This window comes from Podarcis gaigeae (assembly GCF_964106915.1).
Source record: "Podarcis gaigeae genome assembly, chromosome: 5".
Lineage (NCBI taxonomy): Eukaryota > Metazoa > Chordata > Lepidosauria > Squamata > Lacertidae > Podarcis > Podarcis gaigeae.
In genome coordinates this window covers 49,030,817-49,102,905 of record NC_139681.1, presented here as the reverse complement: position 1 = coordinate 49,102,905, position 72,089 = coordinate 49,030,817, and the positions used below count along the sequence as shown (strand labels likewise).

Below are 72,089 nucleotides of genomic sequence, written 5' to 3'. Positions count from 1 at the left end.
CTGACTGTTGGCCATACTGACTGGGACAGACGGGACTTAAGAGTCCATCACATTGGCTTCCCCAGAAAAGGCTATGCCATCTACTCTTTTACAGACTTGATGCAGTATCCCCTCAGGCCACAGATCAGGAAAAGAAAAGAGGTCAGCTTCATTGTTGAACCATTGTTTATAACTACTAGATCATGGGTGCAATTGGGACAAAAGAGTCAAGTGAGCAATATCGTATCCAAGTTAATAGCAGCACTAAGTTTAGTTATTCATTCCCTTCCTATATATTTATTTAGACCACTTTTCTACCCCATTCCAAGAGGTTCTTATTGAAAACAAGCACAATAAAGCCAATGTTTAACCCTCTGCCCTTTAAAGGAAAATAAGGCAAGTAGTTGAGACCATACAATTTTTTTATTTGATTTGTCTGATTCCTACCCAACCCACACCCTCAATTTGGGAGTATCCTCAAGGGAACTTTTATAAAATAATAAAATACAATTACATTGAAGCTATTTCTATGCACTCTGACATTTAGCATTGTTCTGCGGGCATTTCTCCTCCATAAACACTCAGCCCCCCCAATTCATGTTAGAATTTCTATGAAATATGAAATATGATAAAAGTGACCTTTCTTGTTTGATTAGGGAAGGAAGGGAGTACCACTCTAAAATCAAAACATTTTACTTAAACTGGATTCACTTCAAATGGAAGTTTTATAACTTGAATATTGCTGTGGAAGGTTTAATGATATTAAATGAAGAAGCAGTATTCATATGTCAAGACTCATAATTGATTACTACTGGTATGCTATTGAAACTATTAATTAAATATAATTATATATTATATATAAGTTCAATTTTTTTTGCTGTGGGGTGTGTGGGTTGTTAGGGACGGAGCAGTACCTTTGGGTGGGAGGCACATTGTTCTCCTCCTGGGGTTGTTTGTCCACCTTTGGTCCCCACCCTGCACTCAGCTCTCACCTTTGGCTCATAGAAGCTGCCAGCATGTGACAGCAGTCATACCAGAAACAGCTTCAACTGGCTGGCTAAACCTGGTGGCGGTTCCTCGCAAAGGCGGCCAGCTATACTTAGCGGTCTAGCATATTACGTTGGACTTAATATGCTTGGTCCATGTATGGATTGTTGAGTCCATTTTGGACTTCAGTAATGCAAAATGGCTTGTTGTGACTGCTAGGTGCTCTGTGTGATGGTTTGGGTATCTTCCAGAAAGCTGATATATAAACACAGAAATAAATAAGAACAGACAATTCTACTTAGCAGCCACATTGAGCACTTTGAGGGAAGGGCCCTTTGCTCATTTGTAAAGCAACCGTTCTGCATGCAGAAGGGCCCAGGTTCAATTTTTGGCATCTCCCGCTAGGGCTGAGAAAGACTCCCTGCCTGAAACCTTGGAAAGCCCCTGCCAGTCAAAACTGAGCTGAGTGGACCAATGATCTGACTCAATATAAGACCTCTTCCTATGTTCCTAGGAGTGATTGAGCCCTTCATGTCAAATACATTATCTCAACAGTCCTCATATTTGAGATTGGGGGCTCAGGCTGAGAGAATTATGGCTTGCTTAAAGTCACCTACAGAATTCAAGGCTGGAGGCCATTTTGCACCCAGCACTTGTCAGTTCCTGGCTCATTTTCTTAGCTGCTCCACTCCTTCTCTTTTTAAATAATGACCTTGTGTCCCCTCATTTTACAGCTCGTGCAAAATCCTCGCCTTTCAGATCAAATCCACCGTAACAACTCCAGTGGCCTCCCATGCCATGTATATCAATAGGATCACACAAAATGTCAAAAGGAATTACCTCAGCTGAGGTATCACACAAGGGAGAACCTGGGAGACGTACTTGGATTTGATACAGCTATTTGTTTTAGGATGTCATTGTAGCTGCTTGTTCTGTGCTGAATGCGTGCAAAGAAGCCCGTGACAAGCTTTTGAAGTTTACATCTTCTTTTAAAACTCTGGGGAAGAGAGGGGAGGGTGGCACATAACCGAAGAACCACCACAAGCTTAGTCACCAAAATAGGTTTAGATATGGCATTCTGTGTGTCATCCTGACAAGCGGCTGGTTCTCAGAGGAAACTCAGAGCAGTGTCTCCAAAGAGGCCTTTAACAAATCAAGGCACTGCATTCCTGGCCCCCAAGTATTTCAGAAAGCCCAGCCTCCGCAAGCAGACAACAGCTGGCAGGGGCAGGAATGGCGGTGGGAGGGTAGGATGCCCGTCTGAGTAAATCAAACTGTCAAACTGCAACAACGGATGTTTCAGCAATCAAGCCCGCCTGTAAGCAAATAATTGTGGGCCAACACCTGGTTTTCCTACTGCCTAAGATGCCTGCCACAGGCACTTTAGACACAGAGCCCCATGTTATAAAGCGGAGCAAATATTTATTTTAAAAATATCACTCACACACACCTCAAAATGAATTTTCTTCTCCCCCTCCCACAACTTGTCTCAAGGGTTGGGGAAGCCTGAATGCAGATATTTATTTTGCCAGCATCAAATACTTTGCCACAGGAGAGAATGAGAAAGAGTCAGGTAGTCCCATAAGACCAGAATCCACAAAGCCTCATTTTGGGTAATTAATTGGAGACTGAGAATATAAAGATGGCTTATAGTCCATCCACAGTGTTGGCATGAGGTCTCTCTCCCTCCCTCCCCCCCCCTTTCTCTCTCTCTCTCTCTCTCTCTCTCTGTGTGTGTGTGTGTGTGTGTGTGTGTGAGAGAGAGAGAGAGAGAGAGAGAGAGAGAGAGAGAGAGAGTTACAAGTGCCAGCACCCTGTCATCTGTAGGAAATCTTGTCCCATTTCTATGGAATGAGGAATGCTCAACATTCTAATCTTTTCCAATTGTTGCAAAAGAGTGTTGCATAAGCAGCTGACAAGGGAAAATTTCAAATGAGCATGCTCAGCCTCCTTTGTAAAAACCCTTTGCTTTTGTGTTTGTAAATTACTCTTTGGGTTTACTGTGTTGACACTGAAGGCCTTTCCAGATTATCTATGTTGTGCAGGAGGGGTAAGATCCAGATTCGGTTTTCAGTAATAAAATTACTGTGGTGGTGGAAGAAGGACCTGCTGAAGAAAACTTACATATTATTATTTAACACATTTGGGGATGCATGTGTGAAGGTGGGGTTTGTGTGCAGTTAGCATCTCCCAAGTCATGTGCTGCTGACATGGCTTTCAGGCATTTTTTTATCTCTACTCAAAAGAGCTTCTTTGCTGCATGGTACCAGCTGATTCAGAATCATATATCAAACATGATAGCATCATGGTGCCCCACAGCTAGTTGGATTTGATTACATTAGTGATTACATTGCCCTGACTTTGGATGGGGGGGGGCAGGGAGAATAGGGAATACATCCCTATTGCCCAAGCAATTAAAGCAATGTTCATTGGCACTGTTATTTCATTGCCCACTAAAGCCACAACGATCCTTTAAAATATGCACTTCTCTTAATTTTAAGAATTCTCTAACAAAAATAATGTGTACACAACTGCATATCTTAGGGGAAAGTGTACATAAACATGCATATTTTGGTGGCGTTAAAAAAATAAATTACATTAGTGGGAAATTGCTTCCCAAAATGCCATTAGACAAAATTGCATACAAAGTGTACATGTTAGAAAAGTGTGCACTAAAGTGCCAATGATTTTTTGTGCAGATTTTAAAATAATTATAATTGCAAACTCATGCAGAAATGTTGCAAACTGAATTTAAGATTGTCTTTCAGTTTCATATTTTTCCAAACAGATTGCAAACGATTTTCGTAATTGACAGATCTAGCCATCCCTTGCCACAGCCCACACTAAGGAAGCACGTGAAAATCATTTGCAATCTGTCTTTTGTATTATTAAAACTAATTGATGATAACATATCTTCAAAATAGTTAACTTGTGGTCAAGCAATACTAGTTTGACCACTGGGAAAAACTTTAATGACCTCCACGTAATATGAGACAACTGGTACAGAAGTTATCAGATTCCATCTGGATATATTTATGTGATCTTTCTTGTTCTTTGTAATGCACAGGTAAAAAACAAATCCGTTTGAGACTCCCCACCTCCTGATATATTCTTCTTGGGACTTAGAAGCAGCATTGCTCTAGTTGGGCAAGTTATCTCTGTGATTCTGTTTTGAATGACGTGCATAATTAGACAGGGAAGATGTACGGTTAATCCATTTAAAGGTGTAAAGAAGTCCATTTAATGAACATTATAGTCCTATTAGACTTAGAAACATCGAACTCTTTCATTGAATAAAAAGTTCAATGAGATTAACTTCTCTTAGTTGGTTTTAAAGAATAATCAAACATGTCCTACTCTGATAGTGTACTACTATTTCTTAGTGCATGAATTCTGCATACCAATGTCTTCAATGCAGGAGCATAAGAATGAAACTGGGTGACATTATATTTCAGTTAAATAATTACAAATTAAAGAGGATCACTTCTACATTCTATACTTACTATAGTATGATAAGACGCTGAACTCCTTGAACTTGTAATTATATAACCGAAATGTTAATCTCCCGGTTTGGTATTCCATTTGACTGCATTAACTATATTCTTACAATTATCAAGTTTACTCCCTGACACACAAACTCTTCTATGGGGGGACCTATTATTTGATCATATCAGATTCTGACCATAAATACTGTAATGGAATTCTGTTGTCCAATCTTGCACTGCCACATAGCACTTAATGGCGTTTGCCTATTATTCGCCATTTGTTAACTGAAGAAGCAGTGTGGGGGGACTGGGTGCAAATTACTGATTATTATTTTTTTCAATTTGCAATGCTAAATAAGCTCTCATTATTTCAGCAGCTTTACCCTGTTTGAAAAAGATGGTGGGGCTGTCAATGTTTAAGTTGAGCATTGTCTAAGTCTCTGGGAATTTAATTTTAAATAGATGTGTTTTAGGCAGTTTTCGTCTGAGTAGAAAGTCATTAGCTCCGACCACAAACTCTTAAGCCTATCTTCTTTTTCCAGAACATTAAAATATTAGCTCTTGACTTCAGTAAGTTGGAAATACAACGTATGTGTTCTTCTCTTCTTTAAAACATGAGGCTTTTTATGGTTGGCCTCTACAAGTTCCAATAAATTCAAAGTGTGCATAGGATTGGAGCCCCAGTCTCAGGTTAGATGACTTTTCCCAACAGTCATTTGGCTATATAAAAAGACATGATCCATTCCGCCAAGACACTACCTGCTTACTGCAAAAAGAAGGATGTGCCTTAATCTCCAACCCTCCAGCCAGATGGATGAGGATGGGCATCAACTTGATAAGTAAGAAATAAACAAATCAAGCATTTGACTTGGATTGTGATCATCTACCTCCAAGGGAAAATGTGTTTTGACAGTTTCAAGTAGAGATGCCTTCTTCTCCAGTACTGAAAACCTTCATTCCTGACAGTTAAACTATTTTGCTGTTCAGATTGGGGGGTGGGGTGGGCTTTACTACTAATTTCTGTGCTCTGTTCAATATGACTTGCTCAACTTAAATACATCAGACTTTTGTCATTTTGTGGTTTGTAAAGCAAGCACTAGAAGATAAAGAATCAATGGAATCCTGTCTAAGGTACTGCATTACCCAAAGGGATTTAGAACATAACAAGGCTTTGGGCTCATCCACACTTAACTTTGCTCTGTATTTATAGGTCCATGTTGGAGCGCTTCCCACCCTTGGCTTTTGCTCCATGAAAATCTGCTCTTTACTGCTGAATCGGAGCAAACAGCAATCCTCAGAAAGCTTGAATTGCCATTGGTTCTGATCCAGCGTGCGTGTGCAAACATACACACACACACACACACACACACACACACTGTATATCCTTTCAAAATTTAGCTAGAACTAACTGTCATGTGCAGAAGAGTACATTTTCCTTTGCACTTTTTTCGTTTGCGGTTGTGAGGACTAAGTTTGGATAATTTGAATGTTTGAGAACTGGGAAGGTTCTGGTCCTCATTTCAAGTAGAGGCTAAAGTGTGTGTTTTTTTAAAAGCAAACGGAAAGGACCAGCTATTTGTAAATTAAATCAATCCCTTGGAAGGGACAAAAGGCTCCGCTGATAATTCTGAGCATTCATAAATGAATGTACCTAGTGAGTCTACTTAAAAACAACATCCTTCTAATCTCGGCTATCTTGTAAAACACACATTCACACACAACCTGCCATCCTCCTTAAATTTGTAGCAGCACTTGAAGATCAATATATCTTGATTTGGTTTATGGAGCCTGCTTAGATACAGTATCATAAGAGAGCAGATTGGGGAAGGCTGCTTCTTAACCATTAGAGATAAAGCTATGGGGGGAACAGGCTTAAACTCTGTCAGTAGAATATACAGCTGTAAGATTAGGGGGAGATAAATTCTTATTGCTTAAGAGCATACACTGCTCTCGTGCTCCTGGAGGAGGACGGAAAAGTTATTAGATATGAAATTAATTCCGTAGCACCTGGAATTTCACCAGGCTAAGCTAATCACTTTATCTTCACCCCCTAACACATTTATCCACCTACTAATTCTTTACCTAATTAGAGAGAAATTTTGGAGCAATGCTGGTCAGGAAGGTAAGGATTAGGGTTAAGAAAACACTTGTATTTGAAACCCACCGCCTCCCCTGGTCAGTGTGAAAGATCCTTTAAGAAACTCCCACCCTAGCTAATCCATGACCCACAGCAGGGAGGAGTGTTAACAATTTAGTTTAAAACTCGCACTCCCAGACAAATGCATCAAAAACAGCTTTTCTTCTTTGATTTATAGGTATTAGTTGTTTTTCCAAGGCCCATTAAAGACTCTTCATCATGTACTTGCAAGGGGCATTAAGCACAAAAAAGTTGTTCCCAGCTCTATATTATTCAAAGGCAATTTACACTAATTATTGGAATCCATGGTGTTACCCATATTAGCAGAATGAGCCATCCCAGCAGGCTAAGAGTACTTTTAAAATGCTAATTTATTGGGGAGGTACAAAAAAAAAATGGGCTTGGAAGAAAGTGTGATTTCCCCCCTCCCCCAGTTAAATCCCAAATGTTTGTCACACTGAAATAAAATATGCTTGTTTGAAGAGAGAGTTATATTTATTGACGACAGAGTGTGCCACCTATAAAAAGAGTTATCAGAAATATAGCAATGTGACCTTCCTATATTAGAAAAAAAAACACTTGTAAAACATGTTTGCTGTAAAATATATACTCTGGATCACAGACTTATAAGTCTTTAGGCACAAAAACAATACTGGTTCTCTATCCCTTGATTTGCAAAATAGATATATATCTATAAAAATGCGAAGTGGAAGCTATTCTCCAATAGGGAACAAGGTAGAGAACTGCTGCATGGGTTGAGATTGCAATTTTCCCTGCATGAGCAAGTAACACTACTTGACACAGGAGTTTTTACATATGTTATGGTATAACTTGTTAATAGAAATCAGTGTGTATCAACCTTTCCTACACTGGGGGCTATTCTGTCTTTTTTGCTGACTCTCTTCTTTCCAGAAACAACATTGCTCTCAAATGCAAACTGGATTGTTAAAACTGAATGTTAAGAATTTAAATTAATAAATAGTTATACATTTTTAGTCATTAAAAAAAAAAATCTTTAAAAACACAGATGTGAAGTTTTGTAGCTTTGCAAATAACCAGATTAAAACAAAAACAAAATAGTTTTGTATAGATTTTAAAGGTAGGTTGATAATTAGTACCTGTGATCATCAGAATATGTAGATAAATCTTATTCATTCTTGACAATCAACTAAGACTTCCGAGGTGGGTGAGTCAGCAATGTTTGAGTCCCATTTTCGAAACATAACTACTGTATATTGTAAGCAATATGAACAAACAACAATTTTCTGATGCAAGATAATTCAAAATAAGCAACAATAAAAGTGAAACTCATATTTTACTTGTTTGTTACGGTTAAGATCAGGCCTCTTGCTCTCCTTATGTCTGGTAGCATCTGAGAAATCTCAACAGATGGTGTCATTGCAAACAGCAGTCAATGAAGTAGATCGGGAATATTCTCATTGACATGACATCATGCCACACACTGAGATATGCTAGATCTGAATTACGTCACACTGTAAGGAACAGGCACAGGTGCTGTAGCAAACTGAATCAAATTTATAAAAGGATATGGGGTAAAATGGCACCCATTTAGCTAAGAACTAAAAGCCAGAGCCTATGATCCTAGGCAAGGCATTTTTTTCAGCTGGAACTCACCCAGTTCTGGTATCTCTCAGGTGTGTGCCATCGCCATTACAGTCAAACCTCGGTTCCCAAACACCTCTGTTATCGTACATTTCGGCTCCCAAACACCGAAAACCCTGAAGTAAATGTTCCAGTTTTTGAACGTTTTTTGGAACCCGAACATCCAACGCAGCTTCCACTTGAGTGTGAGAAGATCTTGCAACCAACCAGAAACCATCCCTTGGTTGTCAAACGGTCTTCCGGAACGGATTGCGTTTGACAACTGAGGTTTGACTGTATAAGAGAACAAGGCAGGTGTTCACGGTGAGTTCCGGCACCTCTTTTTCTATAAAAAAAGCACTGATTTTAGGAGGAATAGTCATGCATGTCCCACAACCAAGTTTAAAACAATAAATCTCTTTTTGGTTTAGTCCAAGGCCTCTTGCATATTTCAGGTCATCTCACTTTCAGCCCTCATTTTCATCATGTTCATGGTACTCGTGTGTGTGTGTGTGTGTGTGTGTGTGTGTAGTTCATCTCTGGTAAATCTGGAAGTTTTCCCCATTTCCCAACATCAGGTGTCTGAGTGTGGCTTTTGGATTAAAAAAATTATTGCAGTGGCAGTATTTTAGTCGATGAAGCCAGTGGGGCAGCCCAAGACATTTAGCAGCCTATGATGAACACCAGTGATGGAAAAGCATTCTCCGCAGCTCCATGATTTTCCAAGAACCCTTCCAGACATCCTTTTTACTGTGCAATCATTATGATTTGTGCTATCAGAAACCCCACTTTCAATACCGTTTGCAACTGCAAACTTTGGGGCCAGTTACCGTACACTGTTTCATTTCCATTCAGTGCAAATCCCATAACTTCCTGCTGAAATCTAGTAACTTTTTTTTTTATCCTGCAAATGTTCTAGTTTATTTATTTGTCTCACTTTCATTATGCTACAGCCCCTCTGGACAGCCCTGGGGGAAGCATTGTGGAACAAACGAAAGTGGAATAAATCTGCCACTAATGCACTATTGTTGTGTCAGGTACATGTTGCAGGATGCACACACACACACAAAACAACAGACTGAAGGGGCCATAAGACCAAGAAGAACAAATCTATAAAGGATGCAAATTTTACTGGGTGTTAGAGGTTAGAAGTTAGTACAGAAAATGCCCAGTGGTCTATGAAGAGACATCATTTTTTACCGCATGTTTCCGTGCTAAACCTTAACATTGGAATAGTTTGTAATAATGAGTTCAAATTAAGGCGGCAAACCTATGTATCTGGAAGCCCTATTTTACTTCTGAGTAAGCATGCATAGGCTTGGGCGTCAAGTCCTATAATGCAGACTTATAGCAATTTCTCTTTTTCTGCATCTGTCTCAGAACCTTCAGTAGAAGAAGGGTGGGGGGATATAGAAATATTATATATATATATATATATATATGCTTTCGTAGATTTTCACGGGTACAGGAATGCAGGTTTTGGTTTTACACGGGAAGACACCCGAGGACACCAAAACCTGCATATATATATATATATATATATATATATATATATATATATATCCTTCCTGACCTCTAGGGATGAAGAAACAAATTACCGTACTCATGTATTATGCAAATCAGTTTCTGCATCTATTCATCATTTATTTTTATAAAAACATGAAGGGGAAAAAAGAATGAGTGCTGCTGGATTTATCAATGAAAGCTTACGGACCACTATGTGCTACAGCAACATCAAACCAATCTTTGTATTTGAGCAGAGAGATGGGGGGACGGGGACTTCAGAATATTGTTTTGCTGCCATTGGGATCACACAGCAGCTGTGCATTATGTATGCGATGCTATTGGCACCAGGCTGCTCTCGTTCTAATTAATACAAGTCAGGCTTAATCAGTGGGAGGAGGAAGAAACAGCAAAACACACACACACACACACACAATCCCAACCCACCCAATCCTGAATGAGAAAAATCCAGATCTTCTCACAATTGCCTATTGCAATGCACAGTGCCAGCTCATCTGCATAATATTAGAGGTACCAAATATGCAAACAGATGTTTCTCTCATTAAATGGTATATGCAAATAATATGGGTAGGAGTGGTAATGTTGTTTTAGGGTTGAGAGGTCACCGGGGGTAATTAAAGGTTAATCCAGTTTTCAGTTCACAGAATGTAAGACATGAGTGGCTGTGAAGAGAAATTGTCACTTAACCTTCAATTCATTACCAACAGGCACATGGATCTTCGACTGAAATAACATAAACATATATGCATTTATCCATTATCCACTGTCTAGGCAGGGTGCATCTCACTGGCGATAGCTCAAAATGATTTGTTGTTATGAATCTAGTTAAGTAGGTGCTGGAATGCATTAATTAGGCAAACTGGAATTTGATCAGAAATTCTCAGACCCCAATCTAATGTTGTAATCTCATTAAACATATTTCAATAGCTTTGAGATCTTGTCAAACGTTAATAGAAAACCGTCTGAAGTGGTTGCAGAACCATCCCCTTCCCTAAGATAATTAAAATTCTACCATTTCAGGTGCCGGGCTGTGGCAACCGCCTGAAAGTTGGAGGCAAACGGGAGCCAGCAGGCTGCCAATCAGCACTTCTCCTCTGAGTGCCCTGCCAGGCAGATTGAAAGCAGTAAACATTTTAGCACTTAGAACGAGGTTCAGCTCGCCAGATGAAGTTTTTCCCACTTCTTCTTCCTAGGAGAAAATAAAGTGATAAGTGTTTTGCACGGCAGTCGGCTCCACTTCTGCCTCAGTGCGGGCAGCGAGGGGGAAAAGGTGGGATCAAGAACACTGTAAACACCATCAGATACAGGTGGGAAGAGTTTCTGCAACACACAGGGGGAAAGGTTGATGACTTTCCTGGAAAACATATCTATATGTTCCTGTCAGACACCTCCTTAGCACCGTTTGGTCTGCCTGCGAGAGGTCAGAGTCGTTTTCTTTGAATCTCAGGTAAGAAGCCAAAAACAGATCCATTCGCCAACACACCATGCACAACATCTATTTATTCTTGTGGCCTATGTGCCAAAATCTAAGCCAGCCTTCACCAAACTGCTGCTCTCCACAAGTTTTAGGCTACAACCCATGACAGCCCCAGCTAGAGTCTTGCTGGAGTTGTCTTCCCAAACATGTGGAGGGCATGAAGTTGGAGAAGGCTAATCCAAGCTCTAAGAAGCACATGAGATAAAATATGGAATGGTTAACATGCCTTAGGCAGGGAAGCCATGATGATTACGCTTCGTCCCCTATGGTTAGAGGCAAGAATGCTTCTGTATACCAGTTGATGGAAGCTGCAGGAGAGAGGACGGCTTTTGTTCTCTTGTCCTGCTTGCCGCTTTCCCACATGTATTTGGTTGGCCACTGTCAATACAGAATGCTGGACTACATGGGCCATTGGCTGGATCCAGTAAGCTCTTCTCACATTCTTATGAAGGAATGGACTGCAAATGGTAGGGGTATCTTAATTATTCTTGTTTTTAGTATTTGGCCAAAATCTCAACCAAATTGCACCCCTGTATCATGATACCTCTAGTCCTGTTTTCTTTGTTGTATGGTGAAGAATGTACTGTGCAGTCAGTGGAACATTGTTATCTTACCATCTGGGGAGGGGCTTCTGTCATTACACACACACACACACACACACACACACACACGTATATTTCTATATATCAACATGGGACATCACCCCTGATGAGTGCAGGTTGCATCAGCCATTCCTGGTATGTTCTCGAACATCTTGTAGGGAAAATGGCTGGCGAGAAGACACACAAAGTGTATCACAGTGGCTACTTCTTTTAGCTTTTGAGTCTTATTTACAACTTTATTTTTTCAGGTATGGGGATAGGTCTCGCTCCTATGGGAACAATTGTGAGCTAATATATATAATTCAGGTGCAATTTTTTTAAAAGCCATCTTTAATCTTCAGGCTACCTTGAAGATCTTTGGCTTTCAAATTAACAGCGTTCATGCTACCACATCTAAGGAGAGTGGAACAGGTATAAAAATAATAAGACCTGGAGTTTTGCACATCTAATTGCTGCAATTTATTAGGGAAACAAAACAGAGAAGAGATCTTCCCTGGCTTCAGCCATATCCGAGGGGATTAATTTGTCACTCTTCAAAAACAACTCATTGGAGGAATACCCTCTTTGATTCTTTATTCTCACATTAATTAGGAGTAATAAGAACACTAGATACACTTGGTGCTTAAAAATTAGGAGCAATAAATCTGCCATACATCTCAAGAGGGGGAAAAACAACAAAGATATGACAGAGAGAGAAAGAGAGAGAGAGAGAGAGAGAGAGAGAGAGAGAGAAATGAACCTGACAATCTCAAATGTACATGGTTGTTTTAAAAAGTTATAGCATTTATAAAGAGACAGGATGGTTCCAAAATGAATCTGGTGCGCTTAAATTAATAATATTGCCTTAAAACAATCTAGTGTCAGGAACAAAGAAAGTTGGAGACGGAGCAACTGAGGTTTTGATAGAATGGAAGAGGCAGAAATCTCATATTCCTGGTGCACACGTACAAATATTATGGTACTGACTGTGGAGTGCTACCTTGCAGGGACAGTTTTCATTGGCATTCACATGAAAACAATAACCTATGACTGCAGAAATACACTGAATTATTGTGTATGAGCCCAAGGAAGCCAATAGGAGCATCAGGACCTTGAATTATTATTGTGGTGTCTTAGGCGGCAAGGTCCACAGTGAAGTGGAAGGGCATCTCTTTGGCATGCACAAAGGTACCAGGCTCAGTCTCCAGCATCTCCAGGTAGGGCTCAGAGAGATCTGTCTGAAATCCTGAAGAGCTACTGCAATACTGAACAAAATGAATTGGTTGTCTGACTCAGTTGCTGTTTTGAAGGGGAGGGTAAACATAATCAGTTCACTTCGTTTGTATGACATCCATTTGCTCCATTCCCACAGGTCACTGGGTCGCTATGATTGTGGGGCTCGTTGTTGATTCAAAGCACTGAGTTATGCAACTCAATGGATGGTATGAATCTAACAAGGCAACTCATGGTCAAGATCCTCCATACCTGCCCATTGACCATGCTGGCTGAAGCTGATGAAAGTTGGAGTCCAGCAACAACTGAAGGGCCAGAGGCTCCTCATGTACACTGACTGGAAGCAGCTTTGCAGGCTTTCCGTCTTTCCCAGGCATATATGGAGATGCTGGCCCCAGACCAGGTATATACTCTATCCTTTCTTGGTTGCCAGTATAAAACTATCAGCAAACATTGGCCAATAGCAGGAATGTCCATCATCTCCTCATACCTCAGGTGTCATGGCCACTGGTAAGCTCCAGTTTGGAGGGTCCGTTTTGGGGGAATAATAATAATAATAATAATAATAATAATAATAATAATAATAATAATAATAATAATTTATTATTTATACCCCACCCATCTGGCTGGGCCTCCCCAGCCACTCTGGGCGGCTTCCATAAAAACCAAAAATACAGTAAAATATCTTACAATATACTCTGTTCCCACTACTTCCATTACTTTTGCCGATTGTAAGATGAAGCTGTGACTTGTCCGTTTCCCTGCTCCAAAGCACAGTTGTGCATCTTCTACACTATTTCACCATCTGAACAAAATCTTATAAGATGTATTTGGAAACTTGTTGGTTATTCTGAATGTGGAAAGATAGTAAACGGTTCACAAGAACAGCATTATGCTGACTTAATGGCAACAGCATGAAAGTGGGCATATAATATTTATTACGCTTTGGACCCCTGCTCCATCCCATCAACATGCTGCTACACCCGCTAACAGGTACAGACGAGTAGCAAGGCTGAGGCTCTTTACTCTCTGTGCAACTGGGTCAGCTGGTGAGTAGAGGAAGGAGACTTGCTGATCAACAGTGCCACACAGACAGTGGTGGAAAAGGAGATTGCAGCTTGACAGTCAAGCTGAGTCAACTGACTTGCAGAGCCAATAATGGCTCTGCTGGCTTTACATAACATTGCTCCAGGCATAGCTCTGTGGTCAAAGCAGCTCCTCCTGGTGCCTTGCATACTTCCAGAACCAGATCTTTGATGTCTCTTGAATTCCACTACCTGCCTCTGACCCCTTTGTATCCCTTTGAACTGACCCCCGCCCGCCCCGCCCCAGCTGACTGCTTGCAGCTCTGAACCTACCAGGCAGTTCTTCAGCCTGGCTGTGGCCCTGAGCGCTTTTTTTAGAATAAGTTCTTCCCCTCATTGGGTTATTAGTACCTTCCTACTTCTCAGTTCTTGGGAATCCCAGTATAACCTAGAGTATTCTAGAGGACAGAACCGAGAAAAGTAGTTTGCAGAGCCAGCATCATGCCCATCTTGTGACACTGGTTGGGGAAAGCACTTCCCCACACAGAAGACATTGGCATGGTGAGAGCTCCCCCTTGTGTTTGAAAACATAAATTCTTGTCACACTGGAAGCATATTGTTTCATTCCTGCATGAAGCATAGTGTACCCAGCCTCTCGTGGCAAAAGTCTTTGGGCCACACTTCTTGGTGGGGAAACAGGCTTCCTTAAAGAAATGAAAGCAGTTACACATTTCCATGGTAAAAGCATACGCACGGCAAACACAAGGTTCCAGGTTGAATCCCTGGCATCTCCAGGCAGGCATTGGAAACATTTGTCTGGAACCTAGGGAAGCCACTGCCAGCCACATTACTGAGCTAGAGAGACCAATGGCTTTACCTGGGCTGTATTCAGATGTGGGGTTTATTGTGCTAGTTTTACTGGTGATAATGCTAAAGCTTCTGTCTTGATTCCTAACATTCCTTTTACACCGCAGTGCCCTGTTGCATTATGGAACGGTGGCTCTTACTGATAATACTAGCATGTTGTGCTAAATTTTAAGCAGCAGGAAAGAATTGTATGCTGTTATACTACCCAGAATTTTGTCAACACAGAACTCCCATGATTTTCCAGGTTAAGAGGGCTACAAATTGTTGTTGTTGGAAATGGAACCAATCGCCATGTGAATGCAGCTCTGGTATAAGGCAGGGTCATTTCGTTCTATGATAATATATCGCTTGGCTTCACTCAACCTAGAGTTTGTACATTGAGGAGACCAGAATGCAGCACAGCAGCCTAATCCTCTCTCTCCCACATCTTGTAGGAATTTTGTTCCTCTATAGCTGACATTAATAGGGTCTGATGTGCGAGAGACCTTGATACTGGATTGGATCATTTTATTTTATCCATTGCATATCCTCAAACGATACCTATTACATATTTTTGCAGGCTTGTTCATTGCTTGATGCATACTCATTGCTTAATTACTGTAATAGGATTTGATGGTTTGTTTGTGTGAATCAGCAGAAGCACAATCTCCCTTCCCCCCCAAATCACTTTATACCACCTCAAATGTTCGGTAAGGTCAGTTTAAATATTCAGTTTCTAGTAAGTTAGCATATAGTAAGCAATAGTAGAGAATCTAATTGATGTATGAATCAACCTTTGCAATTTGCGTGTCGAGGTCCCCAAGCCACCCCCCAAATAACTCACAACGCACACTTAATTTTTGTTTAAGGTTTTTGGCATAATTTTGGCCACAACTTTATTTAAATACAAAACCGTGAGTGGTTGTTTAGGCACCTGGGGACAGAACTGACGTCCGGGCACCACCGAATACAGTGCGGGGAAAAAAGTCCGGGAGAAATGGAGCTGAGTCACAGACCCTCAATTCTTATCCGCATGCTCCCCGAAGACTTGCCGGCCCTAGTCCCATTCCAGGGACTGGACGAAAAGATGGCAAGCCCCAGGATTCCTTTAACAGAATTCCCTTTCCGCAGCAGCCATGGAGGGGCAGGCCCAGCCTATCCTAACCCCTCCTCCACCAATTTATAACCAATGCCTAACCGCAACCTTACAAGTTGTGACGATTTGCTACGCAGTAGGCAAAAACCAAATGGCCCAGCCAATCAGCCAGATGGACAAAATTCCTACCAGGCCCCTGCCCCAATGGCAGACGACCCCATGACAGGCATAGCAAGGTCAATGCAACAACCCCTTACTCAAGGGTGGGTGGGCGAGTGATCGGTTGCACGCAGCAAAGAGAAAGCTCCAGGCTGCGTGCAGAATATTTAAACATTTTACCCCTCCCACCAAAATTGCAACATAACTTTTACCCCAGCAACCCAGTGAACCAATCACTGCCCCAGGCCATCTTTAGAGACCCTGCCTGGTAACAGAGGGGTGGCTCAGCAGACCCCACCGCAACACGTGCTCTCCATGAAGGAGAACACACTATGCACAACCTGTGTTTTTTTCCTGGGGGTACACTGGGGTACACATGCCCCTAATATTTTGTGAATCTAAGTTTGGCCTCATTGAGGGGCAGTATGTCAATATGAGTAGGAAAATGAGAAAACCCCTAAACATTTTTTTAAGGAAAAAAAGCACTGTGCACAGCATATTGGAAAATGCTCTTTTACCTAATCCTGTAGCTCACTGTGCCACTTCAGCCAGCATTATTTGGGAATTCAGTTTCATAGTTTTGCTAATGTGTTCCAAATTTATGAACATGAGGGGTTTTAAGCAATATAGGTTCAGATTTATGACACCTCGATATGAAACTGCTTACATACTGCCTTTTTGCTCCTCGTAGAAAAAGAGAGACAGGGCTTAGCTTCTTCCTAATATTTTAAGTTTGTAGTATCACAGTTAGAGGATGGCAGTTAACGAGGCCAAAAGAACCATATTTGTCATTACATGTGGGAAGGTTAAACCACATATTTTCTGAAGTTAAAAAGCAACAGCAATCCATTAAACTGTAGAACCCTAGAGCAAGGCTAAACTCAGACTAGTGGTTTTGGTAGGCTTTCCTTCACAAAAGTGGGCTGCAGAAGAGACAGACGGAACAATTAGCACCTCCAAATTATTGGGAATCCTAATAAGGCTGGGATGCCGTTAACACGGAATGTGGGAGCATGGGATGCCAAGGCCTCTTTCCACGTTTCGTCAAGCCCTGAAGAAACCACTCTCTTCATGAGGACGTCTCCTTTATGGACTGCTTGCTTTTAAGTTAATTACAAGGTATAGTTCTACCCTGCTGGCTCTTCTGAAGCAGAAAATTTGTCGCCCTTTTACTTCACTGTTATGAAAGGAAAGCAGGCGGAGAATGACACCATGTTGCATGTTACTTTCAAAGGCAGATGGAAGGGTGAAGCATGCGGCAAAATAAACTTAACTTGCCAATCTGGTAAGTGGCTGAAGTGAAGATCCTCCTTTAGAGGGGAGCTCAGCACTGATGGAAGTGGAGAGACCTTTTTGCCCCTCTGTTGATAAACAGCTCTCTATTTGCATACAGTTGCTCCCTCCTTTTACTTCCCCCTTTCCCAGAATTTTTTTTTAAAGAAATACTGTTTCATTTCTTCCTGTTATGAGAAGGGGAGGCAGTGGCTGAGAATCTAAAAAGAGATTTAGTCCTAATTAAATCTATGCTGCCTAGAGAGATATGTCAAAATCCATGCCACTGGGTTTCAATGGGGGATGGAGTTGATCTGATTAACAAACCACTTAACATGTAAACACAGGGCTTTAAGTTCCACAGTCAGTAGTTGATACTTCAGAATTGCAGGAAAAGACCTTCTTTTGTTTTTGTCTTGTGATACAAGGGGCAGAAAATCCAAAAAGAGAGAGAAAGAGAAATGCATGTGGAAAAACAACAACCCCAATGTATGTGCATGTTTAAAAGGCAGGGGGGAAACCCCTCAACGTAATAATTTTGTCTTCCCCGCAGAAAGGCTCCTTGTATAAATAATACCAAAATGTCCTATTCAAAAACTACTTAGAAGTTGCTTCGGAATACATTGATGTTCTAACTCTTTCCCTCTTCTCCTAATAAAGGACTGCATCCAATTTGTATGTTATTCTGATGAAATGGTTTAAGCAAGAGAAAATGAGGAGTTTGAAAAATAAAGGAACGTTCCAGAGAAGAAATGAAGTGCTATCACTGAAATCTTTATTTATGTGAAAAGAAAGGGCTAAAACATTACCTCAGAATTCAAGATTACAACATCAGTGGGACATAATGTAAATCCATTCTAGTGGCTAAACATCAGAAGCCATAATCCTTTTTCAAAGACCTTTTGTTATTTTAATGTCTGACAAATTATGCTTTTTAAAAAAAATAAAAAGGAGAGAGAGAGAAAGTAGAAAAACACTTACATTTAAGAGGTTTCTTTTACTTCAGCAAAAGTAGTTTCCCTGTTTAAAAAGTTTTAATTTTCCACAACCAATAGTATATCTACCAGGCTGGCTAAGTATTAACACAAGAGCAGCTTAGTTATGTAGTTTCAATAGGTTTCAGTACAAAGTTAACCACCAAAGATTTTTTTGCATCAAGTTGTTATGGCAACTCCACTTCTAAAAAGCACTTAAAATTTAGCAAAGCCTTTTGTTTTGCAAATGATAATTTGGTAACTGGTCCTTCATATTTAAATTGCTATTATTAAAATGTATTTACAAGCTTACAATTTCAATATTTACATCTGAGGAAACCAGACATAATGTTAAAAGCAACCACAATTGTGCAGTATGAAATAGCAGGTTCCTCCCACACACTGCGAAGTAAGTTCATCTTGACTACTCTCTCATTAAACGTGGAGCAACTGTGGTATGTGCTATTGCGGTTGAAGAGGTCTGCTCAAGCTATCTTTATGGCAAGCAAAATGGAATGAGTGGGATCCATTCACATTTCTAGTCAGCGTTTGCCAGTAATCTATCAGGAAAGTAATACTTTTGCAGACTTCACAACTAGCTGGAGATATTAAGTGCTTCCAACTTCACCAAGAATTACAAAGTCCAGTGGCAACACTAAAAGGTCTTCAACTTCCTTTTGAGAGAGTGCCAGGAATTTACAAGGTCTTTGTAACATCTGTTTATTTGCAAATATTTAAGTAGAGCATAATAGAAGTCCAAAAACCATATAGTATGCTGTATAGATCTGTTGGATCTACATCAGAAACAGCATGGAAACCTACAGACACAAACTCACACACCAGCTACTTCCAGGCTAGCTAATTCCAAACAGCAAGATGGCAGAAGTAGGGAGATGGGATGTCTTTCCATTTCTTCCACCACACCTGGTTCCTTCTTTGGAGGTGGTCTTTCCTCCTCCTCTTCTCCCCACAGCTTGCAGAGAGGTCTAGTCACACCTGTTTTTATAGGGCAGAAGTGCCAACTACTGCACAGCATTCTGGAATGATCCAATCATTATGCAATACGCTTATTTTGTGCCTCTGCTTATCTGCTCTGTATCTGGTGGCAGTCAACCTAGCTTCCATATCACACAGTATTTTGGGCAGGTCCTCATCCATAGATCTTAACTGTTGCTTCTGTGGGCTTCCAAACCAGCTGACACCAACTTAGCAGAGCAGACAGCAACTTAAAAGCAGTGAGTAAATATACACACCATGGGCAACAATAGCTCTATGACTCCATCTTCCCTTTTTATTACTGTCCGCTTCCAACCTAAGAGCTCCTCCAGACACTCTGCCTTATTGTGCATTCATGATGATTTGTGTTTCTGAGGCTATCGGGATGATCACATGTGATCTCACTTTCAGTACTGCTTCATTTTCAGTCAGTGCATAATCTTTAACTCCCTTCTGAAATCCCTTAACTTCTGATCCCACAAATGTTCTGGTTTACTTTTCTTCTTCTACTTTTGTTATGCTATAGCACCTCTGGACAGTAATAGCACCGGGGGAGCGTTGCAGAACAAACTAAAGCATAACCAACCTGCCCCTAGTGCACTATTATTGTGTAAAAACTCACTACAAAATATACCTACAATAAAACAACAGTCTGGAGAGACCCTAAACTATCTTGATAGATGTTCTTATTTTTTCTAAATGGCCTTGGATAATTTTTGGACAAGTAATCTGTATTGTTGTTGCTGGCATCTGTCTCAGCAAGGCCAAGAGGAGGGTCTTGTTGTCTGGGCCAACCAGTACCTCCATACACACTGCCCAGGATGGTGCCCCAGAGAGCAATCTATACAGATCCTCTTAATTTACATAACCAGGAAACTAGGATAATGTTGGGTTGTTTTTTTACTATATACTAGTTAAGGATATCGATGGATTCATGTTGGAGATAAGGATCCTGTGGCCCTCCTAATGTTGTTCAACTGCAGCTCCCATAATCTCTGACCATTGGCCATTCTACCTGGGGCTAGTAGATTCCAACAACAATATTCCTCATCTCTGATCTGTGGGTATCAAAGCATTTTCAATATGTGGATATCCTTCCCAACAGGCTTCGTTTTTGGAGTGTTATTGTCAATATTCTTGGGGATGAAGATAATATCCCTTGTATCCAACTTCAACATGCCGACATGGTGAAGTAAAGTAGGCTCAGCCAATAAGAGCAGTTCTCTTTCTCTCATGTAATTTATTGCCTAACGCTCAGCAGGCAGAGATTTAGAAGACACTCCAGAACTGTCTACATGTTTCCCCTTGTGGCAGATAATAGATAACCGTTAATAGACTTGCTTCTAAAGTTTATTTAAAGGGAGAACTTAACTGTATTATTTTTTTTCATGGAGGTGTGAACATTGCTAAGCTCCTTAAGTCTCTGTGTATAAGTATTATCAGATAGGTTCCTTAGGATGCTAATATGCATTAATATGAAACTAAGAAACTAGCTCGTGCTGGTATTATGTAGATAGGGCTATTCTGTAAATAATGGCCTCTTCAGATATTGCAAGACTTCTGGGATTTTGGAATGTGGTGTTCCTTCCAGCTACAACTAACACAAAGTACATCCTGGGTATTGTCTTAGCTACTTTTTCATAAAATCACCAACAGATCCATCTCAAACTTTGCTCAGATTATTGCTGAAGAAGGGCTGAAACAAATACACTTTTGTATAAGTGTTTCTGAGCTCAATCAATAATTCCCATGGTTTTAACATAAAATACATAACTTTTGCATCTCAATAATAAGAGTCTTGTCACAACTTAAATTATTATTTGATTTGTTTGTTTGTTTGTTTGTTTGTTTGTTTGTTTTAGTGGTTGTACATTTGTATTTTTTTAGATTTTATTTATGATTTTCAGGTTTATACATTTCACTAATTTTACAATCATTCTAGCATTTCAAAACTTGACTTCCTTCCCCCTCTTCCTTAACTTTATTTTTAATATCTTCTGCATACACAAATTAACTTAATTTTCTCATTTATTCATCTACTTTAAATATATACTGTTATGAAACTGCAGGTCATTATGCTTTGCATAAAAGACGTTAAAACACCACATAAAACACACTTGCTAAACATTCTCATTCAAGAATGAGATAAAAGTAGAACAAAACACAAGGCCTAAAATCAGTATAACCATTTCAACAAATTCTACAAGAACAATGAATCCATTTCTGCAGATGTGCACTTAATACGTCATAAATGGCTTGGACAATCACAGCTGGTAATTCATTCCAGAGGGCTGGAGCTGCAACACTAAAACCTAGCTTCTAGCACAAGCTAGGCACATTTCAAGAGCATGTGGCACTCTCAGCAATGCCCTATCTGAGCAGTGTAGTTTCTGAGCCAAGGTAGCCCCTTAGATAACCTGCTCCCAAGTTTCCTGTGTACAATACTTGGAAAAGCAGGAAAGTTCAACGATATCTTACTGAACTTTGGCTGAAAGCTGCCGTGCCACCCTAGTAAATGAGGCTTTGAGCCACCCCTGGGGTTAAGGTAGAGTCCTCTGGGAAGAGGGATGGAGTGTTAAATTGTAATTTATTGCTATTATGATTTTTATACCACCCTTTTAGACGCGGGTAGCGCTGTGGGTTAAACCAGAGAGCCTAGGACTTGCCGATCAGAAGGTCGGCGGTTTGAATCCCTGCAACAGGGTGAGCTCCCATTACTCAGTCCCTGCTCCTGCCAACCTAGCAGTTCGAAAGCACGTCAAAGTGCAAGTAGATAAATATGTACCGCTCTGGCGGGAAGGTAAATGGCGTTCCCATGCGCTGCTCTGGTTCGCCAGAAGCGGCTTAGTCATGCTGGCCACATGACCAGGAAGCTGTATGCTGGCTCCCTTGGCCAATGAAGTGAGATGAGCGCCACAACCCCAGAGTCGGCCACAAATGGACCTAATGGTCAGGGCTCCCTTTACCTTTACCTATACCACCCTTTACCCGTAGATCTCAGAGCAGTTCACAACATAAACTTACAATATAAAAAACACAAAATACAGGGGAACAGGGGGCTCCTAACAACACTCAGTGCCCTACAGTTCCCAGGATTTTGGGGGAGCGTGAGTGGAGGAAACTCTGACTGTTTAAAGTGATATGATACTGCTTTAAATGTATAGAGCAAATGGAGCCGGAAAGTGTTGTATTACTGAACTATAGAATCAGAACAGACATCTGGGAATATATTTATATTAACACTTTTTTAATCCCTTTCTTCTACTGGTTTTATTTATTTTTGGTGACACAGTGGATGTTACTGTTGTTAATACAATCCTCTTGCTTTCCAGATGAATGCCTGTAAGTCCCTCCTTGATCTGACTATCATCAACTGCCTATGAAGCGTGGTCCTTGAGTGACATTTCTGTGCTCTTGCACTCTTCAGTCAGAGATAAATGAACCAAACACAATATGCTGCTTGTTATCTAAAAGGATTCAGGTAAAAGTATCATGCTACAATCACTTGGAGGGAGAAAAAAAAAATCTGTTTCTTCATACTAAAAACACTTTACCCAGATTTTTGGATTGCCCACAGAGGAAGTGCAGAGTCTCGGGGGAGGAGGGGGGAAATCTGCAGTCACAGAAATGTTTGAACATTCATACAGGATTAATTACTTTGTTGTGTTTTACTTTAATTCTAAGCGATTGTACTTCTCATGGAAGTGAAGGATGAAAGGCTCTGATACGAGCCAGTCTTAGCATAAATGGGTGTCAAGCCAGCATCCACCCATTGAGGAATTTCAAAATCAGAGAATCGGGGACAGCCCAAGACATTTTGCTGCCTGAAGCAAAGGACAAGATGGGTTCCCTCCTCCACCTTCCATTCACAGAAGCCAACCGGACTGGCTCAATCTTGCTTCAGCACTGCCAACACGATAGCATTCTCCATCATCCCTGAGGGCACTTTTATATCTACCCCTTTGGAATAATCTCCACATTAAAATCACATTAAAGGAGGAGTGGTTACCATGTGGCCTGCTAGATGTGACTGAACCATCATCTCTGGCCATTGGCCATGCAAGTGGGGACTTCTTGGGGTCACCATTCAACAACATCTGGAGGGTCACCAGTTTGCCACCCCTGCTTTGAGAGTGTGGCAGATTGCATCATAGCTGTCTTTAGGCATGATGAAACTTAGCATGAAAGTGATTCATTGAAATGCTAAGACAGAGGACAGTGTACCTCCAGAACCACTTGCTTCCACACGACTCTACCCAGATTTCGATGTCATCTTCAGAGCACTTTACCAGCTTGGGCTTTTTAATCAGTTTTGACATCTGCCATCAGTGCTTATGCTATGTTGTTTTGCGTTTTAATGTGGCAATTCTTTAAAAATGGTTGGTTTTATTGTTAGCTGCTCTGGAAAACATTTTAGGGGTTTAAGACCTGTAATAAATAAAAGAATAAAATAAATAAAATAAAATAAAGGAAGAATGTTGGCATTAACGTTTGGAACACAACCCCAAAAATCAGCAGTGAAGGATTCAACCCAGCCCTTGCTGTTATTTCCATCAACTATACATTTGCCAATATCAAGTTCTTTTGCAAAATTGCACTGGAGGACAGGGTAACATTTCAAACTGCAAGTGCAGCTTCATAATTATTCTGCTCCTAATTTACATACATTTGCCTCTATTCAATGGCTTTAACATGTCTTCTTATTAATTGGCCTCAGTGCCAAAAGGTAACTTTAGCCCCCAATGTAAATAATGAGTTGCATATCTGGTGTTTCCAACAAAGGCTCCAGTCCGAGTTTTATAAATACCTAAAGAGTGGCGTGTTTAATGGCTTCTTGCTTACTGTATAAAGCAGAACAGCAATCCATCAAATGACAAATCTACATGTTAAACAGTGTGAGGTCATTGGTCTCATTAACTGTTGACCATTTGAAGTCACTGCACAGCAATTCATCAAGGACAGATCAAAATGTATAGGAAGTTGGCTGAAAGGGCAGAATTATGAGGAATGTGAATAACAGTGCAGATAAGTACAGACCTAGTGGTTTATCACAAAGTGAAATAACATCACACAGATGCCCTCCATGCTGTCACGCAGGGAACAAAACACCATTGCCATCAGGATTCCAATAATTATTGCCACAAAACAAGGAGCAGGGCTTTTAAGGAAAGAAATTTAGAGAAAGGTAGAATGATTATCCCGTGAAACCCACAATATATTGCTAACACCCATATTTCTTCCAATTAAAACCTCCTCTTTCCCTAATGTTTACCAGTCCCATTAGAAAAATGAAATAAAGAGAACAACGCAAAGCCTTTTCTTTATCACTATCATGGAAGGTAAATGACAAATACTAAAGAGTTCAGGCAAATTCTCCGGATAATCAAGCAGAAGAACACAAGCAGATTAATTTTATTTGATTGCCACTGCTCCCCATTACTGCCACAACATAAAATTCTACTACAGTCCTACTTTTTATTGCTAGTGCAGGAATGCAACCAGCAAACCTTTTTAAAGCCATGGCTGTTGTCCCCATAACATTGGCCAGCACCACCCCTCATAGCCAAGGGATTGCCTTATTCCCTATATTCCTGTGCAGTGACTACAGTCATATGCAAAAGCGTCCTTGTAAACTGCATGCACTAGAAGTTTGTTCTATGGCTCTGTGGACTAGGACCTTTATTATAGTAACATCAGAGCTGTGGAACACAATACCCATAGAAATTAGACAGTGGCCATAAGCCTTCTTTTAAACATTTTTTTTTAAAAAAAAAATTCTGCAGCCTTTCCCAAAGAGACGAGTCCACTCACTGGCAGAATTTCATGGGAACTACATTGCATGGGTTTCACTGCATTCAAATTTAATCTTGTACACCACTATGGTCATGTTAAATGTTTAACAGTCTATAAACATTTCTGAAAATAAACAAAGGTGAATTGCATGCAATTCTTAGATACCTTAGTGTAGCCTCGATCAACCTTGGGTCCCCAGATGTTGTTGGATTCCCATCATCCCTAGCTAGCAAGACCAACAGTCAAGGATGATAGCAGTTGTAGACCAACAACATCTAGGGTTGAGAAAGGCTGCCCTAGTGGGTAAAGTAGATTGCATAGCACAGCAGCACACATCTGAAGAGGATCAATCACAGGAATCCTTCCCCCTGATTGTTTTCTTGCTCACTTGGTCAATGATCATGGGGAAAACCCATGCAACTGGATTGGTACACATGATTCTGGCATTCAGATTCATACCACTGCGTTGGGGGAGCACACCCCACCAAGACAGCTCCAGAACCACTAATGATATGTGTAAATGGTCCTCATGTGATAATGATATAGGCAAGTGAGTAGCAAATGTCAATTGATGGCAGACAATGCTTTCACCATCATTTCTTTTTAGGCATCCAAGAAAGGGAATAGTTTGTGACTTGGAGAACAAGATGTTAACAATACATCTGGGTACAGTTTCAGTGATTCGCTTGACAGACCTTGCGACGAGGAGGAATTCTTTCCTGAGACTTGTCTTGCAGTAAGTATTTGTGATTTGCATGCACGGTATAGAAATGAAGAAATACGTTTGATGACTGATATTTAAAAACATTCACTGCAAGCCTCCCTTTAAAGTGCTCTATGCTGTCAAAATATTGATTGATTATAGTTGAAGTCAAGGCTTCAGAAATTACTTCCTATAATCAGCATAAAGTGTTGGGAAAGCATTGCGGAGGAGAGAAAATTGACAATTTAGAATGCTGTTGTGCCTGTTTAACCACAACCGCTACAGAAATAATTGTCAAGAATGTTGGAGGCCTATGAATCACACCAGTCATTTGGGATTTTTTCCCCCTGTGAAAGGTTCAATTACCCACTAAGGAGGAGATAGAGATCAAGTCAAGTCATGTCAGCTTGTATTGTATGGTCAAAGCCATTTTGGGATTACCCATTCAGACCACCATAACCACCACACTCAATCAAGGGCATTTATCAGTAATAAAAATAGTGTGGCCTATACCAGTTCATTGGCAAAGAGCCATAGCTCAGTGGCAGAGCACAGGCTGTGCATGCAAGATGTGCCATGCTCAATCCACATCATATCCAGGTAGGGCCAGGAATATTCCTTGGCTGAAACCCAAGGGATTTCTGACTGGAAAACCACTGCCAGTCTAAATAGACAATACTGATCTGAATTGATCGATTGGTCTGAATCGGTGTAAGGTAGGTTCCTTTGTTGTTATTATTTATTAATTTTTTACACTGTCCTTCATCCGAGGACCACAAAGTGGTAGAAATTACAAGAACACAAAAACACATACCACAGCAACAAATAAGACCACCCCACATTTGCTGGGATGGCTAACCAAAGGGACCCCAAAACAATGACAACTGCAAGGCAGCTGTAACACAGTGAAGTAATATGGTGTGTCTTCAACAAATCCTATGCTGCATAGGATGATTGGAGCATTACTTGGCGCAATGTTTGTCCCCCTCTTGTCTCCATAGATAGGAAGGAAAATGGAACAAGAGCTCTAAAAATAAGCAGAATAAAACAAACTGCAGTACAGAGCTAACTAAAACCAGCCGCCTGAAAAGACACATTAGCCCAGAAGAGCTGAAAACAGTGAGAATCTCTAAAAAGATGGGGGAAAGTGGCAGGTGAGCCTCTCTGGGGAGGGCTTTCTGCAATAGGGCCAGAACTGTGGGAAAAGGCCCTATCTCTGGTTGCCCTATCTCTTTCCTTCTTCCACAAGGCAGTGGAGATTTAGGATCAGAGTTTTCCTTCTCCTAGATGGGCTACCTTCCCAGGTTGATCGGCCCCACCTGCCCCTCACTTGCCTCTACAGCACATGCAGAAACCACCTTCTTGACTTTTGGGCTCACTGTTGATCTCATCTGCTCAATCCATCACAGCCTGCCTTCTCATGCAGGGGAAGTCCCTAACTCACTGAGGGTTTGAGATCCATTGGCTACCCTCAACTAGTTTAGCCAGCCAGTCAAAGCCATTTTCCAGGGTGTGGCCATGCTGACAGCTTCTAGGAGCCACAGGTGAGAGCTGAATGCAGGGTGGGGACCAAGGGTGGGCAAACTACCCCAGAAGGAGCATGACAGGTCTCCCACCAGAGGTACAACCCCTCCCCTAAGACCCCATACATACTGACCTGGTATGATGAGAACAGCCAGTCCCAGTTTGTATTCTTGCTGCCTTGTTTTGGACCAACTAAAGCTTCTAGGCCATTTTCAAAGACCCACATATAACCCATTGTAGTAATCTAAATGGGAGGTGACTGAAGAATGAATAGCCTGTCCACATAGCCTCACAGTTGGTATATCCGATTAAGCACCCTGTGCCACTGAGACCAGCTGTGTCACCAGCAACAATGGTTGCACCCTCCAACTGTGAAGCTGAGCCTTTAGAAAGAATACAATGGACCTAGCTACAACAACTCAACTGGGCAAACAAACCACCCACCAACAACTCATCCAAGTTATCCCCATATCCCCTCTCCCCATAGGAACCGACCTGGACGGACCCTGTGACCAAAATCAGAAGCTCTTCTTCATGTGCCTCCTCTGCAAGAGGTCTGGAAGGCAGCAACATTAGAGCAGGCCTTTTCTGCAGTGGCTCCCCACTTGTGGAATGCTCTTTCTAGGGAAGCTCTCCTGGCACCTCTATTACATATCTTCATGCGCCAAGCAAAACCATTCCTCTTCTCCTAGGCCAGTGGTTCTCAACCTGTGGGTCCCCAGATGTTGTTGGAATACAACTCCCATCATCCTTGACCACTGGTCATGCTGGCTAGGAACGATGGGAGTTGTAGTGCAACAACATATGGGGACCCACAGGTTGAGAAACACTGTCCAAGGCCTTTGGCTAATCATCAGCATCAGCATCATCAAGGTTGAGTCTCAAATTGTTGATTTTCATCCAGTCCATTACCTTTCTCTGCACTGATTCAGAACATCCAGGTGGAAAAAAGAGAGTTGGGCATCATGCTTTGGTGACATTTCAGGCAGAATCTTTGGATGAACACTCCCATGTAAATGTTGCACAGCACAAGGGAGAAAATGGATTCCCTAGATCAGTGTTTCCCAACCGGTGTTCCGCGGCACACTAGTGTGCCGTGGAACTTTGCCTTGTGTTCCGTGGAGGCGGGCGAGTCGGGCAGTGAGAGGCGGGGCGGCGGCGGCGAGCACACGCGGTGCGGCGAGCGAGCGAGCTCCCACATCCCATTGCCGCTCGCTACTGGGCCTGCGCATCCGCTCGCTACTGGGCCTGCCCCAGGAGGTGGGGTTGCGGGCATCACGCCCTTCCCCACGTGAGCGGGGATTCTCTTCCGCCCCCACGTGAGCGGGGAATCCCATCTCAGCCCCCGCGAGAGCAGGGGAATCCCATCCGGCCACGCCTCCTTGCCAGGCAATCGGCTGGCTGGAGGGGGCGTGGCTTGCCCTTTTTAGGGCCGGAGCGGAGGGGGCTCGCCCTCTCCGGTTAGCCCCATCGCCGCTCGCTACATCCTAACGCCGCTCGCTACTGGGCCTGCGCATGCTCGGCGAGCACACGCGGGGCGGCGAGCGAGCGAGCTCCCACATCCGACGGCACCAAGCAGGGGCCCTTGGCCGTGCCGGTGCCCACCGTGCCCGCCTCCGCCCAGGAGGGCAGCAAGCAGCGACCGCCACCACCACCCCCGCCGCTGCCCGGCAACCGCGCCGCCGCCCCCGGCAACCCGCGGCGGGTGATCGTGCAGGCTTCGACGGGCGAGCTGCTCCGCTGCCTGGGGGACTTCGTGTGCCGCCGCTGCTACCACATCCCATCGCCGCTCGCTACTGGGCCTGCGCGTGCGCGATCGCGCCTTCGGGATTCCCTTCAGCAGGCATCAAGCAGCCTGCCTCCCTGCTTTTTCCAATTAAGGGAACCTCCACTCTCCTGCCCCTCCGTGTTTCTCACCCCAAAGCCTTGTGGGCAGCAGGAAGTGGGGCCGTCCTGCGCCGGGTGGCTGCTGACACGTCCCTTGGGCAGGAGAGGCATCCGGCTGGATGAAGGCAGCGACGCCGGGGGAACGAAACAGCGCGGCAGGTCTGAGTTGGCGCCTGGAAGGACACAGACTGCTTCATGTCGCTGCATTCCACAGCTCCGAGGCTGGCAGGTGAGTGCGTGCACTCCTCTCTCTCATTTTATTTAATGTGCATTTTTGAAGCATGTGGAAATATCCTGCGTCATCAACCACTTTGGGGAAAGTGTGCGTGTGTGTGTTTGGGGCTAGATTTCATGCATGCCTTTTTTTTTTTAAGTTCTCTTCCTGCTTCATCCACATTCACCCCCCAAAAGGCCATTTTCTGTGTGCTGAATAAATTCTGCAACTCAAACGGCACGAGGTGCCAATGCATCGGGGCTGTGGAATTTATTCTGCTTGCAGAATTCCGCAGCTTTGTGTTCAGCCAAACAGGCCCAGGTTGCGCACTGAATAAAGTATTTTATAATTTTTCATATTTCTGTTTACTTACTATTTCATAATAAAGTAATTATAAAATACTTTCTTTGTGTTTATTTGATTCCTATTAAAGAGAGTTACTTTATATATAGTCAATATAGGCACAGAGTTAATTTTTTAAACATTTTCTAATGGTGGTGTGCCTCGAGATTTTTTTCATGAAACAAGTGTGCCTTTGCCCAAAAAAGGTTGGGAAACACTGCCCTAGATGACCCTACAGCGTAACTGCCAAGGGGCAAAAGAGTAATTGTGGAGCGCCACCTTCTGGAATCCAGGATCATGCAGCTACAGTTCCACTCTGATGCACTACCTCCAACACCCAACTGAGACCATCTTTCCAGGAGACCATGGTTTGTTGGATCAAAAGTTTATTGGATCAAAAGGTTCCAGAGAATTGGTAGGGTTGCACTCCGTCCTTCAGGGAAACCAAGATGCCTAAAGCCCAGTTGAAATGGATCTAGAAAATAGGTTTCATCCAAGAGTGCAACCACTCTCTTGTACACCATGCCCAGGAAGGGCATGTTTGCAATGGGGCTACAGTTGTTCAGGTCTTCAGGAGTGGTCTAATTGCTGCCTGTTTTAAAGAGTCTGGGACCATTTCATCACCTGATGCTAGATCCTCTTGTAGTATGTCTAGTTTTAAACAGGACCTTTACTCATAGACGGTCTTGTTCCAAGACGAACTCCCCTGAAAAGAAACATCTGCTTAATTGTTTGTGAATCTGAGCCAACCAAGAATTATTATTCAGAAGGTCATGATAGTTCCTTTAAGTGTAATTTGGAAAGTCTAGAATTGTCTATGAATTGTGACTGCAGCCAATAATTCAACACCAGAAACTTTATTCTAGTTGACATAGAACATGTACCAGCTTTCAAATGAAGCCCAGTTGCAGAAGCATTGGCTGCCCCTAGGTGATCTCTGAAATGTATTTCGAACTGTTCCAATGGCCAACAAATTACATCTGCCCTTGATCTGAATACCACATGATAACTGGGTAGTGTTATGCGTTTTTAAAACTTTTAGAAAGACAACATAGGTAGGCAAGTAGGACAATTACAGTGGTACCTCGGGTTACAGACACTTCAGATTACAGACGCTTCAGGTTACGGACTTTGCTAACCCAGAAATAGTACCTTGGGTTAAGAACTTTGCTTCAGGATGAGAACAGAAATCTCGCGGCGGTGGCACGGCGGCAGCGGGAGGCTCCATTAGCTAAAGTGGTGTCTCAGGTTAAGAACAGTTTCAGGTTAAGAACGGACCTCTGGAATGAATTAAGTACTTAACCCAAGTTACCACTGTATAGCACAGTGACAGTTATGTCACATTATGCCACACATTGGTTTTATTACAAACTCAGGAGCATTATTTCATCAGCACCTTGCATTCAGTAATTCAAAGGCATTAAAAAGGAAGGCACTAGAGCAGGCTTCTTCAACCTCGGCCCTTCAGATGTTTTGAGACTACAATTCCCATCATCCCTGACCACTGGTCCTGCTAGCTAGGGATCATGGGAGTTGTAAGCCAAAAACATCTGGAGGGCCAAGGTTGAGGAAGCCTGCACTAGAGCTCATAAAGCAGAATAAAATGTGCAGATCAGCATTGACATCTACAACTGAGGCTAAATTCAGAGCAGAGAAATGGGTATACAGAAAAACTGTGGAGACTCCAGCAAGGTATGATCAACAGTGAGCAGTACAAGGTACGCACATGAGTGGGAATCTTCCTCAGTGGTTACTGATTGGTGGAGACTCTGTGCCCAACTCTTACCAGAGCCAGGACAACTTCTGTTCCTTTAATTTTTTGGTGATGCATTTGACCACAATCAATATACTGGTTTCAGCATATTGTTTTGACCTTTCCACAACTCTTGCCACTGGTACTTCAGCTTGGGACTTAAAAATGGGGTAAAGTCACTTGATGGGACTTTTGCATGTTTCAAAGCCAGCCACTTTGCAATCTGTGAATAGGGAGCCAAAGTTGGATGGAATGGAGGAAAGAAAGTATTTTGGCTCTGCACTGCATTATTGCCATTGACCATCCGGCGCCTATCATTTATGTCTTCAGTGTGGAATTCACTTTTCTATGCAGCTTGACGGCCTTTTGAAGTACAATGTGGCACCTTATTTCATTTGGCTAGCAGCTAACCATGGCAAGCTATGCTTTGTTACTGTAGTTTCTTCTTAGTCTGATAAAAAGAAGGAATCCCTTTCTCAAATATCATTTTCTGCTAGTTAAATGGCAAAGACATTCAGATAATCTCACACTTGCACCTGTTTCAGATTCCAGAGGGAACTATCCCTGTTTTATCCTATATCATCCATAGTCCTTAACTGTGCATGCTGTCAACAGCACATATCCTCCCAAGGTCTTGTGCTCCAGGCTCAGTGCCACAAGACCTTAGTAGCTCTTGCCAAGTTTTTGGGGAGGGGAGGGGAGGCTGTTGATATGTGTTAGGGTCTTCCTCTTTACTTTAAGGGATAATTCTAACCTTGCCCACTGCTGCTACTACTAGGTCGACCCACCTATACCCACAATTGCCTCATATAGTACTTGACTTCCCTTTTCAGTATCTTTCTCATGCTCCTTAGTCTTATACGCATAGGTCCTTCTCTACATGCATACAGGTATGCAATCTTTGCAGGACTGCACCTTGGAGTACCAGAAGACAAAAAGGATGGCTTGGAAATATTAAAAAAGCAAGCCCTCATTCGTTGGCAATATTATTAATAGTGGCTGTGGTATGCCTAAGTATGTGTTGTCTTATTAACATTTATTTGGGCATTATCAGCCCATACGGGACATTTAAGAGGTCCACTTTGTTTCATAGCAAAGTTTGTTGAGACTTTAAGAGTCTCGACAATACTTGCTTCCTCTCTTCACTAAACAAAAACCCCTCCGAAAACAGTCCCTGAGTACAGAATAAAGACTTTGCTGATTTATGGGGCTTTGTGGTACAAACCTGTTGGGCCAGTGATTTACAGGCTTTGCTGCACATTTAACTGTCAATATAACTAATTACAGTTGACTTTAGCTTACTGTACTGAAAACGCTCATTTTGTGAAATATAGTGTTCCATGTGAAAGAGAGAAAATCAAACATCCTCAGGGCTACCAAACAAGAAAGAACTACTCCACATTAGGACCAAAAACTTTGGACTTGTCATAAACCTTCAAATTATTATTTCTTGGCACCATGTTTTAGCTCAAAGTACTCAAATATTATAAATCACCATTAAGTTAATATTTCAATCTCGCTTAATAGTAAATGAAATTTACCAGTTTAACTCTCATACAGGTGACTGACATTTGAATAAACATGGTGGGGGTGAGAGTTATTGCTAATTTGCTTGCGGTTTTGTTTTGAGGGAATATTATCATTGCCTGGTCTCATTTTTATGTAAAAACAAGTCTTTCCAAACATGGTGTTTTATTGTAAATAAAGATTGTTTTTGATGTTAATAAATAACTAAAAAAAATTAAGACAGATTTTTTTTTTGTAGACTGTATTTTAATAGTTACAAGGCAAACGAGAGATTTAAATCTTTAGAATATTTGAAAGGAAATAAATTGGATATGTTTCCAGGGTGAAAGAGAGTATATTCGAGACATACCAGAGATACTTAAGAGTATGGAATGCAAGCCTAAATTACTGGTGATTCCCCCAGCTGCACAACTAATGGAAATAAAACCCAATGAAAAACATAATTTATGTATCTTCAATATTAACAAACACTTCCCCTCAGATTTAAATGTCACCCCCCCACCCCTTCCAAGACACAACTAACTACATGTATCCCATGTTGCTTTTAGTTTCCCATCTTTTCTTGGCTTCAAACCTGGAAAGAAAAAAAAACAAAAAAAACAAATGTATGTCAGTATCTACCAAAGTACACTTTAGGGAGTTTTCAATCAAATTTCATTTAGCAGCAATGGCTATATTGGAACTAGATTTTTAATACTCTAGCAATCACAAAAGGGAAAGTATAAACATTTGAATAATGTATCAGCTGTAGTAAAGACTCTACATTAAGCAGATGCACTACTCAAGGAAAAAGCCAAGGTCAAATTAAGCAAACAAGGATTAGTAGAAGCCAATCTGAAGGCAGAAAACATTTTACTCAGAATCTCTATTAGTCTTAAATATAGAAGGCCAATGACCCACCCCCATGCAAGCTTCTTTTTCTTCCGGGCTTCTTGACAAGCTTCTGCATCTTGCTTTGTTTTCACAAAATTTCGACAAGCAACAGCTTTGGAAATTTTCACACCAAGCTAAGGAGAGAAGAACATAAGCAAGTGAGTTCACAGGAGAAATTAAAGAGAGACAAAAAGAACGCCCCTTTAAAGCAGCTTTGTCTGAGACGTTTTTAGCATTTGTACCTGACTCAACTGTCCTGCATCTACTATGGAACATTTCTGGGTACATTATATTCAGCAACAGGTGGAAGGAAGGTGAAGCCTGTTCTGATTTTCAGTGAAAGAAAAGTTCATTATTTGCCTAGTAAATCAAATTAGTTTAGGCACAGTTTGAAAAAGAGGTGGGATAATCATGTAAAAACAACAACATAATAGCTGTTCTATTAGAGTCAAAGTTGCTGTGAAGTTTCATTTCAGCACATGTTCTCTAGAAGTTGAGCAGGAATGGATATACTGTTGTGACTATTCATGCCTTCTTTATACTTTTTAACTTGAGTGCTTAGGAGACACCACTAGGGCTTTCCAGGCTTTGCACAGGCAAAGGAAAAAGGATCCCCTCAATTTTCTTGGGTTTTTAGATGATTACCCCCACCATTTCAGATATTCAATTTCCACAAAACATTTATACTTTGCTTTTCCACCTTTAGAGGCCACAAAGTAGCTACAACCAAATTATATTTTTGATCAGTCACAATAACAAGACATCACCATCAACAAAAAGATATAAAAAAGAAAATCAATTGAAAAAATACTATTTGATGATGATGATTTATTTATACCCCGCCCATCTGGCTGGGTTTCCCCAGCTGCTATGAATAGCAGAAATATTAAATTCAAATAAAGTTTATCTCAGTATTCCGATTCTCTCAGTAAAGGTTCAGTGTGACGAGAACAATAGATAACAAATCCATGGCAGGTTAGCTTTTTCTTGTAGTTTAAAGCTGTGAGTTAAACCTACACTAAACAAATCCAAGGACCACTCATTCAGGGTTATCGGAGAACCAGTATCTGATGGAATACATACAATAGCTGGGATCCAACTGATCCACAAAGAGAGGTTCTATATGTGTTGAGGGACGATGATTCAGCCAAGTTACTAACCAAACTCAGAGGTAACCTATATAGTTGCCAGTGATGTACCACAAGAATGTAAGAGTGCTGCTAGATTAAAGACCCATCAAGTCTTGCATCCTGTTTCCCAGAGTGAGAAGCCCATAAACATGGCATGAAGGCAGAATCTAGCCCTCTCCAGCACTGCTGTTGTGCCCCTGCAACTGGTATTTCTATGGCATGCTTCTTCTGAACTTGAAAATGCCATTTGGCATATGACAGAGGACAGCGGGAGCCAAAGGAAAGAAACAGAGGTGATTGTGGAGAGAAGCGGGGTGGGGTGGGGTATACACATATGAATATATGTATATTTCTTAATTCCATATATACACATACTAGTGGGGAGTGCCTGGGAACTTTTAGAAACTAAAAAATATTGTGATTTTAAAATACATAGTGTAATTTGTGAGTCTGGATTCTTCACATCAAAAATCTGGCGAAGTCATGATTTTTCCCCACCATCTTGATTCAAAATGGTGCCCAGCTTTCAAATATAAACAAAGATTGCTGCCCCCACTCCGGGAACACTCATGCAGAGTTTGGTGAGATTATCTTGAGAGGTAGGCAAAACCTATGCCAAAAATTGGGTGAAGTCACTGACACTATTATAGCAACATCACTGAAAAAAGTAGGACATTTGAAAGATAAATAAAACAGGGCTGAATGACGAAATTAATGGGAATAGAAAAGTAAGATGCCCAAGGAATGAACTATGTTTTAACTAGAACACAGATAATTAGCATCACGGCTCAGGATTTGTATTCATACAGCAACCTAGGAATATGCATTAAGATTGGATTACTGCAATGTACTCTATGTGGGGCTTGTGCTTGATCCGAAAGCTGTGGATAGTGTATAACGCTGCAGCACTCTTGCTGACATGACTGAAACCCTGCTAGCATATAACATATAATTATATTTTTGGAAACCGCTTAGGTTTTCATACAATCAAGCCGTTTAAATAAATAAATAAAGCACCGCAAAGCCTAAAAAGTTACTGTTTTTTAAGAAGAGCAGTATTTTTTTAACCACCCCGATACCCCCTTTTATATCCCAGAACACCCATTTATTAATTTCTGCCATTTTAAACAACTTAAATTCTTAGGATGCCTGCAAGCTTCTAACCCTGATCTGGGCAATGTAACCACAGATGTGGCTTACCCACTATTAGCTAGCTTGCACTTGTTTGCCCGGCTAATAAGGCCTGGCTAAATTCTCTGGATTGCTGCCTCTTTCTTTGGATATCTTTGGAGTAAAATAACACTTACAGACTTGGCAAAGCATGGTTCTAGAATGGGCTAAAGCAGCCCGTACTATTGCAAAGAACGGGAGAGAGAACCATTTTGCAGTCTTAATGTTATTGTGCAAGGACCGCATTGATGCAACTTCTAAAAGACAAATCTGCTGTGAATAAATCAGACACAGCCATGTCTGATTCAAGTGTAAGCCTACTGCCCTCCCATCCACACCCTCACATACAGCCTCACTTCCTTTCCTAACAGAAGCCCCTGAAATCTTGGTCAATGGGTTTTATATTTATTTATTTTTTTAAAAAATGTTTCAGGCCATCAGATAATACAGCAAAATACAATGTTGTAAGAAGCAATAAAACATGAATAAAAATACATACAACAATTTCTTGTGTAGTCAAAGTATCAGCATTTTCCATATAGAACATCCAATATTTTGCTGCATTTTAATTAAGGTGTCTAAACATTATCACAAAGAACTGCAAATTGGTCAGAGCACGCAGTAAGGAAAATTAAGCTCTAAAGGCTTTTTATCACCACATTTCAGGAACCAAGGGTGTAAAATGTTCTAATTTGGGATATATTAAAAGCCATAAAAGGTCTTTCAAAAAGATTAATGGTACTTTGCTTGGATTTAAGATAAGGGCTTTAGCTGGTTGGAAAAGCAGGGCCCTGGCAAGACCCTTGAGGCATTCATCTTTACAGCCACTTGGAAGATTTGTAAAAGCGTCTGCATAACCTCAAGCAAACGCACTGCGACATTTTTTTTTAAAAAAAAAAAACCTTTCAATTTTATAGGTTTAAAGTGTGTAAATCATATTGGGAAGTAATGTAGATATTATGGCTCATGCTTGTAACGTAGTACACATTTTTCAGAGACAAACTTTTAAATCAAGTTAGTTTTCTAGGGGGCAAACTCATTCTAATTTAAGTTCATAGATAATCATTTTAAAAATCTTGCTCTTGCAGCTTAATACAGCATAACGGCAAACTTGCTATCCATTATTTTTCATTTTTTAAAAAACCCTGTATAGCCATGAAGAATACCTGGATCCTCATCTCTTGCCAAACCATATGAAGGCACATATTTTTTAAAAATACCAATTTTCATACTTAAAACTTTTTTTGTGGAATAACAGGTTTCTATGAAAAATATTTATGCTATTCGCTTTTGTTCTTTAATTAAATGAAAACAGATGTTTTCTGAAGTAAAGCGGAACCATTACTGAAGTACTTAAAGTGCTAAGGTCTTTAATTTTTATATCAGTTTGGTCTACAATTCCTGATTGTCTTTACTCAAGCTCAACATTAATGTCAAGCAAGTTACCTAGGAGACGAAAGAGATCAAAGAGACAAAACCCCCTCAAATGTCTGATTAATCAAGCCTGCAAACAGCTTATTTCTTTTAGCCTGCATGCAAGTATGAAAATGAGATTCAGGGAGCCGTACATTGTGCAGATTTGTTCATTCTTATCAGAACAAAGCCAGCGGCAGCTTATTTCATGGATCATTGGCACTGTCATCAGTGCTACACAGAACGGGTGACAGCTCCTCATTTTGAGGCTTGAACAAAATTAGCAAAAAGTCGGCACAAATTAGCCTCTCATCTTTTTAGTAATATGACATTATTCATTTACTTTTTATCCAATTTTTAATTTTTTCCTTGTCAGCTATCCCTTTCTAGTGTTTCTTGCACAGCATCATAAAACCCTTTAAAAAAAAGAAACAGCAGCAGCAAAGGAACGGCTGAAGTTTGAAATAGTAAATAAAGTTGAAGGAGAGAGAGGAAAATAGACGATCTTAAAAGCTGCAAAATGTGTTTACTGTAACTTCAGGAAACATTACAAATAATAAATAAAGCTTGAGATGCTTGATGAAATGTTTGGAGGGGAACCATCTATGACCCACCATAGCCCTTGAAATCCACTGAAGATGCTCTCATGGTTCATGCGCCAAGTTAGAACATTGAGGGCAAGGGAGCAAGCTGTCTGCACAGCAACTGCCTGGCCATGGAATTCATTTCCTCTTGGAAGCATCTCTGAGTACGTCTGGCTTCCTTCTGGAAGCAATGCAGAGCTATTTTGCTTAGGCTGCCCTTTAGTGACCAATGACTGATGCCTCTGTTTTGAGCTGTGTATTGCTTTTAAGATTTTGTATTATTATATTTGATGGTTAGGTTTATACATTATTTCACCTTTTGGGTGCCACCTTGAGCCTCTGGGCTGGCGGAATGAAAGTCCACCAAAAGATAAAAGATTTATTTCAAAGACCCCATTATAAAATACATACTCTCTAGGACATTCAAGGCTGGATTCAGAAATGTCATATGTAGGCATGTTCTATAAAAGGCTAAACCCAAAGGGGTTTTAAAAGAACACCTCTATTCTAACAAGTCTTGAAGCATCCTGTGGTCTATCAGAGAAACCAAACAGCCTTTTAATACTATATTACAGTTTCTCATCAAATATGAATCTAGTTATTTCAGGTTCTGCCCGCGGCTATGATTTTCCCCTTTTATGTTGTGGAATGTTATCCATTGCTGATGTATATTAACTATATAAAGCAAACAAGAATATTGAGTGGATTTTCAAGTGAGAATGGTCTTCTGTCAATGATTTGTTCAACTTCTAGTACAAAATACTTTGTAATACCTTTGTTGGGTTTCTATAGAGGAGTATTAAATCATCAAATTACTGTATATGTGGACAACTCTGTCATATAGCATGGACGTTAAAAACTGTTCCTATATTTGAGCTTTGTTTTAGATTCAAATATTTATATGCAAGTAACTTCTTCCATTCATAAGAAGCAGCATTAAAAATTAACCATAAGCTGTTAGATGTTTTACACAGTCCCCTTGTAAGAAAGGCTGTTTTTAAAAAAAGAACTGTAGTACTGTTTTCAGCAATTTCTTTATCTCTGTTCTTCTAAGTAAGAAAGCTTATTAACAAGCTTTGAACTTAAAATCACATTTACAATAATGTGCCATCAACAGTTTTATAAGCTAATTAGAAAAAAAGATTAATTAATGACTGGCTGCTAATAAAATGGCAATCATGAAGAAAGAAACCAAGGGTGCTAAGCTTCAACTACCACCAATTAAGAGCTAATTACAAACAAATTATATATGTGTTTTGCTGTGGGCTTTAATTTACTAAAATGGTTTTAATTAAAAGAGAAAACATGCTGATTAATTGAACTGCAGAAAAAAATCTACAGTATAAACTGTGCTTTGTCTCTTTAATTAGACTTGTAACATCTGAAATCTTTTTTAAAGGTTTGTTAAAAAGAAGATATACATAATTAAGAGAGCATATGAATATAATCCTAGGTGATAACCCCTGTCATATACTAAAGGTTAAGAGAAAACAACCTCATTGAAGAGAAACTCAGAAACACCTTCACTAGAAAGGCAGAAGAATTAGCCACAAATATATTGTATTTGTCTTCATTTCCCCCAGCACATTAACATTAAAAAGCATTTCTAAATTGTACATGGTTGTTCTACATTTATATATATATATATTTTTAATTTCTTTGAACACGTAAAGTATTACTGAACATTTTGTATGTGATTCTGGAAACTGCCAACTCTATTCGCAATGGCCAACAACACATCCATTCCCTGTAGAGTGTATCAACTGTGTCTATGAAAAATAATCATACTAGTTTGGCTATAGTACAGGAATGACCTAACACTTTAAAGTAATATTTATTATCATGAATCATCTGAACAAATTTAAAACAAGATCATGCAAATTATTGTTTGTGAAATCTCTTACACTAAAGGGCGCAAACTACTAGGTGAACAAATGGAATGATAGCACAGGAAAAGTCAGAAATGGCAGGGTTTTTTGCTCTTTAAGTTACTGCCCTAATTTTAATGCACTATTACAAAACAGAGCAAAGGAACTAAGTCACAAGGTAACTGAAAAACTTTTGATATTAAGTATTTTGAGGGTGGATCAGGCAGGAGATCTTTCACACATAGTAAACAAGTAACCACTCAAATTTCAATGATAGAATTAAAGTACCACTACTAATAAAAATATTTTTCTTCAACAGTTCAAATACTGAAGGAAAACTAAGGCTATAGTGATGGCACTGAGTTATCAAGCTTGCCATACAAAATTACACAAGTTGTGAATCATGGGTCACTTAGGAGCAGAGCAGCAGAGAAGTTCTCCAACTACAGTGGAACCTTGGTTCTCGAACGGCTTAGTTGATGAACAAATGCTGCAAACCCGGAAGTAAATGTTACGGTTTGCAAATGATTTTGGGAAGCCAAACGTTTGACACGGCTTCCGCTTGAGTGCAGGAAGCTCCTGCAGCCAATCAGAAGCTGCGCCTTGGTTTTTGAATGGTTTCGGGAGTCGAACAGACTCCGGAACTGATTAAGTTCGAGAACCAAGGCTCCACTGTATTGGGAATTGAGCTGCTACGTATGCTCCAATTGGATCCTTGAAAAACCTTGGCTGCTGGAGGCCTTCCTAGAGATTCATCCCCATCAGTCCTTGCCAATCCACACCACCAGGAGCCCCTTTTTCTTGAGCTCACTCTGATGAAGTAGATAGCACCAGTGGCAGGTATAATAATGATAATAATAATACGCCACCCATCTGCCTGGGTTTCCCCAGCCACTTCCCAACAGGTAGACTTCGCAACAGCAGAGGCTTCCGGCTGAATGCCAGGGTGAGAATCCAGGAAGAATGGAAACTGTAGCTCCATGCTTCCTTGCAGCAATGGACCCTGCTGGGCAAAGCAGCTCTACCTTCCCTGCCCAGCCCCAGCATTGGGGCTATGGGGAGACATTAGGAACGTGATAGAGCAGAGGAGATTTGAGGCCAATCCAAACTTATTTGTTTGAGGTGGGCCCTGCTGACTTAAGCTGGGGGGAATTCATCAGTAGCAGATATGTAAGTATACTGCTGTATAAGCTTTTAAAAAATGGTCACAGACTATATTGCTTAAAAGAAAATGTGTTCAAATTATTTAATAGTCAGTCCTGCACAGTACTCAGAAAATATTTAAATACATGAATTGTTAAGCAGCCCAGAGAGTCAGGAGGTTTTCACGGAGATGTAAAAGTGTTCTTTAACAATCTATTTAATTTAAACTAATCAAAGTTACACTGATTAATAACAACTTGTTAAAGCCTTTCTGTAGGTTGCAAAATGGGGTATCTTTTATATGGCCAGTATAATTCAGGAATTCTAAATTTCTTAGCACGTCCAAAAGAATAATTATGTAAATGAATAATTTGTAGTACGATTTTCTGTGACACCCAAGATTAACAAGAAACCTCACATAATTTATTCTGCATTCTTAACTTTGGCTTGGATCCAAAAGTGAACTTGCACAAGCAGAAGACGTTTTCATAGATTTAAGGTGCCTCTAATTCCCACCAATTCCCCTTCCTGCTGCAGTTCCCTACACCTCATCTCATGTCATTCTGGACCCTCAAGAGTAGCTTTTCGGGGTTTGCTTGAGGCTGCAGCACAGATGAAGAGGTTGGGTAAATCATGCTGTGTGAGCACAGTCCAAGCCATTATAAATAAGAACAGCACATGAAATCAAAGCAAAGTTTTAAGCCTACTGGGTTGCATCCAACTAAGTCATACTCCAGATTACACCCACTGTATTCAATACACCTAAGTCCACTTATTTTTATTACTCTGAATATGACTTTCTGGCTGCAACCCACAACTTTCACAAAATATTAACAATTAAAATTACACTGCCAGCTCAGTTCTCTGAACCATGTGCATCTTGACCCTCAAGGGAGAATTCCTGCATATTACATTTGAAGAATATTGTTTTAGGATTTAAGTAAGGGATTTTAAGAAACTGTTTCACAATATATTGATCATGAAGGAAACCTGATAATTTTATGCAGAGAACTATTTCTGACTCTGTCTCATGTAAACTGGTGGAAAGCATTACTAAAGCTAGAATCTTCAAATATATAGAAGAACAAGTCTTAATGCGGAACAATCAGAATGGATTCTCCAAAGAGTCTTGTTTCACCAACCATTTAGAATTCTTTGAGAGTGTCATCAAAAATGAGAACAGGGACAAGCTAGAAGGAATTATATACCAAGATTTTTGAACAGCTGTTGAAGTCCCTCATTAACTGCTACCACAATTTCATTCTATTGATGTTGGAGACATACATGGAAACATCAATGAATCTGACAGTAATCTTGCCCCCTTGCTTTGTGAACATGACTGAAATTTCTACCAGCACAAACAGGTGCAATCAAGTCTCATACAATATAATCCATCTTATAACTAGGCACTGACAACACTGCAGGTGGCGGCCATTTCACATGGCAGTTCTGTTCCAGGCCCCCACAGGTGACAGCAGAGCACGTACAAGGATGCTCCACACCGTTCTGCCACCTCTCATCTGGGTCCAAAAGGACTTATGCATCAGCGATTGGGCATAAATTTGACATGCCTAAAATGGCTGCTGCCTGTGTACCAGATACAGTATTCTAACCAAGTCCACCGTGATCCTATAATCTCAGGGAGAAATAGAAATTAACAAGACAATTCAAGATGATACCAGAAGGTCCCGAGAGAAGTTTACAGTTTACAGTTAAGACTCTTCCAAGTGTCTGCAGGCAGATACCCACAGCCCTATGGATATCAAACTATTTCTTGAAACACTCTATTTCATCAACAGAACACTAAACACCTGAAAAACAATAGAGCACTACCACAGCATAACTGCCTGCACCCAAATACAACTGCAGCAAGTGCCCCATTGCAGAGAGCCAAATAATTGCCCATATCTTAAAAATATATATTGCTCATTCTACACTGCCTGGCTCTAGATTATGTACATTCTTTACATCCCTTTTTTATTTGAGGCAACCCCATTCTATAAAAATTGGTTCTCTCTGTGAGAGAATGATGGACAACTATGTTTTGGCATTCCCTAGCTTTTAAAAGCATGTTTTCATAGCCTCTTCTTAGCCATCTTTTTTATTTTTGGCTCTCCTCCTCCTCCCCAATACTGATGCTGTTCTATCAGTTTCACAGGCTTATAAATGTTATACATCAAAAATTAGTTTCACTTATTAAGGGAGGAAACAGCTTTAAGGACTCTGGGATCTGTGCCTCAAAGCAAAGGCTTTATCAGCAGGTTCCAGTTACTGCTTCTTGAAAAAGAAAATACCACTGATTAAAAACCTATACACCTGATTTCCAAAGAACACTCATCCATTGAACACGTATTCCATCACACTGTTAAACAGCTGTACCCACAAATACGGGTCAGCCCAGGTTTTCATTTAGTGTGAAAATAAAAATGGGTGATATCTTCTAGTTTTAAGTTAAAGGTAAAGGTAAAGGTACCCCTGCCCGTACGGGCCAGTCTTGACAGACTCTGGGGTTGTGCGCCCATCTCACTTAAGAGGCCAGGGGCCAGTGCTGTCCGGAGACACTTCCGGGTCACGTGGCCAGCGTGACAAAGCTGCATCTGGCGAGCCAGAGCCGCACACGGAAACGCCGTTTACCTTCCCGCTGGTAAGCGGTCCCTATTTATCTACTTGCACCCGGAGGTGCTTTCGAACTGCTAGGTTGGCAGGCGCTGGGACCGAGCAGCGGGAGCGCACCCCGCCGCAGGGATTCGAACCGCCGACCTTTCGATCGGCAAGTCCTAGGCACTGAGGCTTTAACCCACAGCGCCACCTGCGTCCCGTTTTAAGTTACCCTTTGTCATTGGCACCTATAGTATTTGTTTCTTTGGTGTGAAATAAATATAGTCAAATGCCCTCAATTTCACATATTAAGGACATATTAAAGGCATATGAGTATATTCCTAAAATTTAGGAACTTTGGTGTATGGTAAGGAAAGATGAACTAGCTCTTCACACATCAATGCTCAAGCTCAGTGAACCCAGTAGTTCAATGCACAAACTCCAAGAGTCAAGCATTAAATGTGATCCAGCTCTAACTACTGGGTAAAGTATTATTAGTCTGATGATACCCAGCTCTATTTCTTTCTAACATCTGAATTAGGAAATACCATGTGAGAGCTAGACCAGTGCCTGGACTTAGTGGTGAGTTGGCTGAAAGCTAACCAGCTGACTGAATCCTAGCAGGATGGTGGCACTGTGGGCAAACAGTTCCCAAGCCTGGATAACTGGTCAACCACCTGCTTTGGATGGGGTCATATTCCCCTGAAGGAGCAGATATATGCTGTGATGATGTTCCTGGATCCACCTGTTACTATTCACCCAGGTGACCTCAGTGGCTAGGAGTTCCTTGTGCCAGCTTTGGGTGGTAAAGAAGTCATGGTTGTTTATGGACTGGGATCGCATGACCACTGTTTTTCCATGTGCTGGTAACCTTGAAGTTGACCTGCAAGCTACAGCTAGTACAAATACATATGTGTCTGCTTGGCTGCTCACTGTCCAGAATATCACCATGATAGACAGCTGCTGAAACAGTTGCACTGCCTCTCAATTAGCTACCAGGCTAAATTCAAGGTGCTGGTACTAGTGTACAACATCATATACAGCTTAGGTCCAGGATATATCCAACTGGATTCAGGGATGGTGTTCTGTAGAAGACATCCTGCAGATACCATCTCATGAGGTCTGCTCTGCACGATGTCAGAATTGAGGGTTTCACACGACAGTACCTACCCTTTGGAACGCCCTCCCATTACTTATCAGGTGCTGCCTAGTCTTTTAGAATTAACTCCAGCCCAGTGCAGGTCCTGTTTGTTTTCCCTAGACATCTGGTTAGTCATTGTGGGAACAGAATGCTGATCTGATTCAACATAACTCTTATGTATTCTCATAACTATAGAATTATTTTTTAAAAAATGGAAAGAAAGGCAACCTTCCCTGAGGAAAGGAGCTCATAGCACAAGTTTAATATATAGGGTTGCTGTTTTAAACTAAGCCCTCAAACTTTTTTTAATCTCTCTCACACATTGATGTCCAGAAATAGAATCCCAACTTGAAACATGTTGCTACACATTATTATGGGGAAGCAAGAGCATATGTTACAGCACTGACCATGTTTCTTCTTCACAAAGGTTCCAGTCATTTTAAAGCAGCTTAATTGAGCTTAACCTTTTTGTGAATGGTTGCCATAAGCTTTAAAACATACAATTATTTGCTAAGGTGTAAGATATTAATTGCAATAAAAAAATGCAGCAAACTGGGATCAGTTTACAAAATGAATAGCATTAAACAGCAAAGCTATTCCTGGACCACATCATGCCAGGTCACCGATGGGGCCCTAAATGGTCTCCTCTAAAATTGCTCCTTGCACACAGAAAAAATAGCTTGTCAACAGATGAACTGATCTTTCTTTTTCTAAACGTATGAGCATTTTTCGTCCTATGTAAGACCATTATAGAACCCTGCATTTGCACCCTGAATCAATACAGTCCAAAAAACCGAAACACTTTGCTTATACCCCGCCCATCTGGATGGGCCTCCCCAGCCACTCTGGGCGGTTTCCAACAGGATATTAAAAACACAATAAAAGATCAAACATTTAAAACTTCCCTAAACAGGGCTGCCTTCAGATGTCTTCTCAAAGTCAGATAGTTGTTTATTTCCTTGACATCCGGTGGGTGTTCCACAGGACAGGCACCACTACCAAGAAGGCCCTCTGCCTGGTTCCCCGTAAAATTACGTCTCGCTGTGAGGGAACTGCCAGAAGGCCCTCAGAGCTGGATCTCAGCGTCTGGGCTGAACAATGGGGGTGGAGACGCTCCTTCAGGTATACTGGGCCGAGGCTGTTTAGGGCTTTAAAGGTCAGCACCAACACTTTGAATTGTGCTCGGAAACGTACTGGGAGCCAATGCAGGTCTTTCAGGACTGGTGCATCAACTGGCCTTTATGTACAGGTCAGTGGTATTGTCCTCCCTACACTTCCTAATGACAGTTCCCATACCACACGTCATACTTTTTAATCGTTCTCTTTGATTATTAACAGCAATTTATTGAAAGGCATGTGAAATTTTGAACTAGCAGTGTGGAGGCCTGGGTTCAAATCCCCTACTCAGCCATAGAGTTCACCGGGTGACTCAGAGTCATTCACCATCTCTCAAGTATGCACGGTTGCTGTGGATATAAAATGGTTGGTGGAAGGGAGAGAACCATGTATGCTGTCCTGAGCCCCTGGAGGAGGCGTTTTAAAATGTAATCGCAGTAGCAATAGGCGTGAGGACCTGCTGTCACATAAAAATAACTGTGAAGTCCCACAGAGATGGTTACTTTCTGGGTATGTTTCCATGGTTTATTTTACCCCTCAATGACTTCAGGGTGATGTCTGTCCCAAAAACATTCTATATTCATAACATTTCTCAGTGAATCCCCTTCCCCCATATACTATAGCTGAAAAAAGGGCTGCCTAAAAAGAAGTAAAGGGTTAGGAAACAGAAACAATCCCATAACCATATTTTAATCCACATTATAAGACTTGTGTGAAGATATTCGAAAAAGCTCAACCTACCTCTCGAGTAGCTAATCTATCACTTAGTTCCTCGGCTTGTGCAATATCTCCTTCAGCCAAAGATCTGTCTATGCTGATTTCGAGGCCAGACTGGAAGAAATATCAAGACAAAAAGGAATGTTCCCAGTAGAATATCAACTGGACATTGCAAAAACACGTTCAGGAGAAATGTATCACAATATGTACAAAACCATATTCACTTGCAGAGCTGTAATTTCTGTGTGTAACAAATCGCATACAGGATGTATTTGGAAAGTAGTTTAAAGTACATAGATATTCACAGAATGGTTGTTTGAGAAGAAATCATTGTATTAGTTCCACCTTATGTGTTGGATAAATACAGCACTTAAAAAAAAATTACATGGGCTAGTTTACGCCTGTCACAATAAAATTTTATCTCAATATCTGACTTATCTGTTCCATCCCTGGAGCTTCCCTGAAAATGTGTATGTGTCAAATATATGAAGAATGCCAATTACCACTGCGTCTTCACAATTCTTAGATCTTATCTTTATCCAAAAAACGAATTCTGGCATGCTGTCACTTCACTATTTTACCATATTACTGAATTCAAGCCTGCAAATTGTCAGCTATAAAGGAAGAGAGGACTACATTTTTAATCTCTAAAAACAAGCAATAAGAATGAGCCTTAATAACACAGGCAAATCCTAACTTGTCTTGAGTTAACATTTACAAATGAAGGCCCACTAATGAATGCAATAATAATAATGTAATAGATTTCTGCCCTGAAACTCTAGGTTCATCTTTCTTGAACACTCTATTTGTAATATATCTGAGGGGAGGGGAAGGAAATAGAATGCTGATTACAAGTTGATGTGTCAAGACTTTACTAGAAGAATGTCATCTTCCAATTAAGAAGATATTCACTGCATCTCAGTTTGCTTACATTTATTTTTACATACATTTGCTAGTCACTCCATCTGTTTTGTTATCTATTGCTAGCAGAAAACAAATAATTTGCTACTGACCATTAATAAACATTCTAGGGCTTTTGTAAGATGCAACACAAATAATGTAAGGCTAGCAGAAAATAAAGTGTTATTTATTACCAGAGCAGCTTGACTCAAAGTTTTACACCAAACACACCAAATGGAACAAAGTTCTTTGGCCATAGATGGGCTGGATTGAGAGGAAGTTAAGCATGCTTCAGTCCCATTGATTTCAATATTATATCCATTTCTCTGGGAGCAAGCTCCATTTAACTAAATGGGCCCTACTTGTGAGGATACATTTATAAGATAGCACTGTAAAGGACTATTCTGTAAGAAAAAAATATTGGGTTTTTTGTATGAAGATGGAGAACTTCCTACTTGTCTGTAATTTCAGTCTGAATCTTGGTTGACTCACAAATACTTAAAGCAACACCAACATCTCCTCTACAGTACAACTGAAGCGCATCTATGAAACACTGTTGGCTCAGTCTTTAGATATAGTAACCACAGCGTCTCACGTAATCTAGGATTGGGAAACAAAGGTTTCCAGGCCAGAGGGTGCAATTGCAAGGCAGACATGAACTCCAGCGGCTGGACAAATACCACAATGAGGAACCTTTTTTTAAAAAAAGTGTTTTGTGATACAGTGGTACCTTGGTTTGCAACCGCTTCGGATTTACAACCGTTTTGGATTACAACCACGTCAAACCCAGAAGTGTGTGTCCTGTTTTTTGGATTACAATCAATTGGGGGGGGGGGGAAGGCCCCATTGGCAAAAGCGCGCCTTGGGTTACAACCTGTTTTGGTTTACAACCGGACCTCCGGAACGGATTATGGCTGTAAACCAAGGTACCATTGTATTTGCTTGATGTGAACAATTGCTTGGAAAACACAAGTGGCAAATATAACATTCCAGAGAAAGGGAGAAATGCTCTTCAGAAAGTAACTTTGGAAGAAAGCATATCAAAGGTATGAGTAAGTTATGCCTATTTTTTTATTCAGAAAATAACAAAGTATACATTAAAGTTAGGAGTTTGGTATAGTAAGTCACCTTTGGAGGGGCTTCCTTGCTTGAAATTGATTTAAACCTATCATTGATTCCAAAATACTTAGTAAGCTCTTCCAACTGGCTTTCTTTTATGGACTGTCGGCTACAAAGGGGAAAAAACATTTTCAGGAGATTATTATTTCATTTGAAAAGAAACACGCATTATTGAAACATGTATTAAAACATCCTGTTAAAGAACGTATTTAGAATAAAACACTGCTTCTACACATTTGATATTTTGAAATTTTTACATAGTTAGATTGTAATCAAGATTTGTTACTTTTGTACTTTTGATATACAAGGGCATCTTAACTAAGGAAGTCTAGCCTGATATCACTAAATATAAATATGTACATATATTGTGATTAGATAGGCCATAATCCCTCATATACTGAAGGCACAAAAGTAAGTAAAATTCACTGCAACAACATTATGTTTATTTCATTATACTTGTAAAATAAATTTTAAATCACAGAAAGTTCTTAAATACCTTTCAGTTGTTTCTTCATTTTTCTTTTTTAATTTACCTGAGGAAAGAAAGTACTTTAGATTATTGTATTTGTTATAAATTCCTGTTCACCCTGACTTTTAGTAAATTGAATACATGAAACAACTGTTGTTATCACACATCTCAGATGCAGGTTTTGTGCACAGGTTCTACTAGTGGGTAATGAAGTGACACACAATTAACTCACCTGTGTCACCACTATAGCACTCTATTACTTTCTTTATAAGGGCAAACAATGCTTTCTGAGTTCTTGCCATGGTTAGTGCTCTATCTGTGGCAAGGCCACTAAGGTTGTTAAACATCAGCTTCCATCTGTTGGACTGCAGACATAACTTTCTGAAAGGCATCTTCTCTTTGGCAGCATCATTCATTGCTGCCACAAAGCGAGCAAGTCCTCTCTAGTTTCAAAATCTGATGAGATTTCCATGCACAAAATTGCCACTGGCCAGTGTTGGCTATGTCAGTTGTCTCATCAATTGCTGATGAACAGAAAACAAATTCCAATACAACGATTATCATCTGCCAAATCATTAATTTTCTCACACAGTCTGATGGAATGATCTCATATTTTCACATAAGGAGAGCGTCTCTGGAACCAATACTGCAACATTTCTAAACAGGCAATCTTTCACAAATTCTCCCTCTGCTTATTGCTTCAGGCAACCTCTGGCTCTCCCTCTGCAGTTGGCTTTTGGCTGCTCCCATCACAGCTCATATCTGATTGGCTTCCTGTCATTTCATGCTTTGGCTGCTCCAGTCAGAGATCACATCTCTTTGGGAGAAAAGCTACAGGAAGCACCATGGGCAGAGGTTAATAGGCAGAGGTAAGTGTGGTGGAAGTGCACTCAGTAAGGAAGAGGCAGTGCAGCAACTATTCTATGCACTTCTGGTAACACCCACAAAATTCTTTTTACAGCGAACAGTGGTTCTAGCACAGTGGCAAGTAGGAAGAATGTTCACTAATGTCTGAAAAAAATAGCTGATGGCTCCCCCCCCCCCAGGGGGCTGGACGGTCACCCCTGTCACAGAGTACAATATAATCTCATTTCCCCCTTTTCTACGGAAGTGCACATACATCCATAGCAATGTGCTGGAATGTGTCTGATTTCACAGGGTATTGGAGGTCTATACACATCTCCAATACGCATATAACAGTTTGGTCTGAGTAGCTGTACGTGCATGCTGTGGAGGGAGGGGAGGAGAACAGGATTGTCTTATATTCCACTGGAATACCTCTGTATATAGTGCTACAACGACATCAGACTAGACTGAGTCTGTACTATTCTCACTGTACAGTGGTACCTTGGTTGTTGAACGGCTTGGCTCCCAAACAAATCAGCTCCCGAATGCCACAAACCCGGAAGTGTTTTGATTTGTGAACATTTTTTGGAAGCCAGACTCCAGACGCGGTTTCCGCAGCTTCCGATTGAGTGTAGGAAGCTCCTGCAGCCAATCAGAAGCCGCACCTTGGTTTTTGAATGGTTCCAGGAATTGAACGGACTCCCAGAATGGATTAAGTTCAACAACCAAGGTACCACTGTATCTTAAATAGATATCCAAAGCATACCCAACTGAGAATAAGCTATAGTCAACTGTGGAACTTACATGCATAGTTACTGTGGTACAAAATAGCTATTTGATGTTATTGTTACGGAGGTACAAAATAACTATTTGATGTTATTCTTACTGTGGTACAAAATAGCTATTTGATATTATTGTTACTGAGGTACAAAATAACTATTTGATGTTATTCTTACTGATCTATGCAACCCCTTCATACTCAGATCCAAATGATTTACGCAGAAGTCAATTCTACTGGCTTCAGTTAAACATGTCTCAGTGTACCAGCCCTAATCCAAAGACATTTCCCTGGTGGTGGTGGTGGTGGTACATGGACTAAGTTTCTTCATTTCCCCAATCAGCGCATCAATTCTGCCATCATGCTGCTGCCTAGTTCCTCCAACAGAGCCCCTTTTAATGCATAGAGGTAGGATTTCAAAGGGGCAAGATGTGAGCATAAACCAGTTTTCCCACAGACAACTAAGCTTAGTAGGATGGTTTGGGCACAGAGGTTTGGAGAGCTGAATCACATAGTAATCTACAAAAACCTAAGTGCTAGTTCAAATGCCACCCTGAAAAGGCATTAATAATTAAAATGCTGAATTGCCTAAGAATAAAAATACACATGAGAACCACTGGGGTTTAATTAGGAGTAGTGTACAAGACCCAAACTTGAAATTAAATCCCTGCTCAGTCAACTGGGAGTCTGTGGGCAAGTCACTCTCTCTCGCTTTGGTTCTCCAATAAAACTAGAATGACCTATGTAATGCGGTCGCAGAAAGAATAAATGACAAACACTGTACAGCAGCACTACATAAATGGGCCAAGATTCAAAGAGCTATTTCTGACATGCCCAAAGGCCTTTGGCATTTTCTTTGAAGTATAGTCCCTCCTGCCTTACTACAAACTGCTTTTAAAATTGCTCTCAGATTTAATAATCTGCTTGTGGCATGTGCGCTGCTGTTCTGGAAAGATGTCCTTTGGATACCTGGAACTAGTTGTGTTCTCTGGATCCTGACCATAACAAATAATGTTATTTATGTTTTATACCTCTGAATCACAACCAAATTATAGAAAAATCCTCAAGTTCAATATTCTACAACGTATGCGTTGTCACTACCGCCACCTAATCCGTGCTTTAACCGTTTTTGGACTCAATTAAGCACAATGTTTTCAGCTATTAAACAACAACATTTCCCAAGACTTATGTTAATTAAGCAAAACACCTTTTCTGGAACGCTTTCTCTTTCCCCTCCTGTCACTCTGACTGACTTGGATTTTCATTTCAAAGTTTTTCTTTTGCAGGCTCTGAAATTTCTGTTGAAAGAGAAAAACACATACTGAGAAATACTATGTTCTTTTGTTTGCTTTTACAGTGAAGTCACTGAATGTACAAAATCAACTTATTTCAGAAATGTACTGTATAAAACACTCCCAATAGAAGCAAGCTGCATTCAAAGGTCCAAAATGGCAAGGATCAGAGTCCGCAGACCCTAAAATGGAGCCCACAAAACATGGACTTCCTTGTTCATGGTAGCTGCTGCATGAGTGCAAGGGAAATGTGTATGCTGTTAATGTGTATGCAGTGAAAAGGAAAAACAATACATGCATAGCATCTCTATGCAGTTAACTCAGCTTCAACACATGCAAGAAGCCTCAGGACTACACTGACAGTCTACACAGATCTCTATGTGATTTATTCCACTTCCTGCATTAACTATGCAGGCATATTTTTCGGAGTCAATTTCAACCTTCTGCATAAAGGCTGGAACCCAAAAAGATCCCTTAGCATACCTAAAGCTTTGGGCATAGTCAAGGAGAGTTACTTTTTTTCTTTGAAAAACAGACCGCCTCACCATGCCATATCACAAACTGCTTCTGAACCCCTCCCAGTGTGAAAAGTGTTCATTATATGGCATGAGGGGCAGCTGCTTCAAATACCTAATTCCCAAATCCATTTGGACATGCAGAATTGCTTGAGCTGTTTTCTGGACTCGGAGAAGATATAAAACAAATATGAAATACGTTGAAAAATAAAGTACGAGTACTCAAGGATGGTCAGATGATAATTGCTAGAAAATACAGCAAAAGAGAAGGGAGAGTGTGCATTTTAGGAAACTTTGATAAAGATCAACAGACAGTAGCCAAACCTGCTTACTAAATCAAGTCTCAAGTATGATTCCATGATCTCCAGACGCAAAACCAGAACTTGATAAACCATGGTAACACCAGCACACATCTTGAGAAATAATCACACCTCCCTCCATTCCTATTTAAGTGAGCAACCTTTCTTCTCCATAGGTGAACAGCTTAAGGTGGAGACTGTGTTCCATTTAACATAATTTTACTTCTTGTTTCAACGTGTTCTTTCAAAAATGATTACCTACGTAAACATCAGCTATAAGAGCTACTACAACAAACAAAGTATCAGTCATGTGCAGAGTTGTAATCATACCTACTTTCCACATATCTAATGAAACTCCAGAAGGACATGTTTGGAATTCCTGTCCTTCATCTGCCACTGCTGTAAAAGGATTGCCTTCAGTGATACTTTCAGGTTCCTGAATCTCAGAGCTAGAAGACAGAATGCCTTTCAAATCCTTTTGTTCTCTTTTCTCTTTTAAGATGGACTCAGGCCCAGGCCCGTCCCATGTTCCTTCATCATCAGAACTCGTGTCAACATCACTTTCATTCACACCAGGAGGTAACAGTCCACTCCACATCTCTAGGTACATAATGAAAGATAACATACACATTATCACTGTGGAAAAATCTTTAACAAAGTTATTTAAAATGTCTTTAGGGCTTTCGCTGTCTCTTCAGCAGCAATGAAAACAGAGTCAGAACTTCTTGTGCGTCTTACTTCTTAACTATTCATTCATCAATGTCAAAGTGAATTCAGATTTTCTAAGATCCAAGGAAACAGAATGTGAAAACAAATCCTTTGGACATAAAAAGAGAATTAGAAAAATACAATATTACAAAAATAATCATTTTTTTTATTTGAAGTTTTAAGTGGCTTACACAGGCTTATTAGAATTAATGTCCAACATCTTACTGTTTATCAAACAGGCAGTTTATGCAACTACACTGAGCAGTGGTTTTATATGTATATTATGATGATGTGTTTTGGCAGGGTCTGGCAGCCATAATCCAAAACTGTATGATACCGGGGCAGGGGTGTGTGGCAGTGGCACATGTGTAAGGGCAAAATAAAAGACCCATAAGTCAAATATACTTAATAGTAATGACCTGAGATTGCCCACTGGTGCAGCACTGGGGACCCCAGGATTAGATCAGATGCTTTAAACTTTCTTCATTTGGGTGTTTTTCGAGATTGGGTGAAAAAACAGTATTCCAATGTGGCCACAAACAGATTTACAAATAAGCCAGGTTTGGCAGGGTATGCTGCAAACTGTATCCTGTCCTGCCCAGGGACACTACTCTCTGTCTGCCACTCAATGCTCCCTTTTGCCAGTTGGAAACAGGATTATAAAGCCACCCTGATCTTCTTCCTCCTGCTTTTCTCTGGATCTCAGATACCAGGAGAAGGATGAGAGCTGTATCCTTCTGAGCAGCCACCCACCCAGCCTTAAAAACAGAGCACGGAGCTGTGCATAGTACAAATGGCCCTCATTTTTCCCATTAGATGTCTGGAGGCTGCCCATTCTCAGGTGGCTTTCATAAGTCAGGGCACTGTCTACACAGCAGCCTTCCCTGGGCTTCTTGGTGGCTTCTCCCTTCGGCTCTATCAAGATGCCAACTCTGTGAAGAATGGCAGGTTGCAGGGACCACTCTACTTGGCATCAGATGAAGGTCATCAACAGTAGATATGATAAACCAGTTATTTTCATTCCATTTCCTAATAATCCCTAGCACAGATTTTGTATTTTCCACTTCTGCTGCATGTAATTTTTTCTTGATTTTCTCATTTTATCTTTTTGTAAATGACTTCGAGGGTGCTAACAATCAAGCAGTATATAAATTTTATGAAATAAACAGAATAAACACCATGTTTATTTTTATTTCCTGTAATATGATGAAGGAAAGGCACTCTGCTGCAGATTCTCAGTCTCTGGTGTCACACACTTATATTCAGGAGTATTCTAATTTCTGTCTGTAAAATGCTGGAAGTATACGTGTATATCTGTGCTGTTTGAAGTTCATCTTACTCTCTACTATGTCTTAATATGTTGGATTCTGTGCAATCATATACTGTACACCATTCCTTAGGAGTAAGGACTACTGAAGCCAGTGAGGCTCACTTCTCAATAAAAACGCACAGGGCCTGGTTTTCTTGCTGAAGGAGCTGTACTTAAACTAACAGACAAATCATGACCATTTCCTAACTCATAATTCAATGGGACTTACTCCCAGGTAAATGAGGTTAGGACTGTAGCTAAGTTACTGTCCTCTGTACGCTTATTTTCCCTGATCCATGTCAAGCTGTATCTCTCCGAACTTCAGAGTTCCCCAGCTATAAGACAGGATTTTAAGCTTAAGAATGCAGCTGTAACAACTAGCTGTTCTTTAAAACTTGCAAAATAAAATAAAACAAAATCATTTCCTGCCATAGTTTCAGCATCTAACCTTGGCCTAATCCAGGGTGGGGGAACTTCTTAACATTCCAGATGTAGCTGGGCTGCAGCTCTCACCATCCTTAAGCCTTGGCCATGCTAGTCCCAACATCCTCCTTTGTGTGCCTCCTCCTCAAGAGGTCCGGAGGGTGGCAAGATGAAAATGGGCCTTCTCTGCAGTGGCTCCCCATCTGTGGAATGCTCTCCCCAGGGAAGTCGCCTGCCGCCTTCATTATAAACCTTTAGGCACCAGGCAAAAGCATTCCTTTTTAACCAGGCCTTTGGTTGATCTGATTGACATCCTATGCCCTTTTAAAATGTGGGGGTTTGGAGAGGGCGGGAGATTGGGTTGTTGTTTTTAGTTTTATTAGGTATTTTGTGGTTTTATATCTTGATTTTATTCTGTTAACTGCCCTGAGATCCCCAGGTATAGGGCGGTATATAAATTCAATAAATAAATACTAAACATCTGGAGGACCAGATTCCCCATCTCCTATCTAACAGGCACAGCTCAGGGTTGCATCTTCTATGCAGCACCTCTCTCTGCAGTGCTGTGAAATACGTTATTCTTCTAGGAGCCCGGTTAAGACTGTGGCGATCGATTCACGAGAGTTTCCACGCCCTTTTTACAGGGCTGGAAGTAAAACCACAAAGCTACCTTCGAGAAGGGCAGGTGCGGTTATGGGGCTCCTCCTGCCTGGCGTGATCTTCGGTGCTGGCGATTTGCATTGCCTTGTAATTAAAGTGCAACGGAAAGCGGGCAGAAAAGGGGTTGGCATGGGAGAAAATAGCACCCGTTTTATTGGCAGCCTACTACTCGTGAGCAAGGCAAGCTTCACAATCGCCCACCTCCCTTACCTGGGAGCAAGCCCTACTGAACTCTATGGGACTTCCTACAAAGAAGACGCGTAAACCTGAAACTGGAGAGAGGAAGAACTCACTGCCTCCCTCAGCCAACCTGAGGAGGAAAGCTCCCCCGGCCTCCCTTCAAAAACTCTGCCCCAATAACGTCCTACAGGCCGGAGAAGAACCGCCGCCGCCGCCTCACTCTTCTCGCCTCACTTACCCCCCGCACTTGTTTACATCGCGGCCATCTTGAAACTCCTTGCACAGCCCGCCCTCGGATGCACTGACTCCGCCCCTCAGCCAATCCGCGCTCCTCGGCTCGGCGGTCCCCATAGCAACCATCCGCCGAAGCGGGGAGGGGCGGGGTTTGTCGATCCAAAGGCTGCAGTCCTAATAGCTTTCTCACAAAACTTCCGGGTTTCGTTTCTATAGCCTTGAAGGCGTGAGGTGGAAGTGACAGAGGAGCTGGTGTAAACCATTCAGATAAAGAAAGCAGCTTCTTTTCGATGCATCTGACCCCCGGAATTCAAAAATGAGGACCAGTGTTGTTTTTAAGGATGAAATTCAGGAGGTGCGATGATGATGAAACAGAGAAGAAAAGGGGGGAAAAAATCAACTGGTGAAGACAGCCGAGAGAGGTTTAAGAACTTTTACAGGCTGCCTTTTGCATTGGTGATGTTCAAAACATCATTGCCATCACCACCAGGGGCGGCCAGTTAGCTAACGGGTCCAAATAATTTGTTTCCTTCAAGAGTTCCTAAAGTTGGGCCACCACTACCCTCTCAAGCATTTTCTTCCAAAAGAGAGGCAATTGTCAAATGCTTCTGTATCAAATGCTTTTCAGAAACAGTTGCACAACCTCCTCTTTAAAGGTAAATGTAAAAGGACCCCTAACCATTAGGTCCAGTCGTGACCGACTCTGGGGTTGCGGCGCTCATCTCGCTTTATTGGCCGAGGGAGCCGGCGTACAGCTTCCGGGTCATGTGGCCAGCAGGACTAAGCAGCTTCTGGCAAACCAGAGCAGCGCATGGAAACGCCGTTTACCTTCCCGCTGGAGCGGTACCTATTTATCTACTTGCACTTTGGCATGCTTTTGAACTGCTAGGTGGGCAGGAGCAGGGACCGAGCAACAGGAGCTCACCCCGTCACAGGGATTCAAACCACCGACCTTCTGATCGCCAAGTCCTAGGCACTGTGGTTTAACCCACAGCGCCACCCACATCCCTTCTTTAAAGGTAGCAGGCACTTAATGGCACATTCGCCACACTCTGGACCCACCAGTTCAACACATGCACAGAAACATACATTTCTTAGCTCAAATTGGCCACAACAGTAGTCCCTGTATCTCAAATGCTTGACATCTGATTTATTTATTGAAGTCAGTAGAGCTAACATCCTTTCTCATTTAAAATTCTGGTCTTGGTATTCATCCAAACAATAATTTATATGAGTGAAAGAGCATGTGCCATGAATTCTTCCAAACATAAAACAACCAAAAAGCACCATAATTAAAGCACAGACTGTGGAGTTATTAAGGCTACTACTGGAAATTTTAATGCCACAAACTATAAAAAGGCAGGGTGTTGTGTAAATCATACATCTGTGCCAGTATTCACTTTAATCCACCCACCTGCGCTGTAGCAGAGTGTGTGAAACACAAAAGAACATTAGCAAACCAGACCACATTTTTCAACAAGGGGAAAATAGGAGAGTTGATCATGCCTATGGTGGTGCTGTTGCTACTGGTCAACGTGCTTATTTAGCACTCACTGCAGTCCATATAGGAAAATGAAAACTCTGATCCTAAACCTCCACTGCCTTGTGGCATCTTCAGAAGATGAAAAAGCTAAGGAGTAAACCCTACACAAATCTTGAGTAGAGTCCTTAAGATGGCTGGATGGTACACCTCCTTCTGGCAACTACAGCCAAGCTAGTGCTGATAACACAGTTTGTCTTCTGTCTTCACCCCTGGAGGTGCACTCCATTGTCTTTCAAGACAGACTGATGCCGCCGCTGCCACCACCAACATATCGTGTCTATTTGCCTTGCTTGGCAAAAACAAAACAAATAAAACAAAGGGAAAACTGGGTGGGGGAACAAATCCAGATGCCACAACTAAGGAAATGGTTCTACAAAATAAAAGGCAGGCATGCAGACAATGGTGTTAAACTGGAACTAGAATTGCTTCATTTGCAGCTGTGTCATATTGGTGCTTTATGGACGGGTTGTTGCTCAATGGCACAATACATATTCATGCAAAGAATTCTAGGTTCAACCTCTTCCTCCACTTAGGAAAGATACCTGTTGGGAACCACTGCCAGTCAATATAGACAATGCTGATGTAGATGGACTAGTTGCATAAGATAGTTTCCTAACATCTTCTGAGAAATCAAAACATCCGGATTTTGTCTCATCCCTGTCATTTTTATCTGATGAATCTCCAGCAGATAATAAAAATAATAATGATTGGCTAGTAAGTGTATCAGAGCAGAGGAATGCTACCAGACTGACAGGGAGAGATTCAAAGGTGGATGAAGCAGGTGGATAAAGCAGGGCCCCCCACCCCCATTACTCCCCACTCCCTGCACTTCTGCAGTGAGCACCTTCCTCCGTCACATGCAGCTGAGGGCAGGTCTCCCTTCCCCCCCTTCCCCCCCTCACCTCTCGCCCCCTGCCTGTGCGCAAGAAGTTACTGCCTGCTCACTTGCTTCTCCTCCCTACCCCACCTGCCAACCACTTGCCTCTCCTACTGTTCAGACTGCCTGCCTGCCTGCCTTTTCCCACCTGGCTTGGCTTAGAAACACTTGAAAATGGTACCAAACCTAGGAGGCAATCTGGGAAAAGAGGGTGGTGCCCGGCTGGGGGAGGTGGCTGCTCAAGGAAGGGAGGAGAAGGGGAGGTGCCAACTTGTAGAAAATATTGAGGGGTCCAGCCCCCTTCAATATTTTATTGGAGGTGGCAAAGGGACCAAGGCGCCATAGAATTGGTGCCTATGGTCCAGATAGGGGGACATCTGGGCCATCAGTCAAAAGTGATGGAGGGCACTCCACACCACTGAGGCCATCTGAGCCTCAAGTGACAGCAAAGGATTCTGGAGTACCCCAAGCTACGTACCTCAACAGGCCACCTCCCATCCATCCAGTCTAGGGAACCACCCACTAACAATGCCTGGAGGTAGCCTTAATAGTCTGGAGGTAGCCTTCGTTGTTCTTGTAAAACTTCTGATTCTTTCTGTCTCATTCACAGTAGTTATCCAACCCACAAGCCTGATAAGCAGAGTGCTTCTGAAGCATGGCTGCTCAGTCTCCTCTCTCCACCATTATATGTTCCTCTGAAATCATATGAGAATTTTGACCGTTCCTACACACCCATCTTTCCCCTCTGTTTCTTGTTCCACAAATAAATGTTGATAATCTGAGCAAAAAAGTTTTGATATCATAAGGATCACAGTTGAGATTGTTTTACTTGTTATATTATTACAAATTTGACAAAAGTCAGGTAATTTGGTCAGATATATTCTGGATTTCTTTAAAACTTCACACTAAACAATTTCTCTTTTGTCAACGGGTTGACTGGAACAGTGCTTGGTGACTTCACAGTTAGATAGAAATAAATGTTATTTGGAATTTACATATGCACTTATTTGCACAAAAGGCGACAAATTATATAATCCTGATGTTAAAATGTATATTTAAGATAAATTAACTAAATAATCACTCATCACTAGATGCTCTTGACAGTAGGTGGCAAGGAATGAATCCAAAGTTCCTTTCACTCAAAAATCTGGGGGGGAAATATTAATTTTCTTCATTTTAGATAGTGTTTTGGAAATAAGTTGAAATAATCAAGGACAGAGTTCTTGTTTAAACATAGTTTGAAGAACTTATTGTATTAGTAGATTACAGTCATTGTGTTAGTATAGTATCTACCCTGTATTCATTTTTGTGAACATAATGGGAAATTGTCTAGCGTGATGGTGTGCGTGTTAAAAAAAAACCCCTGCTGAAAACGAATACTAATGATTTTAGAAAGAGATGCAAAGACAATAAAATGACCTTTAAAATGTTACTGCCCTTTTACTATGTCACTTACTTTTTAGACATTTGTATTAATCCTTTGAAACAATAACTTTCAAATCAACATTTAATAGATAGATAAAGAGGCTTTATGCTTTTGGGGAAAGTGAAGTTTCTGCAATGTAATGGGATTCTAAAATCATTTAGGTCATAGGGAGTACTGTTAAATGCAAAAATTGCACAACACAAAACACAGTATAATTATAGCCATATGCCAAGACTGGTTACACTGGTAATAAGATCCATTCCTTGGTTTGTCAGTGCTATTCCACAAACTGCAGTGCAGACCTTGAGGAAGATCAGACGATGACCAAGTAAGTAGCCACCATTTTCATCACGTTACTGTCGGGGATCTTCATATTTCATTCCCTATGTTGCTAGCAATGAAAGCTTTTCCATTCATTTAGCAACTTTTCTCTCCCTCTGCCAAAAAACACCCCATATTGGCAGCAGGAACAGATCACAGCCAAAATGCCAGCACAGTAGTGGGATATCAGCAAAGGCTTGCTACTAGTACATATGCAGCAGCCCAGATGTTTTGGGGGACCACAGGATTTAAGCATATACTGTGGAGGCTGTCTATTAGTGTAAATGGGGCAGTGCCCCACCAGCCTCAGCCTCATACCTCATACCATATGATGAAATCTGGGTGGGTATTTCAGCAAACAATTCTTTGATGCTGTTTTCGTGGGTGAATTATGGACGAACAAGAGGGGGTTAAATTTTTTGCTTTGCTTTTCCTACCAAAAAGGCATTGGTAGAGCCCTTCTTACTATGGTATACCCAGAACTCTTTTTTAATTTCTGCATTATACATATATAACAGTCATTGAACCCTTCCCACTTTGTTTAGCTCTCTGTGTCTTGATTTGGAATAGGATTAGCTAATCCAAGTTATCCCAACCCAACCCCAAACTAGAAAATAACTTTTTTTCCTGAGCTCAATCTGAAATTTATCATGCTCTCAATTATATTAATGTAACAGACTACGCACTTTTAGGGTAATAAAGTGCATTTCTCATTTTGAAATCTGCTATTTCCATTCAGTTTCACCTTCACTAAAGCCCCCTAACCAATGTTCCTGGGGTCTAAGGCTATCTAAGATCAAATCAAATCAAATCCAAACACTTCACAATACAACCCTGACCAACTAGGATGTGGATCAGGTATTAAAGAAGGGACTGAGTTCTTTGATTTGATCTGGCAACCTCAGCTCTTAGGTCTGTGCCATTGATAAAGTAAACTTTGCAAAACAATTAAGATAAAAGTGGTCCATCTGAACAGTTAGGTAGGTGAGCTGATGTCTTTCAAACAGACCTCAAAGGAGAAGCCAACATTGGAATGTGCACAATAGGACAAAAAAAAAAAGGCAGCTGTTAAACACTGATTCCGACTATTCTGCTTCCAAGCATGTCAGTGGGCAGCACCTTGACGTTGCTGCTTCTGCCATGCTTTTAGGATGTTATCCTCATTAATGCAAAAATGGCTGTCCTTTCATCGCAGGTCAAGTAGTAAAGGCAGGGGAAGGGGAATCCAAGGTCAAGGGGAGGAGTCGAAATTTCCATTTGGATTTCCACAAGTTGGCAAGTGTGTCTCCCGAGCTCAGAGCAACGTTTTCCCATGCTATGAAGCCAGAGGTCACGTGATTTTGGAATGTGTATCCAAAGATAATGCTACCTTCAGAAGACTCTACTTACAGGTAAGTAACTCTCCTTTAAAGGAGGTATCTTTGTGTGGCAGACTGTTTATGGGAGCAATTTGAATTGAACTTTAAATGAAAAAGGCATATCTCTGTAAGTGGTAATAATTTTAGTCATCTCGCTGTGGCTAGGGGTTGTGGAATTCATTAGCACAGATTAACATATAAAGTGGGTGAGATATCTAATAGCAAACGTAGAGGTTTAGGGACCTTAATTCATCACTGAATGAACAGCGTGTACAGTATTAGGGACTATGAAATTTTTAATTTACACAAAGTGTCCAAGAATATAGGGAATAAATTTAAACCCAAAACAGATAATGGAGCTGTGCCCTGCCTCGCTGGCAAGTTGAATTGTTTTTACACTGAGTGAAGAAAGCTAATTATCCCAAGCACAAGGAGACTGCTAAAAATAATAAGATTATAAAGAATAATTTGCTGATATAATTACAACAAAATTGGGTACACACAATCGTCAGATACATGTATTGCTTGACCTGGGCGAGAAAGTGAAATAAATCCTTCCTCTATAGCCTTCGTAAATTTGTTTTTATCATCTCAAAGTGGTGTTTGCATAGGCAACACAATTTGCATGTGTAATGTGGCTGTACAAATTGACAACAAGTAAATTATTCAAGGAAATAGGCTGGTCTGAACTATCTCCACAAAGCCTATTCATTTTGAAGAATCACTGAGACGTGAAGCTCATACATCAACCATTTTCTGACAATCCTCAGACTTATTGTCTCCTAAAATGTCATTATGGCTATTATTTATGAAGCTAATTCATTTATTAATATATATTTAACTCTGACTTGTCATGCACCTTAGCAGGCTTTCTGTGCACTGCATATTTTTGAATAGATGAAAGAGTTTTGCATGCTTTAATGATTACTCTAAGCTGCTATAGATTTATAGAATGCAGCTTTATTATCTACTTGCATTAATACCTTTTCATAACTTTTCCCCCTTAAGGCCATCAAATATAAATGGCAAATGACATATCCAAAAGATTGTGTAAAAAGAGATTTTCTTGGAGTTTGCTAGATGTTAGAACAAAATGGGTTAGACGACTGTTTAAAGCTGAGCTCATTTTTATGAGTATATAACAATTATATTAGATCTCTCCCCACTGCAACATATTTCCCCTAAAAGAAAACTCAGACAAATAGAGGTATTTGCATTATTTTAAATTCCTTTCATCTAGAAAAAACATCTGTAGCTTATCCCAACAGGAACAGCACCATGTAGAGGTGAATATGAGGCTGAGCATACACCTTTCCTGAGGAACAAGTCCAATATATTTCACAAAAGTACATTGGCCATGGCTGAGGATGGGCAAATATGCAAATTTCAGTTTTTCAAGGTTTCTACTTTTTTTCCAATCTTAGGTTTAGTTCTCCACATTTCCACATCAGTTTGCAAATATGTATTTCTGAAGTCTTCATGAAAGCACACAGGTATCTTAGTGTGAATTTCTCCTTAAATGCATATTTGTATGCAATTTTGCCTAATATACACATTTCTAGAAAGCAATTGGTCTCTAATGCAATGCATTTTTGTATGCTGATGTCACTAATATATGACTTTCTCAGCACAAATTTCACTGGTACATGCATTTTTGTACACACATTACTTGGCTGGAGCACTGCACTGCAAAAATTGGAGAAGTGCGAATTTTGAAAGATGGTTGTGTTTCAAGTCTTGCATGGTTTCTGAAAGTGCAAATTAGGTAAGTTTGAATGAAAAACGAATCTTAAATCCCTACCTTCTCTTTAGATACCTAACTCTAAATTGTTTAAGGAGCTTGGCACTACTAAATGTAAGTAAACACACACATATATATATATATGCATACATACATAAATGCATATATATATGTATATGTATATATATATATATATATTTGCAGTGATAGTTGGTTAACGTATCTAAACTCTGATTTTTGTCACCATATTCAACTATGGTGTCCCCCATTCAGTTTCATAAGCTAACTCTCTCCTCTGAAGTGAATGGGGAACCATAGAGTTAACATTTATTTTGATTTGATGGATTAATTTGCTAACTGCATGAATAAATCGTCCAATATGAGGACAATGTTGTCATGTATCTGAGTTCAGAATCAAAACTACCAACTCTCAAATCCTCACACAATATTATCTACACTCTTTTTTTGTTATTCCGCCCCATATGCCAGCAAGAAACCTTGGATATGAATCTATTTATTGTATTTATTTCTTAACCTTCACTGTTACCCTTCACTGTTAAGGTCTTGGGGCAGGTTACAACAATATAAAAATGCAATACTGAAAGAAGTTAAAATAATTTAAAATCAGAAGAAGAGGCTGTCGAAGGTCATACTGAAAAGGTTTGCCTTCAGCATAAGACAAAAACTATACAGTGAAGATGCCAGATGTGGGGAAGGAATTCCATGGTTTATGGACTGCCACAGAAAATGCTCTCTCCTGAGTCATCACTCCCCAAACATCTGAGGATGGTTAAACTAGCAAGAAGGTCCCCTCTGCTGATCTTAACACCCAAAAGAGTCAGTAGGGGAGGAGGCGGTCTTCCATATTTTTGGTGCCTAATACAGTGGTTAAGTACTTAATTTGTTCCAGAGGTCCGTACTTAACCTGAAACTGTTCTTAACCTGAAGCACCACTTTAGCCAATGGGGCCTCCTGCTGCTGCTGCACTGCCGGAGCACAATTTCTGTTCTGGGTTAGTGGAGTCTGTAACCTGAAGCGTATGTAACCTGAAGCATATGTAACCCGAGGTATCACTGTACTTCAAACACTGCTTTGAACTAATATAGCCCTCATTTATCCATTACCTATCTGTACTTCCATGACACAGCTCATGGTGGCAAACCCTAAGTTTCTAGATACTCATCTAGGCTTTAACCAGACAAAAAACTTGCTAAGTTTCAGCAAGATCGCTGCATCATGTATTATTATTATGATGATGATGATTATTAATTGAATTTATATACCACCCTATACCTGAAGGTACCTTCAGACCATGTCTTGGGCCCACTCAAACATCCTTGTTGATCCAAACCTCTCTGCTTAGAAATTTATTCGTTTCATATCTATACTGCCCTGCATCCAAGGACCACAGGGCAGTCCAAATGTACCAACACAAAAATGCATAACATAGTAGCATACGTAAACAATAACTCCCTATAAGCAGTGTGAGGGACCCTAGCTTTCTCCTTGATTGGCTAGTTTATGTTGCACATAGATTGTTGTTTTTAATGAGGAACCTTCAGACATGGAAGGTCCCAACCGAATTCTGGCAGGGTACAGTGCTGGAATGCTGTTAAGAAGAACCCTGCCAGATCTAATTTTCATAGCGGCAAACCAGATACCCTTGGAAAGTTCAAAAGCAGGACATGAGGGTAGTAGTCCACTCTTGCTTCTGTGGACTAGCAACTGATATCCATAGGCATGCTTCTCCTGATCCTAGACATAGTGTATCATCACTCCTCCATAATTCATTGATTCCTCTTTTGAAGCTCCTAAGGGTTTGTCCACACTGGGCTATACTGTTTGAGTTTGAGGATGTTTGAGTTCAAGATCTCTAGGCATCGTTCACATGATGTTACCCTCAAGCAGAACCCATCCTCCATTTTGGTAGCATGGATTCAGTTTTCTTCGATCTTGGGAAAATCTGAGAAGCAAAGCAAAATGCAAAGCCAATCAGCTTCTGCCTGGTTGTTGGGCTTGCTGCTACTGTTTGTATCCTCTTCAGTTAAGGTGGCACCAGAAGGATCTGTGTGATCTTCTTCCTTGGAACAGATAGGTAGCCGTGTTGGTCTGCCATAGTCAAAACAAAAAAAATTCCTTCCAGTAGCACCTTAAAGACCAACTAAGTCAGTTCTTGGTATGAGCTTTCGTGTGCATGCACGAAAGTATCTGAAGAATACTTCAGAGTGTATCTGAAGAAAGTATCTGAAGAATACTTCAGAGTGTATCTGAAGAAGTGTGCATGCACACGAAAGCTCATACCAAGAACTGACTTAGTTGGTCTTTAAGGTGCTACTGGAAGGAATTTTTTTTTGTTTTTTCCTTCCTTGGAGGTTTTCAAGCAGAGGTTGGATGGCCATCTGTCATGGATGCTTTAGCTGAATTGCAGGGGGTTGGACTAGTTGACTCTTGGGTCCTTTCCAACTCTATGTTTCTATGATTCTATGGTCTGTGGAAGTGTGTGTGTGTGTGTGTGTGTGTGTGTGTGTGTGTGTTTGCAGAGTGGAAGGAGAAGGAGAACCTTTTTCTGTTTTCCCACTAGCAGTCACTCACTGAAGACTGGAGAGGGAACACACCTAAGAATATTATGGGTGTGAGGGACATGGCTTTGTTTTTGATGGAGGATGGATTATGGGGGCCACCTTAAACTTTATCAGCATGTTGGACCTCCAAATGCCTACATGAAAGTGTTGGGCAACATTTGCTTGACTAGACTGGATAATCTCCCCTCAAGCAAATTGGGATGAATGCTCAGTAAACAGTTCATCAAGAAGTGAGGTGGGAATGTAGTGGGATTGACTTAACTTGAGTAGCTGGACTTTAAAATATCTACCTTGATAATTCCTTATAGTAGCATGAGGAGAGCATATGTGGCGTTCAGTTGCAGATTGGACTGAATGCAGTCATAAAAGAAACATGTTTTTAACATGCAAGTCTATTTAAAATCACTCCAGTTCTTCAGCAAGGGGGAAAGCTCCTTTTCTTTTCATAAGAATACATTTGGATTATTTCACTCCTCCCCTTTGAATATGTGCATTCCAAGGGAGATAGTGATTATCAAGAATTGGTGAACATAATTAAACCTTGGTCTATATCATCTAAAGGAAAAAGAAGGAATGTAACTCCTTGATCCTTTGAAAGAAACTATGCATTAATAATTACTTAGTAAAAGAGAAAGTATTGCACATTTCTTATGATGCTGTACAAATGCTTTCTAAGTGTCAGAGGAGCTCATTATGAATGAGACTTTCCAGGTAATCACACACTTGGCCATAAATGTTCAAAGGCCAACACCGTGAACTCTTCCTGGCATTTTTATAGTGTATTGGGAGCACAAAAGATAGCTGTATGCTTTGCGGATTGATTAATTGTGCTTTAAATGTTAAACACAAATGGGAAAGGAACAAAAACATAGGCTGCTGCAGAACACAAGATTGTCGGGTGTCATCCTGTTATGCCTGTTATGCTTTTGATTCAGCAGAGGCATCTGCTAAAGGAAGACGATGGGAGGCATTTTTTGCCACTATCCCCTCCCCACAGCATCACCCAGCATCTTCTGCAAAAACACCTTGAGAGAGTTGAGGGACCCCCCAGAACAGGCCCAAAGAGTACCACTTTCCTCATCAGTCAGTGGTTTGGCAGGACGGAGCCAGCCGACCACCACAGCAGCCACAACAGCCAGGAATTCCAGCCAGAGGGAGACCTTGTAGCTCTCTCCCTCTGGCTGAATAATTTGAATTAGTCTGCCTGCAAGATCAGCCAATGGCAAGTGGGTTCAGAGGCAAGGCTGTTAGATAAGGCTGCAATCCTTTATGCCCTTACTTGGAAGTAAGTCCTCTTGAACTTGGTGGGGTTTCTTTCTAAGTAGGCATGCACTGGACTGCACCACCAATGTTTCAGCCCTAATAACAACACTCAGTGGTGTAAAAAAGAGAGAGAGAGAGAACATTTTGCATGTAATAATCTTCCTGTCACTTGAACATATAGAGAAGATTTAGGAGCAAAACCATATTGTAGGGACACAGATGGGAAACATTTCAAAGGGAGTTTTCTAAACAATTCTGCTGCACTCTTTTTCTTCCTCTTCTTCCCAGGCTGCACTAAAAGGGAAAGTGCCCCATCAGAAGCTGCCTCCGCAGCTCTTTCAGCAGCTCCTGATGACACTAATCTCACATCCCACTTCTAAGTTGGCTGCTTCTCAGGGAAATGCTGCCACTTCAACATCTTTCACTGCTGATCCTGCTTTACATTTTTGGAACAATCCAGTCTCTCTCTCTCTCCGTCCCTCCTCCCTCTCTCTTTCTCCCATAACCCACCAAAATGAATAGTTTTTTTCTATCACAGGAAAATTAAAAAATACAGTAGGCAGTGAAATAATGGCCCTGCAAGTTCTAGCCACCACATTGTCATAATAAACCCTGTGCCTTGTCAATGTCAGGTTTGAATCTTGCCCTTGTGGTGGAAACATGGGTATAATAAAGACAGGAGGAGAAGGAAGGTTGACATCTTTACTTCCAGGAAATCAGGAAGCTTCATGGAACAGTGATACTGCTTTGTTAAGATTCATCTATGAATGGACACCATAGTGCAACTGCACCAACAAAACTGGGCGCGTTCATCGGCCTCAGCTGCAACAATCCATGTCTCTCCCATATTAGTCTTTGCAGCCACAGCAGGTATTGAAACTCTCTGACAGTTTGACTTTAACCCTGACAGCACAGTTACAGATAGGTAGCCGTGTTGGTCTGCCATAGTCAAAACAAAAAAAATTCCTTCCAGTAGCACCTTAAAGACCAACTAGGTCAGTTCTTGGTATGAGCTTTTGTGTGCATGCACACTGTGTATCTGAAGAAGTGTGCATGCACACGAAAGCTCATACCAAGAACTGACTTAGTTGGTCTTTAAGGTGCTACTGGAAGGAATTTTTTTTGTCCTGACAGCACACTCTTTCATTGTCTCTTGAGACAGATGGATGCCAGCAATAAATAACAGAACCCTCCCAGGTCAGAATAAAGACCCCTCTACCATCTGTTGCAGCATGCTGTTCCCACAGTGGCCAACCAGATGCCTATGGAAAGACCCACAATCAGGACATGAGCACAATAGCACTCTTTCCACAGGTGATTGCCAGCCTCTGAGGCACACTGTCTCCAATGCTGACAATAATGTAGCCATCATAATTTCTAGGCATTTGTAGCCTTCTCCACCACAAACCTGCCCCTCCCCCCATTTTAAAGCTCTGTGCTTCACCTCCGTGCTTTTTGGATATGGATATTTGGATATTGGGGGGTGCGCCAAAAGGACTTGGTCCCCAGGAGCTAACACTCCTGCCATAGACTTATACAAAGACATTCTGATATGGGTAGTTTCATTTTCAGTCTGTCTCCTAATGATTCCTAACATGGAATTCATTTTCACAGCTGCCACACACTGGGCCAACATTTTCCTCATGCTGTCTACCACAATCCTAAGATCTCTGTCCTGATCAATCAACACCAGCTCAGACTGTATTAACATATATGGTTGTTGTTGGTTTGCCCTAATATGCATCATTTTCATGTGCATGGATCTCTGCCCCCTCCTATTTCATCACCACAACATCCGTGTCAGGTAGGTTTGGCTGAGATAAATAGGTCACCTCATATGTTTCATGGCTTAGTGGGAATTGGGTCCCTTCTATCTCAATAATTCAGTGGAACAACACTTTTTGATGAGTCTCTAATCTATATTATACTATTTCTCTGGACTTGTACAATGGTCTTTGCCTTAGTTACACTAGCTCAAAAATGATGCATTTCTCACCTATATCCCTAAAAGCTGCTCCTAATGTCATCTGAGAAATTCAGCACTTATTCTTTGCCTACTCCCCATCCCCCCCCGAACATAATTTCAATGATAGATGCTGGCATATGATTTTGTTGACTATCCAGATGTAATGCTATTTCTTGAGATCTATGAATTTCTTCCTGAACTGGCTAAGGTTTTCTTTTCTACAGATGGCTGCAGCAATCAGCCATAGCACACTTGCAGCTGGGAGTATTGGCAGTTAAACCATTTTACTTTACCAATAGTAGCAGCCAAATTTGGGTAGCCATGATGACCCACAATTACTGAAGTGAACAAAAGAGTGAGTGGAAGTTAAGGAAGAAGAAAAGAAGGATAGTGTACTTTGGGGGGGGGGGATTGTCATTCACAAGGCAATGGCTTTTTTCTCATGCCCCTTCCTGTTGAACCCATGATGCAGCAGTGTAGCTGACCAGCTTTTTCTAACTCCACAATAAAAACTGGTATCATATTTAGTGCTCTTATTGATAGAAGATACTCATGGTTGCAATAATCTATAAAAACTCGGTGTGACTAGTGGAGAACCTTCAAAATCCTCTTCCGCTTACATTGGAAAACTCCGTAATAGGTACAGTATAAGGGAATCAAAAGGAAATCTGCAAATTTCAGAGACATTAAATTCCCTCCTCCATAGTGTTCATATATAAAACAGTAGTATTGAACACAGAATGCATGATACTACTTTAGAATACACATCTAAAATGTACATTACACTTTTGTAGACTTTACCACACATTTTGCAACTGTTCTAAACCCAGACTGGTTATGTAGCAGTACCATTCAGTGTAGCTTGATACAGTTTATGTTTTCAAGGCTCAAGGAAATACAACCAAAAGTTAGGCGAAGAAACAGTCGCTACAAGTCCAAGTCATCATGGCTCAGCATGATTTCAGCCTGGGCATACTAATACTAATATAATCTTTCTCACCTTTTATCTTTCTGTTCCTACATTTGGGTTGAGAGATGGCTACTGTAACCTTAAGGAGGCTCAAGCCCTTTCCCCCTTAATGTACAGAGTTGCATGGCACAAAGTTTGAGAGTCTTTCTGGCATCATTTAACATCATGCACATTAGCTAAATTTACTTTTTAAACTATGAAGGAGATCATCATTGGGAACAGATCCATATGTGGTTTCCTCCATGACTTTTTAAAAAATTTGTCCTGGTTGCTTCTCTGATGATGATGTGCCCACACACTACTACTTGATACAGATTATGCTTTCAAGGAGCGTAATCCAACCTCAAAAGAGGTAAGCTTCTTTCTTTTCTTTTTCTTTTTTGAAAAGAATAAACCGAGGGTCCCTGAGAATGAAAAGCCATGCCTGTCACATTTCACATCTTAGGAACATTCCATCTTAAGGATGTGAAATCACTGGGGTTTTTTGTTTTTTGTTTTTGTTTTAAACTCTTCATTGCAGCCATCTGAGTCTCAACAGAAGCCAAGGGGGAAAGTATTCATGTCCCCCAAATGTGGACTCTTGAAAGGTTCTGTTCAGAGGAGAGGAGGGAATAACAATAATTAATAATACAGCTCCATTGCAGTAATACGGGGGGTGGGGGTGGACTCAAAGCAGTCACCTCCAATGCTGAACTTTTAACATTGTTGTTGTTGTTTAGTTGTTTAGTCGTGTCCGACTCTTCGTGACCCCATGGATCAGAGCACGCCAGGCACTCCTGTCTTCCGCTGCCTCCCGCAGTTTGGTCAAACTCATGTTGGTAGCTTCAAGAGCACTATTCAACCATCTAGCCCTCTGTCGTCCCCTTCTCCTTGTGCCTTCAATCTTTCCCAACATCAGGGTCTTTTTCCAGGGAGTCTTCTCTTCTCATGAGGTGGCCAAAGTATTGGAGCCACAGCTTCAGGATCTGTCCTTCCAGTGAGCACTCAGGGCTGATTTCCTTCAGAATGGATAGGTTTGATCTTCTTGCAGTCCATAGGACTCTCAAGAGTCTCCTCCAGCACCATAATTCAAAAGCACCAATTCTTCGGTGATCAGCCTTCATTAGATCTGCAGAAATTAATTAGGTGGTAATAATGTTTAACTCTTTGCCACAAAAAGTTTCACCTGCTGATTGTTGCAAGTCTAACCCTTCTTAAAGAGGGCAGGAGCAGATCAGGGCAGTACCTTCTCCCCTCCCAGGCCACTTACCAGTGGTGGAGCAAGCCGATCTGGCACCTGGGGCGGCAGGTGGGGCCAGCTGCCTGCGGGGTGGGGCAAGCCGGAGCAGGATGCTCCACGGGGCCTCCAAGGAGTCTGCCTACCTCCTCCCACACAGCCGCCCTACAGCTGAGGGGGAGGCAGTGGGCAGACCATTTGGGCATCATGGAACCTGAGTATGCC

The 72,089-nt window shown here is 41.1% G+C and overlaps 1 protein-coding gene and 1 long non-coding RNA gene across 3 annotated transcripts; one reads left to right on the top strand and one right to left on the bottom strand.

Annotated features, from left to right (window-relative positions):
- Positions 1–30,674: 30,674 nt before the first annotated feature.
- FAM204A (family with sequence similarity 204 member A) lies at positions 30,675–56,765 on the bottom strand. 2 transcript variants are annotated; one of them, XM_083741502.1, is made up of 8 exons: positions 56,606–56,765; positions 53,422–53,687; positions 52,189–52,279; positions 49,385–49,421; positions 48,898–48,997; positions 46,894–46,983; positions 34,017–34,123; positions 30,675–33,690 (listed from the first exon to the last, which is right to left on the bottom strand). In XM_083741502.1, exons 2-8 carry the CDS (start codon positions 53,683–53,685, stop codon positions 33,639–33,641), a joined length of 741 nt encoding a protein of 246 aa, XP_083597628.1. In that variant the 5' UTR covers positions 53,686–53,687; positions 56,606–56,765; the 3' UTR covers positions 30,675–33,638. The 2 variants fall into 2 exon arrangements, with proteins under 2 accessions (XP_083597628.1, XP_083597627.1); XM_083741501.1 differs by lacking the exon at positions 56,606–56,765 and adding an exon at positions 56,198–56,333 and having other exon boundaries at positions 33,341–33,690.
- A 418-nt stretch (positions 56,766–57,183) lies between these two features.
- LOC310845838 lies at positions 57,184–62,091 on the top strand. The gene is made up of 3 exons (XR_014564992.1): positions 57,184–57,257; positions 60,723–60,775; positions 61,964–62,091. It is a non-coding gene; the product is annotated as an uncharacterized lncRNA (long non-coding RNA).
- Positions 62,092–72,089: the final 9,998 nt, after the last annotated feature.

Excerpts from the sequence above, each read along its gene's own strand:
- FAM204A (XM_083741501.1), bottom strand. The coding sequence starts at position 56,318 with ATGCCAACCCCTTTTCTGCCCGCTTTCCGTTGCACTTTAATTACAAGG. Across the intron at positions 53,688-56,197 it reads CGCACCTGCCCTTCTCGAAG|AGATGTGGAGTGGACTGTTA; the intron begins GTAGCTTTGTGG and ends TTATGTACCTAG. Across the intron at positions 34,124-46,893 it reads ATAGATTAGCTACTCGAGAG|CTTGGTGTGAAAATTTCCAA; the intron begins GTAGGTTGAGCT and ends TTCTCTCCTTAG.